The sequence below is a fragment of the Callorhinchus milii genome, unplaced genomic scaffold (assembly GCF_018977255.1).
Source record: "Callorhinchus milii isolate IMCB2004 unplaced genomic scaffold, IMCB_Cmil_1.0 Scaffold15, whole genome shotgun sequence".
Lineage (NCBI taxonomy): Eukaryota > Metazoa > Chordata > Chondrichthyes > Chimaeriformes > Callorhinchidae > Callorhinchus > Callorhinchus milii.
This window is the reverse complement of record NW_024704756.1, coordinates 12,144,164-12,205,111: the sequence shown is the minus strand read 5'-3', so window position 1 is coordinate 12,205,111 and position 60,948 is coordinate 12,144,164. Positions and strand designations below refer to the sequence as shown.

General features: G+C 38.1%; 1 protein-coding gene and 1 long non-coding RNA gene across 5 annotated transcripts; one reads left to right on the top strand and one right to left on the bottom strand.

Moving 5' to 3' along the window:
* Nucleotides 1–7,699: 7,699 nt before the first annotated feature.
* fmr1 (FMRP translational regulator 1) lies at nt 7,700–24,390 on the bottom strand. Of its 4 annotated transcripts, none has more exons than XM_042340685.1 (16): nt 24,293–24,388; nt 20,089–20,141; nt 17,375–17,468; nt 16,614–16,685; nt 15,703–15,851; nt 15,469–15,562; nt 15,242–15,358; nt 14,749–14,919; nt 13,288–13,366; nt 13,085–13,194; nt 12,313–12,399; nt 10,889–11,084; nt 10,041–10,241; nt 9,640–9,719; nt 9,390–9,419; nt 7,700–8,747 (listed from the first exon to the last, which is right to left on the bottom strand). In XM_042340685.1, exons 1-16 carry the CDS (start codon nt 24,341–24,343, stop codon nt 8,577–8,579), a joined length of 1,755 nt encoding a protein of 584 aa, XP_042196619.1. In that variant the 5' UTR covers nt 24,344–24,388; the 3' UTR covers nt 7,700–8,576. The 4 variants fall into 4 exon arrangements, with proteins under 4 accessions (XP_042196619.1, XP_042196620.1, XP_042196622.1 ...); XM_042340687.1 differs by having other exon boundaries at nt 8,697–8,742; nt 24,293–24,390; XM_042340686.1 differs by lacking the exon at nt 9,390–9,419 and having other exon boundaries at nt 24,293–24,386.
* Nucleotides 24,391–24,841: 451 nt separating this feature from the next.
* LOC103178244 lies at nt 24,842–38,782 on the top strand. The gene is made up of 3 exons (XR_487812.2): nt 24,842–24,853; nt 30,911–31,137; nt 38,556–38,782. It is a non-coding gene; the product is annotated as an uncharacterized LOC103178244 (long non-coding RNA).
* Nucleotides 38,783–60,948: the final 22,166 nt, after the last annotated feature.

Here is a 60,948-nt window from a genome sequence, read left to right as displayed (position 1 = left end):
TGGTTTATCTTTTTTATCTTTGGCCTTTACTGGGGCTGTGCGTTTTCGCCGAAGAGAGTTAAGCGTGCTGTGTTAGGAATGAGTGATGTTCAATTGATCAGATGACAAATTGCAAAAACAGTCAGCAAAATGAGGAAATGAACAACGGCACTGGCAAAGCCCCATCTGCTGGTGATTCATACATTTTTTTGTGTGGAGAGATGCAGAGTGGGTAAGCCTCTTCCTCAAAAAGAGTTAGCCTCCCAGGTTCACTTATAAACGCAACTGGGATGAGAAATAAATCTCACTAATCTTGAGTTTGCCTCCTGCTAGCCAATTGCAAAGCAACCAAACCTCCCAGCATTACACTTTTACGGAACTCTATAATCGGGATCCGTTACTGTAAAGCGATCTGAGACGCCTTCCGGCGTGGAGGGCGTTATATAAATCCAAGTTGTTGTTGCATAATGGGAAGGGGGAGAGAGAGGGAAGAAGAGGAGACTAGTCCAAAGACACATTGAGCTACACAAAGTGTTCTAAGCTCCTCAATAAGGAAATGTAAAGACAGTGGAGCAATTATTTGGCTGTGTAGCGTGATTAAGGTCCTATTGTTTTTCAAATGCGATTTAACCACAGCAATTTCACCTGGCACTGAAGCTACTGATTCTCAGCAGCTTTTCAGTCTCAGTGTAATATAATTCTTTCACAATACAACCATTTGCATTGTATTAAGGTAGTTACTGAGTACATTTTTGTGAAATTCATTCGGGAGTCTTCAGTCATAGCAAAAATACTGATATCTAGTGCAATATAATATTGTATTCAGAATTAGAATGAACCGGCTTACCTAGACTGTGTTATTAGGCAACAGGTAAATGGACATAGTGCTACAAAAAGGAGCAGCCCTCCTCCGATTCCAACAATATTCAATATTTGTTTAGGTTCTGTCAGCAGAAAAATATTATCCAGTTAAACATGCCTTGAAATGGTGCCCACGACTTTGTAATGCATTTTGACAGAGGATTGTGCTTTGCTGCTTTTCCCACTACCAGAAACTAGATGTTATGTCTAATTAAGACAGCGAATGGTTTTGGCAACAAGGTAAATGATTCCTGTCCAATGTGCAGCAAATCAACACTGTTTACTCAAAAGGCATATCCCTTCTTACAGGCGATGCAGACCAAGTAACTCGGAAATCAGAAGGACGCTCCATTCATTTAAGATCCAAGGATCATACGGCATTCACCCAACAAGCATACTAACCCTGTGAATAAATAAAATTCACCTAGTAGGTGAAATATGGAGTGTTTCACCTACAAGAATTCATATGATTAATTTATTGTTGTTTTTTGGTAAACTATAAAACAAATTACTCCCCATACCTGCACTTCACTAGCCAACTTACTGTCTATTGATACTTTGTAACACGAAATCTCACTTTCATCAGCAAAGCAACATCCTTTCTCCACACATACAGTCTCATTGTTTCCATCTTGAAATATACAGGCTACAGGATATCTTTCACGAGGATTACACTCTATGTAAAGAAAAATACACATTGCATTTATCAAAATGCCAGCAATAACTGAAGCAATATAAAAAACAACCAAGAATGACCTACCATATCAAATAAAAGCACAAAACTGAGCGAATTTGTGCAAAAAAATTTAAGTACAGGAAACTAATAATTAAAGTTCACCTACTTTTAGTAGTAGGTTCTCCAATTTTCAAACACAAGGCATTGTATGCATATGGCTGGATTAACGATTATATGTGCTTGTGGGTGCGCGTTTCATGTGTGTACATGTCTGTGGGGGGTAAGGGAGGGGATGGAAAGAATCAACAGCATCATAAATGTGTCCATTCCCCTGCAAGTCTGAGGATGACAACTCGAATTACCATCCTGGTTATCTGCCTTTTGAGAGATTTGTTGACCAGCAATAATTTAAAAACCATGACTTTTTGGAACTAGCAACTTAAGATAACATAAGTGAAAATCTCTCCTTTCCTGACCAATTTCAATACATTTTTACTGTCGCTAAAAGCATACTTACTGGTTGGATAAAATAAAGTTTTAAAGATACTTCTTTTGGCTCCTCCTCTGGCAAATCTTTTGTTAATCCAAGAACTCTCTTTAAGAGGCTGTTGGTTTGGTTTGGACATTGTAGGACCTGGACAACCAGTTTTGGAACAAGCGTCAGTTAAAAGAGGCACATATTATTCAGTTTAAGCACTCCAAAATACTACTCGTGTGAAGGGCACAATTTAAACGCAAGTTTGTGTTGTTATTGTAAGTTTTCTTCATTGCATATATATATCTCCCACAAAATATACAGTCAATTCACTTTACAGGACATTCTGTGAAGTGCTTTGAGGCGTCAAGAAGACGTGAAAAGCGCTATATTAAATACAAGGATCATTATATTTCTGTATTGCTAAAGATATTGAGGATCAACATAGATTGTGTTGAAGATGGATTGCTTTCAACTTGGTAAAACTTAGCTTCATTCCAAAGTGTGTAATATCAGTGCATGCTGTTGGTATTTCCTACACAAGTAATGCCTCAGAAATAGAAGAATCTGTAGAATCCTGAGTACAAAGCAGGGACAGCAAATACTCTGGTTAAAAGTATTGCATAAAGATCCAGGCATTTATTGCAGCAATTACTTGAATTGGGTTCTCCATGGATGTTCCACAGACTCACATGATGAAAGCCAGTCCACAGCATTCCTTTTATTTCAATATATTCTATTTCGCAATCCCACCAGCCCCACCCCAACAAAAAACCTAACCTGCAATTGTTCATAAAGGGAAATATGAAAAGTAAAATGTACCAGGCACTATATTCTATGAAATAAGACAGAAAATCCCTTTGGATATAATTATTTGATGGGTCCTATATAAAAAAATTCTTAAAAACAGATCTGTGTAACATGGAGAGGATCTTTCACGCCCACAATTTGAAAGAGAAGTATGAAGTGGCAGACTGAAAAAGGAATTTAAATCTGGTAGGAATTTGGAATATGCGACTGGTATCTGAAAACATATTACAAATCGCTGCGACTTCATCGTCACACACTCCCAAAAGCAGCATTTCATTCTTATCACATCTTGCAACTTAAAACAAATTAATCCCACATGGGGTGGAAGGCTTAGCACAAGTACAGTATTCCCAATGTTAAATCCTACCTTGAGTAGGTCCACGTAAATAGTAGCACTCTGCACTAGTCCACTAAACACTATTAAAAGAGCTTAGAATATTTTCCCACTCCATTGTTAAATTGATCTCTGCTGTAACACATCCTTACCATAATGGTGTATTTGGAACGCTTCCAAACTCCAGCATTATAATGAGGATTTATTGCATTTTGTTAGAAGAGGTCCATTAAATCAGTTACACATTCCAACACTGACCTTGATGACTACCTTAACCAGAGAATGGCAAATGCCTCTGTCTGCCTTCACTGAGAAACAACTGAAAAAAAGCTGCGCTTGAAAAAGCACTTGTACAGGTATTCATTTCACAATTGAGTTCTACTGGATGGCTTTAAGATAAGTTATTAATCCCACCATTTACAAATACTGTCTTCAATACTTCATTTATTTTTTTTAAAAAGCGTGTCCAGAAATGTGAAGGTGACTTGTCACCAAAAACAAAAAGCTTTTGCAAATGAACATAAGCTTTCTTCACAATTGAAATATCTGGCGACCTGCTTTCCAAGCTAACCCCAATGAAGATGACATGGACTACCTGTTTGATTAATTTACTGCGTAGCTGGTTTTCGTCTGAATACATTCATTAGGTGTACAGGTTGCTTTAATTGTTGACCGCTCAGCCAGAACTGAAGGCTAGAACCTGAATAACAAACCTGGACTGACTGAACAGGTATAACTTTATGCAGAGCAATTGCTTCAGGCAACACAATTGGAAAGAATGGATGCCATATAAAATAGGATTTAAATGATTTAACGATCCCAATATCAACCAGCCCACTTGCAGAATGCCGAGTTAATACATAATTTCCGAGGACATTCAACCCCTCAGAGATTTTGTGCACATAGTTTTCAATCATGGGAAACAAAAGGGAGAAAAGAGGAAACATAATGTGCCTTTAATGTATGTGGCCTTCCACGTGAAACTGATTGCACCATTTGCTAATGGATATCTCATTTTGCTTTTATACAATATAATTTTGGTTGTCTCTGTAAATCATTAGAAAAAAATATCTTCAAGGAGATTAAATACTTACAGGACAGGGTGTGAATCAACAGCAACATTAACCAAGTCTTCACAGGTGAAGCCATCAAATATCCATTCCTATTGAAAGGGACGCAAACACCAAGCTTTTGACAAGAATTCAAACCTCCACAGGTATCTAAAAAAAAGTCGACCTTTTATCTCGATTTCATTTTAGGAAGTGAGAGAAGGTCTTGCACCTACAGCAATGAGGAAAGGAATCATCCATCCACCAAACATACAATGCAGAATTTACAGTGAATAGCTTTCATACTTATGTGTCCAAATTTTTTGAAATGCGATGCATCAAGTTGAATGATGTTGAGTTTTGTAGGCCATCAGCCAGGTCATTAGGTTATTAGTTCATATCCACACAATATAATAGGTGCATAAAGTATATATAAAGTGGCTGATAGCTCACTCACCAATAATGAGGCACAGGACATGAAACAGGTCCAAGTTAGCAGAACAGTAGACGGTAGAAGCTGAAAGGTGCTACAAAATGCTGCACGTTCATAAACCTGAGGTATTGTCATTATAATGCAGGTGTGCACCAATGTTCTGGATGAATGTTGCAGAATCCTACCAAAGGGGCAGCAACCAACAGCGCCCTAAACTACTTTTGAAAAAAAAATCCATATTTTTTTGGAAAAAAAAACAGCTTCTATAGCAATGTGTGCCATTCTTTCTGGTTCTGTGAGGATCCGTCATAGATTGATTGGAAGCATCTGGATACAAATCAAATGAAATGACAGCATCACCATCTCAAGCCATCGTTGCATTGCACTTTTCATGTTGATTTCAGGAGGAAAGGGAGACAAGTGTGACCCAGATACTCTTCCATGGTGGGTGGGGTGGGGGGGGAACTAAACATGTAACGTTATATGCATATGCATCAGTAATCTCATCAATTCGTGTTAAGCAGATGCCATAGAGGGGGTTTAAAACAATCAGCACTAAAGCAAATCGAGTGGAAGCAAAGGCACACAGCAATCCCGAGCCCTTTTAGGCTGCTTTCCTGCAACTGGGTGGCTCCACGTCAGTAACCAGTTGGCTTTAACTCAGTAAAACACATCAACGCACCTGACTCTTCTGTGTTGTCACCCACAGGAGTGGCCGAGGATTCGGGTCCCACCGACACTCCTAATGTCAGGGTTCCTCACTGTGGGCAAAAGGTTACACGTTGTAATTGTGACTTTTTTTTTTTCTCTTCCCCTTCTTGTGCACCGACGTGAAGTGCTCCCGACTCTGTGCCTTTGCTTCACGGGGTCCACCATTCTTCAGACTAACCCCTCAATCCCCTCAGTTGAGCAGTTCAGACCCTATAACTAGTGGTGGAAAGTCAATTCCTTATAGAATTGATTTAGTAACAGCCACCGACATCCTAATATTTTTACACGTTCGTGTTTTAATCGAATAAATCCTCACACCTCCCCCTTAATGCCAGTTACAAGCAAACTTATATTATTATTATTATTATTGTTGTTAACTTTCAATGGAGGTTTTCAAGGTAGAAACAACCTGGAGAGGCACTGGGTGACTCCTGGAGGTACCTCGAGATCAAGGGCTGTCTTTCATATTACTTTTTTTTTTATTGATCCTCTCTCTCCCCACCCAAAAAACACACACACACACACACACACACACAGTGCCGTGAAATATTCCCATTTACTGTTGGTGCGCGTTACCTGGGGATTGGCTTCCACTGCGATCCGAGGTCAGATGGGGAATCTCCAGCCTGAACTGTTGGGATGAGACCCGAGTTGTCAGACTCACCCCTCAACAACTGCGCCTTTGGACCGAAGTGCGTGAGCTCACAATAAATAGTCAGTGACGGCGGATGATTGCGTCCCGAACCAGCAAAGGCGACAGCTGTTTGTGTGGACCACCCACTCCACCCCACCCCACCCCACCCCAGGTCACCAATGACTCCCCTGTCCCCTGAGCATGTGCAGCGTTGGCAATGGTGCAAGTTTGGAATTGCCAACAGCCACAAACTGTGAGCAATTGTGTTCTCACACACACACACACACACACACACACATACATCATCTTCCCAAGGTGGGCTGCATTCTTGATTTCCTTAAAACTGACCGCCCTGTCTGGGACCTCACCTTAGTTTTGATGTCACGTCCAAGTGCCTTGAGAGACTCCTGGTGCGCTGGTTTGAAAAGAGAAGGGAGTTTCTACTGGTGCTCCACCCGAAGGAACACTCCCTCCTCGCCCACCGCATAAAGTTGGTCATTCACTTCACGGCTGCTTGAGACTTTGCTCGGCACCAATTGCACGTTCAACTACAAAACACAGTAAATCCCGTGAAGTGCTTGGAGACGTCCTCCTTGATCCAAAGTATAAGGTTTTGTTTTTGTAAAGGCCTGGTTTATTAAAAAAAAGTGGAATTTTAATTACCTGCTTTTTTTTCCCCCTAAGGTAATAGTTTGCTTCTCTTTCAATTTGTTGAATGGAAAAATACAGCAACCTCAGTATTTGGCCTTCCTCATTTACAACCACTAGGTGCAGAATGGGTAGATAATGCGAGGAAATGAATGAACATGTGTTGAAACCATGGTTGTACAGTAAACCAACAAGAAACAATGCAGTGGTCATCGTAGATAAGTTCACAAAAATGAACAATTTCAATTGTTGTACCTGCAGCAATCACTTAAAACTTCATTCTGGTGTTCAGTGTGGCCTTGAAATAAAAGATAAGGCTGGTGCAATAAGGAAATCACAACAGAAGGTCGAAGTTTGATGTGTAGTCTGTACTGCATCAGCTGATTACACCCAAGCCAGCAGGTTGAGACAAGGGGCACCAGGAAAGAGCAAAAGAAAGTTTGTTACTCCTGATTGATATCTAGTGAGCTGCAAAGAGCATAGGGTTGTTTTATTTTATATTATAGCAGAGATGACAATAAATTCAACTGTAATGGTTGAATAGCCAACCAATTGGGATAAGTCCTTTTCCAGCACAAGCATCTATAGATCTGTATCACAGCCCTCAGCAAAATAAGTAGAAAGGTGCAAGGTAGTTTGAGTTGTGTGCATTGATGGGTATCATTTTCCTATGTAAGCTTACAAGTTGATACCACCAGTTTCCCCAGCTCTTTCACACCAACCATCGAAGATGCAAGCCTTTCCCATTCAGGAAAGCAAATAAAATCTGCAGCATTGCTGATGTGAGTTATGCATAAACCTCTTCTCCATTGATATGCACACTCAACCGCTTGTTATGTAAACATTTGGAGCATCAACAGTTGCATGGAAAATAATTTTGGATACTGCATAAATGTAGAAATTTATTAACTTGTGCACCTTTCATACCATATACTTGGTATTGCTTTCATAACCAATTTATAAGCATGTAATAAAATGAATTATGAAATTGTACTACATTGTCATTTTTTTTTACAAGTAACCAAAAAAACGAGTTTGGTTTCTTTGTTTTATAAAAGATCTTAAATTAATGGAAAGCAACCTTTGTCCTACAGTCAGCAGAGGAAGATCAAACTTTATTAATTGAAACTGCTTGCATACAAAATATATTGCACTTCAACCGAACAATATCAACATAAAACCAAATTATTTGTTTCCACTACTATGTACAGAGAAAAATATTGCCCCTGTTGCAGATTCATGTACTGTAAGGTCAATCTACCTTTGTTAATCATCTACACTAAGTTAACACAGTAGCCCATAGTGGACATGTACATAAACAAAGCTATTCTCCTCCCCAAATACTGTACATACCCAAAAATAAATAACTACAAATCATCAGTTTGGCAACAATCTTGGACATTTTATGCCTTTCAAACAGTACACGGACTGTTTCATTCTGTGCTCACCTTATGCATCAAATGCAGAGGTGTAAAGGAAGTGTTCTCCTCACTAGATTCAAACAATGCCATACAAACTTCAGTGCAAGGATTTCTGATCCTTTACTGTTCAGCTAGATGCATATAGAAGGAAAATCATGAAAAGCATGCATTCTTCTGTAAAGTTTCCCGATATTTAACCACACTTTTATCTACATACATGTATAATACATTACTGTCTTCTGATCATTTAACTTCCCTGATTTCTGCAACTATAGTAAAGTTATCCCCTTCTGGCAAGTTATATTGAAGGCACAGATCATACAATATACTTTTTTTTAAAGAGTTCTAAGTGAAATGAAAATTGTTACATCACAAATGTTCCACTGGCCACCAAAAGGAGGTGAAGTGAACAATGTGCATCAACTATGCACAATGGGTTTTATGTCTTTGGCCTAAAAGGTTTTCCTAATGACATGTAAGCATCTGGTTTGTATGGTTAATAAAAAAAACACAAAATTGAGAACATCACTCTACACGTTTGCATTTTAAGAAACTCCATTGACCAGCACTTGCTGGTTATCTGTTGGACTCTCTGGCTTCTCTTTCTTTTGAGCACGTTCTTTGCCCATGCGCAGTCGAGTGCTTTCACCAAAGACATTTGGACCATGTGAGGTTTTTGTCACGACACTCCTTTCATTATTGCTGTCAATTCTGATCTGAAACAAGTCAGAAAGTGTTCAAAAACAATCGTGCTTAAAATAGTGAAACTTACAACGGTTTAATAATAAGATAAGGCTAATTACAAAATAGTTTGGAATGTCCAATGGAAGACTACAAGTAATAATCCTTGCATTTGATATAGCGTCTTACCACATTTCTAAGCCATGACAAAGTGCTTCAGAGTATACTGTAAAGTGAATTGACTGTATAATTTGTGGGCAAAATGCAGCAGCCAATTGCACATAGTAGTGTCCCACAAACAGTCGGGGAATGAGTGACCAAATTGTTATTTTTTGGAGGGATTATCCATTCAAACCACAGAACTAAACCAGGCAGTTAGTAGAAATATAAAATCAAAGCTATAGCTAAACATTTACATAAATGGCTGTTTTAGTGCTTGTGAGAACTCCAGAGCTCTACATTTTTTATGTTGCAGCTTTTTCCAAATGGAGATAATCCCTGCATCCATTGCAATGTGTTGAGGGTGACCAAATAAAAAAACAGCAAATTTTCAGTCAGTGATTTGTGGGAATCTTTTTTTTTTAAAAAACTGTAACAACTGTTTTTGCTACCTACTTTAAATTATAATCAGGATTGCAACACAATTTGCTTCAAAGCAGTACAATGTAGGTTCATACCTGAGATTCCCCATATAGAGATTTCCCAATCTTGGTGGTGCAGCGAAAGAGGGGAGAGAAAAAAATCCATTTAAAAATGTGCAGGAGAAGAAAGGGTGGGGGAGGGGGGGAATGCTGGAGTTAATTGACACTAACATTTACCTCAGACGATTAAAGATTTCAAATCCCAGTGGGCCTAACGGTGAGCTGTCTCATCTACTGTGGAGAATGCAGAATGTTTTTTTTTTATCAAGTACAATTGAAAGGTTACCTGCAACGATCCATCTGCCATCCTGGCCTTTGAGTCTCTTGAAGAATTACGTTTACGGATGTCTCCTCTCAAGATTTCATCTAAAATGTAAAAACAAAATGCTGTGAAACAGGTTGACTGAACATAATCGATTATTCTGACAATCTGGGAGATTGTGGCACAACTATCTTCCATCAAAACATGAGAGCAACAATGCAATTGGTTCTATTATTCAATTCATTAATTTCTAGAATTTAATGGTTAATGCAATTGGTGCTGTAAATTACAAACAAACAATTAACTTAAAGGAAAATTCCTAAAAAATATATTTTCTGATATGAAGACAGAACAATAAGAATATAAAAAAGTTTACTATAATTAAAATTTAAACAATTGCAGACTTTGAAAAATTGGCCATTTACCTGAAGTTGCAGATGAATTTTTGTTCCCTCCACGGCCACGCCCTCCACCACGCCCACGGCCAGTATTACCACGTCTGCGACTGTCAATCCTGCGTGAATAATTTTCCCTTTCTTCATCTGTTGGAGCCAGTGACCAATCGCTCAGCTCATCTCTGTGCTCCGATTCAGTTTCAGAGGTGTTTGACGCTTCAGAATTATTACCTTGAGGAAGAGCAAAATAAATCAGTTAGAGCGCCTTAAAATCTAATTCAACAAATCCAATGGATTACACAATTAACCGTGCAGAACCAGTCTTGTTTCCACTTATAATATTTATACCTGATTTCAGTTGCTCCAAACAGTACCAAAGCAAAATTAAAGCTTTCCATTTACAAAGGACAGAACCTTCATTCAGTCTTCTCAAAAAGATCAACAGAATACAGTCATATAAGGTTCTGTCTCAACTCCTCCCCCCCACCCACCACAATTCTTATTCTGTCGACAGAAAAAAGGGATGGCCCCGGCTGCAGACATCTCCCCAGCCATATCTAGGATGTTACTTCAGGACTGTACCACAATCAGGTTGCAAGATTGCTCTCACGTTCACCTTTCTGAAATATAAGGAGTGCTCTCTACTACAAAATAATTTGGATACCAGCCAAAGTGGTTTGGACACCAGCCAAAGTGGCAAAGCCTGCACGAGGGCTGGGAATGCATGTTGCGGCCGGCGTCCTAATTCTCAACCTTCTGATATCTTATTTTTGCTTTATTTAGTTGCAATTATCATTTAAAAACCACATGTAGTTCTGGCCCTATAAATCTTGCTGATTGCTAAATTGGCTCAATTGTAACGTGAAAATAAGTAGAACCTGATGCGTAGCCTGGTCCTCGCCTGCCACGTCCTCGACCACTGTACGGTCTGCCACCACGCAAATAACTTGTGCTGTCATCAGTCGCATAACCTCTTTCTTTATCTGACCGACTTGCAGGGGGTCTTGAACCTGCACCCATCTGTCGAAGTTGTTCATCTATTTGTAATCTTTCCATGCGCAGTTGGTCAACTTCCTGTATATAAATAAAACACACAGACCTTTACAATGGCCGAGTTCTTCACTTGTGCTTGATTAAGAACTGCCAATCCGAAGTCCAAATTTAAGTAGAATGGCTACCGTCTACATTGATTATAGAGTAAATAATTGAAAATGGACACCTTTCTTAATTGTGAAAGGGAAGACATATGAAGGTAAACAAAACTGCTTAGTATCCAACAGGATCTGGAAAAAAAAATCAACATTGTATGAACCTGAACCTCACCTCTACTGATCGTCAAGATAGTTATAATTTATGTTCAAGTCAGGATTGTTCAGATCAAGCATCGTTGCTCCAAGTAGATTAAATAGCTTATTCTATGGAAGCAGATTCTGACAAGATTCAGGTAGGTCAAGTTCAGAAAGCTACTGCATTAAACAACTAGGCAGGAGACCAGTAACAAAGTCTTGCTTTGCCGGTGAACTAATTACTCATATTTTGAAAAACATACTCATCTGGATAAACCTTCAAGGAAACGATGCTGAGCAGACAGAAGATTAATTAGGGGATTATTTGCTGATGGTAGCCATTTTACTTCTTGGTATTTTACCGTTTTGGACCTTGAAGTGCAGAAGCTAGAAGCCCATAATGAAACCTACCTTGGACTAGAAATGTTACTCAAGTTCCTGAGTGAAGTTGACTCATCATTTAATTTCATGACAGTCTGTGCAGGCTTTAATGTCACAAAATTACTCATGACTGGCAAAGCAAGCATAATATGCCAGCCAGAAGATGTTTCTTTTATCAGAGAAATACCCATTCACACTTGCAAGAGTTAGACACTGTGAAATCAATCAAATAAATTGTCAGTACTTCAGTCCAGTTTGTTTATTAATTTTGTAGAACTGAAATGGACTAAGTCAACAATGAAGTAAATAGCATCAATGCTATGTTTCAGTTCTCTTGTATTGCCAACTTCCGCACCATACTTCACCCAATTCCTGGATATAAAATGCAAAGCCTTCAGCAGCAAAAAAATGAATTGCAACAAGGATTTGTTTTTAGTTATCTCAGACAGTAATCGTGACCTACAGTTTACTCAGTTCACGTTATATCATTTCACATTTAATGCAATAGAGACATTGTAAAAAGGGAAATTGGTAAAGAGATGATTTTAGTGGTTCTTTTTAGAGACTGCAAATTAACGGATTCAGATAGTATCATTAGCATTGTTCCCTTAGAGAGAAGCTTCATCAGTTCTTACCTTTAGGTAGTTCAGGTGGTAGTCCAACAGAACACGTGCATTGCTTATGCTTTCCTTTGTTCCAACAAACACAAAAGGAACCATGCCCTGCAAGTGATGTTTGGATTAAATATTTAAACCTCAGTTTATCATCTCCATTTCAAATAAATGTTCTTTGGGATATATTTAAATTGTAAGTGAACATAAAACTGTTCTAGAGCATTAATACTGAAATAGTGGATACAACTGTGACTTCACAAATAATGTTGCTCTAACCAGCTCAATGTTGGAAAAACATTCTAAGTATACCCATATAATAATAACGTTCATCTCATTTTACGGCGCTTGGACAATTAATCAAATTTGTATTAATTGACAATTTAAATCCATTCATACTTACAATTTTTTTATTTTGAAAACAAATTAAATATGATTTTTTTTATGAGTAAAAACAGGCTAAGGGCTGCTAATACAGCACTTGCCAATGATTCCTCCAGCCTAAATATATTTAACTGCTGGAAGCATTAATCCATTAATTGGATGAACATTTAATTCAATTCATGTTTGCAGAGTAGATGGAAAAGTTGACGAATGTAAAAGTTCACAAGTGCTTTTCAATGTTATTCAGCTGATAAAGTCTGTTTTTTTCACAAGATGTCTGTACATTGAAATGGTAGAAGAAAACTCCATGCTTGGAATTCCATCAGGTAGATATCATTTGAATAAGGTACATTTTTGTATACTCAACTACTCTACATTATGCATTACATTCAATCAACAAAAATAAACCTACCTCTTCCCGAGGGATCTTTTTATCTCCATCACCTTCAATTCTCACTCGGACAACTCCAGATTTGTCCACAATTTCTTGTATGAGTTTCCCATTTTTTCCTATCACTTTTCCTGGAGAAGTAAGAGAGAGCATTAGTATCAAGCATTGAACTCAATTTTAAATGTAATAAATTATGCTGATTTAAGGACTTACTGCAGGCTTACCTACTAAATTCCTTGGTACTTGAACAGAGTCTTCTGTAAATTCAAGGTAATTCCTGGCTTGCTTGACTGCCTCCTGGTCCTATAAATCAGATTGATATTAAAGGAAGAATGTTGCCTAGAGAAAACATTAATTTTGACTAAATTAATCATATTAATTTTACTATTTTCTTACAAGTATATACCAAATTAGGTGTACAATGTGCTTTTTTTATGCCACTGCTCCTCAAGTAGCCTGCTTGGACTTTAAATGCAAAATGGATCGTTTCATGATCACTTGGGCATCTTGCTCCACAAATCCAGAGCCAGCTAATACTGAGCTCCAAGTGCAACAACTCAATCAGCTTAGCGGGACTTTGACCAACCATTGCCAAGAAGGGTCAAGATTTCAACTGGACCAGTGTTTGAGGTTAACATCAAAAGCTAACATCACCATTGATTGAAAGCAGCTTATCTTCTATCTTTCTCCTTTAAAACTCTTTCATGGACAGTTTGGATAGCTATCAGCAATGCTAATTACACCTTGAGCAGCGCTTAAAACCATGCTAAAGCATCAAATCACAAATGTGGAGCTGCATGCAAACTGACCGGATTTGCCAACAATAGAGAAAAAAAACATGTACACCAGTTGATTGCCAAAAACGTTATAGGGCAAAACAAAAGAAAAATACTTGCCACTACTCTTTACATCAATACAATCTATTCCTGTTTAGATAGGCAAATGATGCACAACATTGGTTTGCCTACCTAATGAACATTAATATTATGATATCCTCATCAACCATCATGAAAAAAAACTATTCTCATGTCTCGACTACAAACCATCAGTTGCACGAGGCAAATGATACAGAGAATATTACTTCAACATTAGACCAAAGTACACAGCATCATTTTCTTAAATTTTTTGCCTACACAATCTCTTTTGAAACTTTTTGCTGCTTTCTCACATCATGCTTCTGCCTCAAGTTAAAAAAGACCAGGGTGCAAAACTCTCCACATCCAAAAAGTGTCACTTGCTAATCCACCAAGGTAATGTGCCATGAGGCACATCTAATCACATTAGTTTTTTTTTACTAATTCTGTAAACTATTCTCAGCAGCTTCAAAACAAAACAAATTGGTAAAACTTACCCAATGAGATCAGGTCGATTCAAATATGGGGATTTGCTTTCAACTTTCTATTTAGAAATTCAAAATTCTACAGTTGGAGCTGTTACATGGACTTTTCATGTGGGATCCTATTGGATGTTACATATTTACTAAGACTTTTCAATGCAATTTCCTTTGAAGACTTAATATTGAATAAAAAGGTTTACATAATAGTTGATCTATTTAGTGATTTGTTCATTGAAAAATAATGAGTCATTGAATTTTAAAAATAAATGAGACTCCAATTTAAAGCCACCGTCCATATTGACATTAAAACACATTACTAGCTAAAATATAGTATTCAAAAAGAACCCACCTCACCGTAGATGTGGAAAGTGCAGGTCTCTTCATCCAGTTCAATTGCAGTAACACCTGACACTTTCCTCGCTTGCTGGATGTTGGCACCGTGAGTTCCGATGGCAAGACCCATGAGATCTTCGCGAACAATAAACTGCTCGTGGAAACGTGATGCAAGCTGCCGAGAGCTCTAAAGTCAGAATAAATAGGACAGTTGTCAAATACAGTGCTGTACCATTCATGATAAATAGCTATGCAAAATCTAAAACATTTCATTTTAAGTTCAGTTTTATTTGTTGTTCAAATATATTCCTAACAGGAGTAAGAATTCAAATGTCTTAAATTTTTTCTAATCTTGCCTTTTCCAAAACTTTTTGTGAGCCTCAAACCATGAAAGGTAATGTTACAGGTAAATACTATCCATAGACAACCAGCATGCCTTTTGTTCAAAGTATTTTTTTCTGGAACTTTGTTCAAATTAGAAGTTATTAATCTGAAACCATAATATTCACCTCTAGTTGTTTGCTGGCTTCTTCATTCCTCAACATCAAAGTTAGCTTTGTCCGAATGCTTCTGAAGTGCATGTCACTGAGCATACTTGCTCGCTTCGCTGTCATTTCATTGGTGGACTGCATTTTTGCAAAGAATGAAACAGTCACATAATTAAACAGTAAACATGAATAAAAGGATTGTGGGAAAAATGGATTTACCAAAACCATGTGAAAAATACTGTACTTACCAAAACTACTAATTGATTGGATTCTGAATCGAAATATACACAATAAGCTCCAATAGCTTTTTTAAAATCCTTATGTGAAGCTTCATTGGTACACCTACAAATCATTGAAATATACAACTGGAGACACTTGCAGAAGACAATTAAGACAAAATAAGTACTATTTTATTAAACACTATATTCCATTTTAGACTAATGCAACCCTTTTTGTTTGTGGTAAATTTAAACAATACTTACGAACGCCGCAGGTCATCTGGGACATCAAGTTTTATTTTATGAAATGTGTTTTTTGTTGCAGGTTTATTTGGATTGATGGGCCGTAGTCGTTCCACTGTAACTATTTCATTGAAAGTAGCATCGCAGACAGCGTACTCTATAACATAAAACTGAAAATATATATATTTTAAATGTTTATTTCAATTCACAGGATTCCACGTGTAAATTATGAGCACTTTTATTTCTAGATAAACATTTAAAACTGTGGTTGTCAGTGGTATAGTTTGAACACCACACATTATTGAAGCAATGCAGGATATGAACAATCTTCTAATCTATTTACAGACAAGTGAAACATGTGAAAAGGCATGCTGGTTGTCTATGGATAGTTTCACGAGCCGGCAAAACACAATTAATCTGATATCCATTTCTTTATTGAATATGACGTGAGATGAGCACATATGAATAATATATTAAAATAAAATTGTAACATTTGAATGTGGAGTCCTGTAGCTCAGTGGTTAGGGCACTCGCTTTGCAAGCGAGAGACCCGAGTTCAATTCCAGGCAGGTCGAAACCTTGGGCAAGTTTCCTTACTCCACACAGAGCCTAATAATAATCCCTTCAAAAACCCAAAACAATAATAATAAATTGGTCGTTTTCAATCCACGACTGTTTGTGGGACATTGCTGTGCGCAATTGGCTGCCGCGTTCGCCCACAAATATACAGTCAATTCACTTTACAGTGTGTTCTGTGAAGCGCTTTGGGACGTCCTCCCGACGTGAAAAGCGCTATATCAAATGCAAGGATTATTATTATTATTATAGTACAATGGCATATTAATCTTAAGATAAGGGTAAAATTCTAAAATCTTGTATTATAAAATTCAAAAAGCAAATCAGCAAAATATTTGGTCAATGAAATGTCTTACTTCACCCTTCATCATTCTAACTTTTGCCAACCACCAGCCACAAGGTTCTTTTTCATTTGCTCGAGAATAAACCTGAGAAAGGAATTTTAAAATCACAATGACTATTTATTAGCTGGAATCAAAAAGAAACATTAGTTGGGCTTTTCATATTAATGTATTTAACAAGTTTAAACTTGCAACTTCTCTAATAATATTTTGCCACCAGTTCACATTTTTTTTGTTCAGTTAGGAATTTAACATGTACAGAAATCCATCATCATGCTTAACAGTATCCAAACCAGACAAAGTTCTGCACATGCATAGTCCCTATGCATCAACATTTCACTTGTCTGTGCACACTGTCTCCCCCACTGGGATGCATCCTGTTTACCTAAATTCCAGAACATTATAAGTGCAGGTTGGCAAAAGCCAAAGCTTAGGGACTCCAGAGTGCACATTGGGGTTCTACTTTAACCAGTTAAAACTGCAGTTTGCTATTGGGAACAATGTCTGGTGGCAAGTCTCCTGACGATTGTCCAGATAGGGCCACCCTGCCTGTTAGGGTTTTGTCCTTTTGTATCGATTTGGGTTGCAAATGCAAAAAATGTATTTTTTAAGCATAATAACCAACATAATAGCTAAAGAAATAATTGACTTTTCATAAATTAATGGAATATTTAACGTGTTTATTATTGTAAAGTATTATGAGGTTGTAGACTTCAGTAATTTTCAGAGCTACTAAGATTAACAAACCCCTAATACACTGATAGACATTCACATACCTCGACATCATCACCTTCATTAATATCTTTATTATATCCTGCTGGTGGTGGAAATCGGACATCATGGAAAGGAATTTGTCGCTCAGGTTGCCAGCTGAAACCAAAAATTAAGAGCATGATTCAGAAAACAATTTACCAGGAGTAGGGAATAAAATCCACTCAGTTTGTTTTGTTTAGATTCAGGTTCAAGTCTCACTTAGATCATTTTCATACATTTCCTACCTTTGTGCCAAGCCTGTGTCCTATTCTTGTTGAATTAGTGATCCAAATGTTTCAATTCAATGGTAAAGTACATAATAACTGAATTCAAAGTATTAACATGTTTTTCCTCATTTTATTTTAGTCCTAACCAATATTCTGAACACAGTCTACTAGGATTTAATAACAAAGTTAATTTATTCTTGATGCACAGAGATCCTTGAAACTACTCCACGCTGGGGATGCTTATTTTCTACCCAATAGGATGTCTCTTGAAATTGTATGGATCCAGATCCCTTATCAGGCAGTTGTGCACCCCAGTTTCCTACTGAGATTCTCGCTATCAGTGAATTCTCTAGGAATGGCTGTTGGTAAGGAGTCTTGGCTTTCTGCAGTGATATGAAAATTGATGCTTTTATAAAATCAAAAAAAATCAAGATAAGTACTTTAACAGACTCGAACACTTAGAATTCTTAAAAACTCATAAAATCATAGAACATTTATAGACATTCAGCAAAACTGGCAGTGATGTTGCAAAGGATCAACGGCTCTTGCATGTCTTGGCAATGTTGTAAAGGATTGATTCTAGACCAGTGTTGGCTAGTATCATCTCATTCAAAAGTTCTCATAGCTTTGAATGTATTTAGGTAGCCTGTCCACTAGGGCTAGAAATGTCAGTTCTCGTTATACTATTCAATGCAAATGCTTTGTCTATGCAAACTCCCTGTTGGTCAGCCTCCCCAACTTCTCTCAACAGACTGGAGATCACCCTGCAGCCCGTGTCCTCTCCCACACCAGGCACTGTGACTCTCACTCCATCCTCACCCGGCTCCACTGACTCCCCATCACTCAAAGGATGCAGTTTAGTTCAAGATCCTGGTCCTCACCTTCAAAGTCCTCCATAGCCGTGCTCCTCCCTACCTTTGTGATCTCCTAACCCCCTACCAACCAGTCCCCTCCCTCCACTCAGTGGGTTCCAGCCTGGCGGGCGGACCTTCAGCCTCTCTGCCGCTACATCTGGAACTCCACTCCACAGTCTCTCTGCCTCGCGCCCTTCCTTGCCTCCTTCAAGACCTGTCTCAAGACCCTCCTCTTCAACCATGCCTTCGGTCCCCCACCTACCCTCCTGATCCCAACCAACAGCTCGGGTGCGGATCCCTGACTGTCCAGCGCCTTTGACGTCCTCCTGACGTGAAAGGTGCTATACAAATGTAATTTTTTGTTGTTGTTGATCTAAAGCTGCATGATCCCAGTGGCTTCATCATTTTCTCATACGTGCTAAAAAAAAAGCTTCTGGAAGATTTGAAACATTCCTGAGCATCAAAAATGCATTAGGTGGAACACAACTGTTTGTTTTCGAACAGATGATGCCAACTTTACTTAACACCAGAAACCTGAGCTGATTGAGTTATTATATTTCTGATGGGGAATTCTAATTTCTCTAATTTCTGCTACCAATGTTATGTTCTTAGCCCTAGAACTCCAAACTAATGCTCCAAACTCGCATTGCTCACTAAGTCAATGTTGCTACTGTATAATAACGTACCTTATTTTGGCAATGTTTTTGCATTAATATTTCAGTTTATGTAAAGCTGGCTGCTTAATGCTTCATGCAATTAGAACTCTCAAAAGACAAGAATGTGTTATAATCCATTAAGTGACATTAATACTCAAGTCTTTCTATTACTGCAGTATAAATGATGCAAAAAATGTTCTCCTCTAAGACTCAAGTCACTTGTAACCTATCTGTCCACAGACACAAGACCTGTAAGTCACCCCCTCCCCTCTACCAGCTCCCTGCGTATTACCACTGTTCTATTCATTGTTTACTGTGCATAATCCAAGTTTGGCATTGGACTTACCAATAGTTTTATGCTACAAAAATTGATCTGATTACCTTCAAAGGTAGCACTAGTCATCAGCCATATGTGCAACTTGTTTAATAGAATTTTCTTGCTAGATCATGCAAGCATTCCTCATCATTTAACTCAGTCTACTCTAACTTTTTAGCTGTCCATATGGCTGAGAAAGAATTTTATTACTTTAACAGCAACATTTGGTTGTATCCTCCAGAGAGAAACCAAGCTTATAAGACAAAGTATGTTTATGATGGTGTTACTGAGTGAGTCAAGCATATTGGAACTTTTTTTTAAAAAAATCACTTCTGGGGCTAAAAACCTTAATCATGATTGCAGAAAGTTATTAACATTAGTACTTGCCATCAGAAATTTAAATCACCACAATCAGCTGAGAAGTTTATTGGTCTTCAGTAGCCAGAAGTAAATCAGATGCATCAACCAGAGCACCTGCTGGCAAATAAATGTGATTGAAGTTTATCTTAAAATGACTGAAGTATATTTTTGCATTACGCCTCTAGGAGTTCATTCCTTGCAAATAAAAATATAGTGGGGGCATGCAGCTTTAATTTCCATTCTCAACTGAAACTACGCATTTCCTTCAATACTGCTGACTGAAAAAAAGATTTTGACAAAAAGGCATGGAAGAAAAGAACTTACTTGTTCTCAAAAGCAACAGTCAACGATTCATCATGCACATCCTTCACAATAGCCTGCAACAATTAAAAAGGTAAATTGGCAAAGCAAAAAAAAGTAAATGAACATTTGTGGAAAATATACATTTTGATACAAAGATTGCCATGACTCATATTATCCATTTCTAATTTCTAAACACCTAATAAATAACGTAGTATGAATCTAATAGCCTGAAAAAGTATTGTAAAATTTCCATTTTAAACATAGCTAGAAATACCTATTGCAGTTAACAGCATTCACAAAAATGTCACTTAAATTTGAACTTCTAGAATTAAAAATTTCAACATAATGCAAAATAACAGTTCATCTTAAAATCAAGTTCCCAAAAACGTTTTTTTGAATAAAAAGTGATGATTTATGAAACAACGACAGATCGTCAAGTCATTTTGAAACAAACCCATTTTTCCCCCACTTGATAAGATCTCACTATACATGCATCAACTTTGGTCAACTTGATCCAAGGCCTATGTAAATATTGTTCTGCCTGTAGATACTTTACAATGGTTTGATTTCCAATTCTTCCTCTCCAGAGGGGAGAGGGGCCCATCTGATTTCCATATGACAAACCTCCATCCAATAAAATGTAAATTCAATGAGAAGTGAAGGCAGGGAAGAGAAAAAGAGACTTAAGATATGGTAAAGAAAACATTGGATAAAGAAGATATTTTCTTCAGAAAAAGCAACCCATAAAATTACATTGGAAGATTCAACACAAAAACAGGCCACTCAGCCCAAGTAGTCCATGATGGTAAAAACTGTCAGTGTACGATAACGTAACAAATTTCAATAGTAACCACTAAGACGTATAGAGAACCTTAGACTAGAATCTCATTAAGATAATTCACTCTTATTAAAACCAATTTTGGCTAATACACAGGAGTTGCAATCTAGTTACAAATATTGCATGTGGGAACTTTTGTTCTTTCACAACTGTACAGGCTAGCAGAATTCAATATTTACAAACTCTTTAATTCCAGGTTGTGTATACCAAATATTAAACCCCACTGTTATTCACAGCATAACCTATAATCTAAAAATATATTCCAACAACAAATTACATTTACATTCTATTGTTTATAATACAAATTTGTCAAAAAGATCCAGCCAAATGTGATCGAAAATATAATACTACCATGACAACCAGAATATTCTAGAAAATGTCTAAATTACTATCCTGCTCCAGATTACAAAAGTCATTGTTATGGTGATTACAATCTAAATCCTCACATTTTGAGAACTGTGGTATTTNAAAAAACCCACATATTAAATATGGTTACTGTTGTGGTACTCCTTACTTAGAAATACGAACAAAGGAAAGTCCAGATTCATGCAAAACATACCGTATCATTAATTTCACTTTACTCATTTTTGGGGCACAATATTTCAATTGATACTCCTTGAATCCCAAATGTAAATCAAGTAAACATTCCATTATTCAAAACTGGCCTCCTATCTTACACAACTCTTTATTTTCTTCCTCTTCCCTCCACTGTATCCCATGTAGCATGTGTTCATTTTGGGCACAGATATTTTTTGAAGGAGCTAATTAACAAGCCTAACAATTTTTGTTGGTAGTGTGTTCTACATATCTACTATATTTTGTGTGTGTGTGTGTGGTGTGTATGTGTGTGAGTGGAGGGGGGGGGGGGGAAGAAGAATTACTTCTAATCTCTAATCCTGCTTTAGGCTCTCATCGTTTTAAACACCAATCATATCCTCTTTCAATCAACTTGGCCTAGTGACACTGAAATAGAGGGATAAAACAAAGGCTTCTTTTGCCTATATTCTCCACATTGCAAATTCCCTATTTCACCTCAGCTATTAGAGAAGGAATTTAACTAAAAGACAGGCTCAACCGTAAATAGCTAAACATAAATTGCTAAGCAACAACAGAAACTTGAGAAAACATCACTTGCTTTATTCCCTCAAACTTGAGCTTCATTTAAAACTTATGCTTTTGTTTCTCAGTTTGATGCCACATGCCCTCCCCAGTTGTGCAAGAGCTTCTCCAGTACAATCATTCCAGTTCTGATAAAAGGATCAACCAAAACATTTTTACCCTCACTTTCCCTCAAACAAAAAGAAAAAAAATGTTTTTTCCTACATCATAGAGTACACTAGTTAAAAGCACAATATTTGCCTTTGAGCTTGACCAAAGCATGCCCATTAATAAAAACTGTCCATCAATAAACTCTGTAGTTTCCTACAGAACCTGTAGCTACTAACATTATATAACAGACAATCAATAAAGGGAACCTCTCTGATACTTGAGTAAAGTTTCCATTGCAATTTTCAGTTTGTTCTAGTTTTTAGAAAATACATAACCAACGGTGTTCCTTTTCTTCTCAGGAAATGTTATTTGCTGCTGACAAGGAAGTAAAGGTTCTAGAATATTTTTTCATACAGAGGTTTTATTCATTACAAAATTTCCTATTCTATTGAACCTCCGAATTCAGATTCTAAACAAGCCCAGCTCGAACAGTAATTTCTGTCTATAGGAGATGACAAAATGCTAAGAACAATTAACATACAGTAATTGATATTTTAGAACACTGTTCTTAAAATTTTCTTTAAAATAGCTCCTTGCAGAAGTCTACAGGATTCAGAGATTAGAAGCACTGCAATCAGAGAATGTACCCTTAAATTCTGTGTTTGAGTGATCAATTGGTTTATTGGTACCATTTTGTTTCAGGGTTATAAGTTATGTTACCATTTTCAAACATTTCCTTTGCCTATTTGTACTGTAGTGGGAGAAATAACTGGACTAAATGTTTTGTTCTATCAAGCTTCTTTAGCCATAAAAAAAGTTGAAATACCATTTAAAAACACATATTATGAATGAATTTCATTTTATAGTGCAACAGATCTATTCCATATTGGAATATGGTTAAACTGCAAAACAAAGCATGTGATAAGAAAGTGGATCCTGGCCACCACATCAACTGCCTTTGTTAGAAGCCAATCCCACATACCCACTGATGAGAAAATAAAAATCTCAGTTTTTTAAAATATATTTTACATCTACCTTTACTCTCATGGTTTAAGTCAGTTAATTATGCATGTTCATTGCCTCATCGTTCCAAAATATCATTTTTGTCCTTCCCCCACAAATAAATGTTTTTAAACGAAAAAAAACATTCAGCTCATGAAAGTAGGTGAAGGAGTGCTGGAAATGTCAACCCCCGGGGAATTATAGGCCCAAATGTTTTGACAAGTTTGTCCTCAGTCTGAATTAAATGATGGTACGGACGTTCAAAAGGACTAAACAAATAAAAATCCAATTCCATTAAATGGCTTTAAATTTAAAATACCAGAGAAACGAACCGTGTTTCGGGAAGGCCTTTGCTTAGCAGTTCCAGATCCTGCAAACAAAAATGGAGCGTGCAGGCCAACGTGGGCAGCGCACAATAATAATAAAAAAAAACCCATAAGGGAGACGAAACAATGAAGGCATTAAAGAGGAGGCGCAAAAAAAAAACATCCTCTCGCTCGACGTCTTGTCGGGAGGAAAGCGTTTCCACGGGAATGAGACCAACCGGGGCCAAAAGATAGATCAGCGCCGATGAATGAAGACGATTTCTCTTTCTTTTGCACAGATCTACAAACTAATCCACCGTGGAAAGGAGGGAGGGAGAGGAGAGGAGGTGGAGTGGGTGAGAGAGAAAGAAAGAAAGAAAGAAAGAGAAAGAAAGAAAGCGGTGGGGTTGGTTTTCCAAGCTCCACTCGGCCTTGGGTGCACAGTACAATGGGATCTGTGCACCTCCCATTTACAGGCCCTGTGTGGTCGAATCCCGACTCCATTTAAGAGACAGACATCAAACACTTCAGCTCGGCCGGGAGAAGGCGCCGCCGCCGCCAGCACCACCACCACCACCGGCGGCGGCCCCGCCGAGGAAACCAATCTCGCTGCCCGTTTAAAAACAACAACAACAAAAAAAAAACTATCGTGCGAGAGAAAAGGAGAGAGGCAGAGAGAGGGGGGCGTGGAAAACTCGACCCTGCTTCACCCCCTCCTCCTCCCAAGCACACGAGGACTAAATCCTCCCCCCTCTCTCTCCCGCTCTCTCTCTCTCTCACCCTCCACTCGGGAGTGAGTGTTACGCAAGAGAGGAAGGAGGAGGGTTAAAGACCCCGAGAGTTCAACTCAAAACCCTGGCCAGCGGTTTACCTTGTAAAAGGCCCCATTCGAGCCGCGCACCTCCACCATTAAATCCTCCATCTTGGCTGGCGAGCGGTGCGGTGCACTCTGGGTCTCTCCCGCGAAAGAGTTGGGAGGGGGAGGGGGGAGGAATTATTTTTTTCAAAAAAAAAGTCCCGCCGTTTTAACGGCGCCGCCGCCGCTGCCCGTCGGTCGGTCAGTCTTTCAGACCTACACGCAACCCCCCCCCCCCCCGCCCCCGCCCCCTCACCTCCCCCGACTCTTTCCCCGCCCACTCCGCGCAGACGTTAGTCAATCAGTCAGTCAGTCGGTCGGAGCGACACGCGCATGCGTACCCCCTCCTTCGCCAGTCGTTCAGGGCGACCTGCGCATGCGTGCACCCGTCCCTCCGCCAGTCGGCCGGGCCTGCGCGCCCGGAGCCTTCTCTCTTTGTCTCTCTCTCCCCCTCCCTCCCCTTATTAAACGGCGTTCGACAGGCGTTTGAGAAAGAAACCGAACGCTGAGGCCGACCACGAGCGATCGGGACTTCTTGTTATCGTCGTCGTCGTCGTCGTTGCTGCTGCTGCACCTGTAAGTTGTCGTCGTCGTCACCAACGTCAACGGCGCGAGGCAGCGCCAGCCAACTGGGCACGTGACTGACTGACGTGACTTGACTGACTGTGGAGGTGGGTGGGACGGTCCAATCGGCGAGCGCCGCCGGCCGCTGGGCTGCCAGTCCATCATCCGGGCGGGCCAATCGGAGCGACGGAGAAGGCGAGGTCCCTCCCACCCACTGACCGACGGACCCGCCTCCCCATAGTAATGAGAGTAGTGATGGTAATAATCCTCGCATTTATGGCGCCTCAAAGCGCTTCACAGAACACGCTGTAAAGTGAATTGACTGTGCGTTTTGCGGGCGAGACGCGGCGGCCGCTCGCGCCGGGCGGCGTCACCACAAACAGTGGCGGGATTGAGGTGAATGATTTATTATTACTGTTTTTTTTTGGGGGGGGGTGGGGGAGGGGATTATACCCCCCTCCCCCTCCCGCTCGGAAAAGCGATAATAATAATAATAATAATAATCCTTGCATTTGATATAGCGCTTTTCACGTCGGGAGGACGTCCCAAAGCGCTTCACAGATCACACTGTAAAGTGAATTGACTGTATATTTGTGGGCGAACGCGGCAGCCAATTGCCCCACAAACAGTCGTGGATTGAAAATGACCAATTTATTATTGTTTTGGTTTTTGGAGGGATTATTATTAGGCTCTGTGTGGAGTAAGGAAACTTGCCAAGGTTTCGCCCTCTGCCTGGAATTGAATTGAATTGATCCACCAAGTCGCCCGAACGCCTTGCCGCGAGGTGAACCGAGGAGTAAGGAAACTCGCCCAAGGTTTTCGCCCCCTTTAGAGGGTTAGAACAGTGGCTTCCCACCCCCGACCCCTGACCCCCGCCCACAGCGCCTCGAGCAAGTTATCTCGACGTGATGTGACGTGACTTACAGGCGACCAAACCAACCCACCTCCCGGCTGTCGGAAGCAATGCCAGTGGTGGGCGTTGGTCGGCGGAGTCGACGTGAGTCCGTGCGTGTGCGGGCGAGCGTGCGTTTTTATTTCTCTCTTCCCCCGACTAAAGTTTCGGTTGGACCGTTTCAGGAAAACGAGATCCCGAGATAGTGACTATGCCACTCGCTCCGGGGACCAGGTTTCGTATATTTTTAAAAGAATAACAACAAAAAAAGTTTCTTTTTGGGGGGGACCTTTTTCTTTTGTTCTCTTCGTTATCACGATCCTACGGTGACGATCCTCGCGTTTGCTACGGCGCCTCGCCACTGTGTCGAGCCGCCTCGAATCGTTTCGCATGATTTACTGCCATGAAGCGAGTGACCAATTTTATATGGGGATTGTTGGCCAGGATATCAACTGGGAGAGAGATTAGACTTTTTTTGGGGGGGTGGAAAACCCTATGCTCTACTTCACGTGTGCTTTCCCCTCAACAAAAATAACAACGTTGAAGTACGCACTTGGGCTGGTTGTGAAATATTTTCCCTCTTCAGCAGAGTAATGATGGGATCTGTTTGCCTGCAAAATCACTATATTTCTGCAGGATAGAAAATATCATGTGAAGTGCTTTGAGACAGTTTGACAACATGATATGGGGCTATATCAACTGCAAGGATTTATGTTCAACGTGAAGAATGGTAGCAGCTCATTTCTGACCATGTGTGGTGGCCACATTCCCAATATGTGTGTCAAACAAAGCTATTTGGGTTGGAATTTTGGATTGTCGCAAAATCGTCATTCGATTGCCACCAAATCCCCTCTTAAAAAAAAATCTATAATGATCATAAGTGTAAGATTTCTGTTGTACTACAATATACGCTTTTAAATAAAATGTTTTAAACAATCACAAAGAGTTGAGCACATTTTACTTGCACCAATCCAAGATTTGACCCCACCATCACTACAACGGAATCCACAATGTGGGTTGAGCTGAATAGCCTACACAAAAATTATACTCAGCTTCTTGCCGGGGTAAGTTAATTATGAAAGTATACAGAATCATTCTGACATCCTTTTCACTGGATGTTAATTATATAATTAAGGGCTCTTCTGTGCATTTGATCATGATAAGTTCATGAACTTTAAACCCACCCACATATTATATGTTATATATTATATATGTTATATATACATATTATTTATGACATATCAAGTCATCTAATTTTCTCTGCTGATTAAATTAGAAGCTACTGCATAACTAACAAATGTTGAGAACCTGGTTTTCCAACAGTACTCGCTTGGCTGTGGTCTGATTTTTCCTAAAAAGTTGAGACCATCAGACTTGAGATTTTCATATTTTATCAGTCCATTTATGTTTTTCAGCTGTTTGTCACAGTAATGATTTTCTTTGTAGCAAGAAGGAAATTTGCTTTCACCAGCATTTCAGGCAGCACCTACTAAATAAATCAATCACCAATAATGTTCTTCACATCTTTACCTTTGTCAATCACCTACACAGCCAGCAGCGAGACAGCTGCAGCTAGTGCCTAATTTTTTTGTTCTGATTGTGAGACCAGCTCATCCCAATGATTGACAAGGTCTTATTCCATCACATGTGTGCGCTGTTTTAATTGGATCTGATAGGGTGAGTCTCATAATATACATCATATAACATCAACATACTCAGTGTGTAAGACATAGATATCTCCTATCGAGAGATTTGAGCTCCGTGCCTCACCAATTTTATTTTCAATTTTTTTTGGTTCCCTCCACACGCACATCATGTATGAAGACATATTAGCGACTCAGGAGATCCAGTGACTTATGTGCTGGGCCAATAGAAAAGTGCGGTTGCAGTTTTTCTTCAGGATCCGCTATAAACAGTGCCCTCCGCTATATAATGAACTTTCTGGGCCCAGACCTCCCGTGCTGTTTACGCAACGTCACTGTTGATGGGGTGGCCAGAAGCAGTCTCTGTGAATGTGTCTCCTCTATGTGTTTGTGAGTGTTTGTATGAGTGTATCTGTGTCTGTTTCTGTGTGTGTGTGTTTGTGAGTGTCTGTGAGTGTCTCTGCTCTATGAGTGTCTGTGAGTGTCTCTGTGAGTGCATTTGTGTCCCTCTCACCTCGGTACGTATGCATTTGTGAGTGTGTCTGTGTATTTCATCTATATGTGTGTGTGTGTTTATGCATGTCTATGTGAATGTATGTGTGTCTCTCCTGTCTGTGTGTGTGTATGTCTCTTTGTGTCTTTGAGTGTGTGTTTGTCTCTGAGAATATGTCTCTCTCTGTGAGTGTGTCTCTCTGAAAACTGAAAATGTGTGTGTGTGTGACTCGGGGTGAGGAAGGTGAGGGTTATATTCTTTTAAGAGAATTAGCGTTTCATTTTGTGGTAAATTTGTTTCAACTACAGTACGGAGTTTAGTAAAATGCTTCACTGTTTGATAACACAATTCTGCAAGTGTTCGTTTCTCACCATTATGAACTCTAGAAAACCTTTGAATCATTGACAAGTTTAAAGGAAGTGCTGCGAGAATCTCAGAAGAAAATAGAATTGCAGAATCGTATAAACCTATTACTGCTTTCTTACCTGACAGTACAATCTATTTGGCACAACTTCCAAATGCCTTCTGCTACCTACAATTGATTTTTTGCATTGAATGCAGACATTCAACTAAACAAAGGGAAGAAGAAAATCCAAGCTTCTTTCACTAATTGCATTATTGGATTTTTCCTGCCTGGAGCTTGAAATAGTTGTTTAGAATTATGACAACTTTGAAATGTAACCTTTACTGTCTCCCAATAAGTTATCTTGCAGCAGTTGAGATATCAGGGTTACTGATGAGATAGCTTGTCAAGTTGATGTGTGTTTTCTGAACCAAATATTTACCTACGTGTCTAGACTATGGCAATGTTTACACTGATGGAATTAGATAGCCATAAACTCACAAATTACATGCCAGGTAAAGAATGACAGTGCTGTCCATCACTTATACTATAACTATGAACTTACATCATAAATTCAACATTTTTACCTGTTAATTTCTATGAAAGTCTGTTTCTGCCATAAATGTAATACACTAATAAGAATGTATACCACATCTCTGCATTGGCATCGGGACCTTTTTCATTGATGTAATGCAAATATTAGTCAACTGATAAGTCATATATTTGTGTCCAATATCAATAAGAATTGATAGTGTAATGTTCCCTGATTCTATCATTTTACGTCATCATCAAGATACCAGAAATTATCCTATCTGGACATAGGTCTTATATAACAATAAAATAATCCTTGCATTTGATATAGCGCCTGATCACATGTTCAAGACGTCTCAAAGTGCTTCACAAAACATTCTGTGAAGTGAATTGATTGTATATCTTCTGGGCGAGACAAGGCAGCCAATTGCGGACAGCAGTGTCCCACAAATATTTGATTTTTATGCTTGGTCTCCAAAGTCTACTCAATGGAGGATATGTTTGAAGAAATAACACAATATATTCACCAAACAGTAGAAGCTAGTAAGGACCCACTTTTCTCCAATTCTAGTTATTAAATCAGAACCTTGAAATTTGATCCAGCAAATGCTGTATTATGAGGAGACCAGTGCTGTTTTTATCACTTATTCATTTCTTGTGGAAATAAATAAACTTTCTACATGAAAGTCAAATCTCTTCATATGGAGCATAAAAGTTTTGTCTCTTTGTGGAAAAAAAATTCAGTTCTACACGAGAATAATTCAAGACCAGATATCAGCTGACAAAATACGCAATACCAACACAAAAGGCAAAAAACACTGCAGATTCTGGAAATCTGAAATAAAAACAGAAGTCGCTGGGCACAGGCAGCAGGTCAGGCACCATCTATGGAGAGAGAGGAAAGTGAGTTAATCTTTAAGGTCGCTGACCTTTCATGAGAACAATTTGAATGTTCCTTAAGGACTTTTATTCTCAAACTATGACCAATGCTCAGAGAATTCCTCCTGCAACTTCAAAATAGATTAATCTCGTCTGAGATGGATTAGGAGCTAATGTGGTTCATGCTGGAAATCTCTGGGTAATCTCTTGAAAGGTAGTGTGTGTATGCATGTCTGTGCTTATTCAGCAACGTTTTTCGAGAAATGCAACCCATTGGCAATTAGAGGGATTTAATGTCATCACTGAAATATTTCAAGCATGATTGCAATATCTATGCATGATACGAACAGTGCATGTTAGCATTTGGAATATGTGAAAATCCTCAAATAAGCATTACACAGAATGAGTCATTTTACTTATTTTAAAAATATAATCTGACCCAAGGCCTCAATCAATCACGTTTTTGTCAATACTTTACATCTGCATTGTCCAATCCTGGTGCATCGATTGGAGCATTTAGTCCAGCTTCCTCAACACTTCTTACTACTCAAAGCATGAACCAGTATAAGTAGAGACTCACTATCTTTACATTCTGCTCACTGTGACCATCAATTTGACAACTTTATGGCCAGTTTGATGCTTAAGTGACTTCTCTCTCTGCATAGTCTATACATGAAACTGAAAATGGGCTTTTGTTTCATTTAACAGATATTTGGGAATTTAAAACTCGAAAACCCAGTCGACAGACATGTACATAAAAACGTTAACATACGGGTTGAAAATGCTTCATTTGTGAACTAGAGCTTTATCTGTGACAACAGAATACATATTTTAAAATACATATAGTTAGTGCCGTTGTATTTGATGTTTCTGAGAAATTAAGTGTTTTTTCTTGTGTTGCGATAAGATAGTTAATTAAATTTCACAGGGAAAGGAGCCATTTTAATGTGTATTGCTGAGTGCTCTTCAGTACAGCACAGAAAGCTGTTGCTAACAGGTATGGATTAAAAAGATTATTGCACTATTTCAGTGCTTCACTAAATGGTATTACAATTGTGATCATGGTTCTAATGCTCTCCAGTGATGGCACTTAGAAAATAAGATTTAGCAATACGAGTATGGAATCCTGTAGCTTAGTGGGTAGAGCACTCGCCTCGCAAGTGAGAGGACCTGGGTTTTAATTCTCAGCAGGCGAAACGTTGGGCAAGTTTCCCCAAATATAACCCTACCTGTGGATTTCTAGTATTTCTCGTTGCAGTTAAAATACGGTTTCTCTTTTTATTTCCAGAAACAATTCTCATCTTCTTCAACCTGCAATGAGTTAATTTGTTTTCATTGCCATCTTGTCCTTCACCATAGTTATTCTCTCTCCACGGATTACTGTTCGACAAGTTGGTTGGCACAACATGTGCATGAGAGGAAAGATCCACACCATCACAGTTTAGTTGTTGACTGACAAAACTCAACATATGTTCGATATTGACTATTAGAAGGACTCGAGCCTCGAATCTCAGTGTATGTAAACAGAGGATCTTAATTGCCTTCATTAATCTTGCACTTAATTACACGACTTTCTGAAAATAAATAATCTGAAATGAGAACTGGACAGCTGTTTTAACGTAATAATATCCTTGCATTAGCATTTCTAATGTACTTAAAATGTGCTATTTTAGTGCACGACTTTTTAAAAGGTAAAGACATTTAACAGAGAAGATGTATTCTCGTGCAATGCCACTTGGTGGAGCTAATAGGTAGCCAACTGCTCTAAAATTGAACTGACTTGTACACCATCAATATATAAGAAAAAGCTAACGAGATTTATGCTGCTGCAATTATTATTCCAAAACAACTCTTATGCACTTAATAAGCCTTCGGGTATTTCATTTCATCTCCTGTAACGTCCAAGACTATAAATTTAAACCAAATAATAAAGTAATTCCTTGTCAATTTATTTTACAGTGCTAATAAATGGTGCTATTGTTTCAAGGTGTTTGGTAAATATACTCTGACAGCCACCTGGAGGTCTAAAAATGTGATGCCTGCAAACCAATTGTGTTCATTGCAATTGTGATTTACCCAATTGTCTCTAAAGAATTCCTCTTTTGCATAACAATATTCAAAATTTAGGAAAGTAATGCAAATGTGATTGTAACTGAAGGGTTCTTATTTCTTCAAACACTACTTGTCATATCTCAAAGGATGCACTAGGCATCTTTTATTATACTTAGAATCACTAACAATGCACTTGCAACTGGAAGAATCTGCCAATTAATAGATACAATGCTTCCGTTTGCTGTTCTTTACATAAAAATAATGATGGTGGAGAGTGTTCTGATTTTCAGCTACTATTTTCTCTCCCTTTATTAGCACATTTTAATTGATTTTTTTCCCCCTAACTTGGTGACTCTTGTCAAGTAGATTGATGATGAATGCCTTATGGATAAGGGATATAGTTGCATTGAATCAACGGACTAAAGAATGACACAAGGATTTTGATGTAACAAACATAAACAATGCAGTTTGGAACACAAATTGTGTGCACAATTAATGGATCCCCAATTGAAAAGATATAACAGGAAAAGGATATAGGTGTAATAAGTATCATCCACTTAAAGGAGAAAGCATCTAGTCACCGTGAAGCTGTTATTAATGAGGCTAATCAGCGAAGGGGTGTATTGTGAGGATACATTTAATTATACATTTAAACAGGTCATTTTAGTCTTGTATAATTCATCAGTAAGAATGCATTTAGGATTATCGTGTGCAGTTTGGAAAGTCTGACCTTCAAAAGGACATTGACGCATTGCAATATGTTCAAAAAAGAGCAATGAGGATGATTTCCAGACTTATGGCTCTAAATTATGAGGAGATACTCTCGCAACTAAAATTTGTTTTCACTGGAGAAAAGATTGGGAAAGGAAATGATCCATGACTGTCAAGTTGTTCAGGGGCATTGATAATATAGAGATACAAGTAATTTAAATCAAACTGTGTTCAAAGAACAAGGAACATAAGCAAACCATGCATGAAACTAATTAGGAAAAACCCCCAGAAGAGTAGCTAAGCGACTTGAATCAACTTCAAGATCTTCGCGCAAACATATATATTCTTTAACATCTTAGCATCTCCCTACCTCTCTGACCTCATATCCCACTCCTATGTCTGCCCTTATACTCAGCTAACACATGTTCCCCACACCATTCTCTTTCTGTCTTTCACCCCCTTTTGCTAATTTTATAATTTGTGGTCTGCAAATGAAAATAAAGGCACTTCACTTAAATGTCTACCGCAATTTGTGAATAGAATGGAAATCTATTTTGACTAACTTAATGGCATCTAGTCTGTTGTGCTTTTTGAAAAAAACAAATGACATTTTGTAGTGTTTTTGTATGATGATTTATGTTTTCTGAAAGGTATTCTGGCTTCAGCTGTCTGCTAAAAGTCCTCATGGGGGAGCTCTGCAACCTAAAGTACATTCTGCACCGACATTACATGGAGTTGTATTTGTGATTGCGTATGGACTTTTTTTGAATCATTAGTTTTAATGCCAAGTCCATTTTGGTGTAGAGAGGAGCACAGCTGATTCCCAGTGGGTTGCTGTAAGCTGTTAGCAATTTCAAAAGACTTAGTTCCCTGCAAGATTGCTCTAATGTTGAAAAATTCCATTTTACTAATTAAATGAAAGTATTGATTAACCAGAGAAATTATAGATGTTGCAATGATCACTCCAAAAACCCCAATTAAATCATTAATGCCCACACTAACCTAGTAATGATCCACTGTGTTTGCACCTCAATCAGAAGCAAGCTTGCCTTTGCAAAATGGTGATACAATTCCTGGCAGCTTTCTTTTTCCCCTAGACTAGAAAAGGAAGTATTTTTTTATTATAAAGCTGCAGCAATGCTATGCATTTGGAATAATTCTCTATTTTGTTTCCTCCTTGTTTAAAAAATCCCTCTATTTAGTCTCCCTGAGCCATATAGCTCAAAAACAAATAAAAGACTGCACTTCCATTTTCTCCTGCAGTTATAGAACAGGTAGCATTTGAGAGCAGATTGAGAACATTTGATGGAGAATGAGTTATACTATCCTGTGTTCTGTGTAGGCACAATAATCTGCTACCTGGTGTTTCAGTGCTGGTAAAATTTAATGCTACGAAAGGGCAGACAATGAGCCCTCAGTGTTTTCTGACATTGCAAAGGAAGCCTGGGAGCTGTTTAAACTTTAAAATCAAAGTGTGCAAATTTCATACTGTTGTGGTGCAGTTAAGGTAGTCCTTCAAAGCCTGGGTTTATGGTACATTGTGGGTGGTGCAGTGGGAGCTTTCTCATGCAGATCTGTATTTGACCGAGAAGTGTTTGATCCAGATATTGGGTACAAGAAGATACAACATGTTCTTTTCCTGAGCTTGTCCTCCTTTTTTTTCTCGATGAGAACAAAAAATAGTGTAGAACAAAAGGGAATAGTAATGAGACTTTTTTTTATATTGTTAGGGATTTTGAACTTTTCTTCCACTGCAGGTCTTGGACAAATAATTAATTAAATAGCTTGACTTGACTGCTGAACATAACAATTGACATAATAATATTTGCAAACAAACACATGTACATGTACATACACACGCTATTCTGGTACACTCATGAAAGGCTGAATATAATTAATGTCTTTTGTTTTTTCTTCCTTCTTCTCTCAGCCCTTCTCTTCTGAGAAGGTTTAGAAGGTTATGCTTGAAGGCAGAAAGAGGCTCATGTGGAGCATAAACACCGGCATAGACCAGTTGGGCTGAATGGCCTGTTTCTGTGCTGTATATTCTAATGTATTCTAAGCATGACTCACCTTTGAGGTATAGTTCGATGGACACAAGCATATCTCAAGTACCTTACTTAAGTGACCATTCTTAGCATGAACATCAGCACTAAACCTGATCCTGATGATTGTGGAGTCCTGTAGCTCAGTGATTAGAGTCCTTGCCTCGCAAACGAGAGACCTGGGTTTGATTCTCGGCAGATTGAAACGTTGGGCAAATTTCCTTACACTACACGTCTCTGTTTACTTAGCAGCAAGTAGGAACCCGGTTGTTAGTTGATTGCCGGATTGCTTTTCCAGGGGTAATAATTCCTTCAATAAAAATAATAATAATAATAATCTGTGCGCAATTGGATGTCGCGTTTCGCCCACAAAATGTACAGTCAATTCACTTTACAGTATATTTTGGAAAGCACTTTGAGACGTCTCGAAGACATGATAATGCGTCATATCAAATGCAAGAATTATTATCATGATTCTGCCTGAACCAAAGCACATGTCATCACTTGATAACTACAGTATTTACATTCCTATATTGAAGGAATTGTAGCACCCTCACTGCTGTTCTGGTGGGAAACAGCTTGCTCAAACCAGAGTCTCTCCTGATTTGTGTGCAATAATTCACCACTGTAAATTTACTTAAGTTGTCTTAAGTACAGGAATAGTTCAGAGCACCAATAGCTTTCCTCCCAAGAAAAGTCATTTTCCTGCTGTCTCCCCTGCCCTTGGCATTTCACTACAAATTTCCATATGTATCATTTTGGATTTTCCCAGTTGGACACGCAAATATTAAGGACAACCAGGGATTGCCTTTAGCACTACATTACTACTATTTTACACAAAATATACAGTCAATTCATTTTACAGTATATTCTCTGAAGCGCTTTAACACATCTCAGCAATGCTATGTCAAATGTAAGGAATATTATTATTATTACTACTACTATTTAAAAATGGCCCAACTCTCAATGCCATGGCTATCCTGGTAGGCCAGGGCTTAAGCCATATGAATTGTCGATATTCCTGACCTGCAGTTCCTGTCTATATTCCTGTGTTAGGTGCTGCTTGTACCAATATTAAGCTGTGTTTGTTGAAGCACAAACCAGTCACAGTTTCACATAAAAATGGTAAAACTTACATTTAATAATAATAGTCTTTGCATTGCATATGGTGCCTCAGCAGGTCTTCGAGACGTCTCAAACCACTTCACAGGATATATTGTAAAGTGTAGTGACTGTATAATTTGTGGGTAAAGTGCAGCAGCCAATTGCATACAGCAGTGCCCCACATTTCTTTTATTTCCAAACATGCAATTTCCTTTATTTCCAAACATGCAATTAGACCAGGATGTGCAATTAAATGTGGCTCTGGACCACTAGACTAAGAGGGAGTCTTTAATAGAATATATCTGAAGTCCTAACCACTCTTCATTAAAACAATTGTGTGCCAGTATTTCTAATGAATTCCTGCAGCAGTGAGTCAATGATGAAAACATTTTCAGGAGCAATTCATGACGTTTTATAACCACTCAGAACTATGGCAGAGTAAATAGAATGCACTAGAAGGTGCGAGATGTAAAAATGAAAGTTTTGATGCATTGGATTAACATTTGTGTGTCCAATGCTCATGCATTATTGAAACATTGGTAGCCCCAGGAACAGAATAGGTATAAATTGTACAATTCTGAACTTCTTTCATTGTTCCGAGAATGAAACACTTACTCTGCATCATACTCCACTTATTCTGTGACATTCCACGCTGAAATATTTTAGTGACCACTCAAGTCTTTCAAAGTTACACCAACAAAAACAGTACTGACTAAATAGCCGCATTAGTTTCTGTTTTTAATGTTTTGAAGTAGAACATTGAAGGGACACTAAAAACTTTAAACCAGCTGATTACAAATGAACAGTACTTATATTGTACCATCAGGTACTAAACTAAATAACCGCTTCATGACCATTTGCTAATAGTACTTTGTGATCTTTCCAGGGTTGCAATCTCTGAGATGCAAAATAAATGCCTGAGAGGCAAAAAAAATGGCCCTCGCTCAGACCATTCACAATTCACTGGGCATTGCTGCCAAGTAATATCTCGCTTCTCAAGACTTTCTGACTTATTTCCTTGAGCACTATGGTACAAAATGAAGTACCTAGCTTGATTGAAACTTTTGTTCATAACGGATGTAGCTACTGTATGAATAAGCTTCAAATTGTGTGTGTTGTGACCAAAAGTTTCGATCAAGCGAAGGGGGCGCTTCACATTTTATGTTAGTACCTGCCTCCCACATTTCACAGTGGCAATGAATGTTGGTGGGAGGCAGGTACTAATATAAATACTTATTATACAGAAAAGAAGAAAGAACCCTTAAATAGGGGGATATGGGGCAAGGAAATTTCAAACATTAACTTACCTTTCATTATCTTCTCCAAAGACCTTTCCACAAAGCTTCCTGCTTTCAAATGCATTTCTCTTTTAAAAGATGGTCAGGTGACAACCTTAGATCTTCCTGAAGAAAATAAAGAATGGAATCAGATGGGAAAAAAATCATACCAGCAAACTCACTTCTTTTCCATAGGTCATCTACAATCTTAATGCTTTGCATCCACCCAACAATAGGGAAATCATTCATAAAACTAAACCATCATGTAACTAAAAGAAATAAAGCTACTGGCTGCACCTGTCAAGTATTTTATCTAAATTATAACTAGGTTTATGGATAATCAATTGATTGATCGTGTACTAAGTTCTCTTGGGACTTGACTCCAAGCTAAAATTTATATTCAACATGGACCGGCAGATGCTGCTTGACCTCAAGAGCAGTTTCAGATAATTCTACGGCCGACAACGTTTTTTATGGTTACAATTAGGGCAGTGAGTCAGGGTGCTCTTGCTCAGTTGGTAAATGAGAAATATATGCTAAGGCAGGACAGGTATATGCCATGCACTCCTTCAAAAGTGGGTCGGCCATTGATTGAGACTAGCATAAAAATAGATAGGGATGGAAGGAAATGACAAGTGGCTTTCCGTGCTCTCAAATGTATGAAGGATGCTCATGACCAAAATATGGAAAATCATACCCTTGGCTATTCACTGTAGCAATCAGGACCATAGAAGATTATTGCTAGATCTCTGAAAGTTCTATCTGTTTATTCCTTTCTCCTTGCAGGGAATTGAAATGACAGTATTTCTTGTGTACAATGTGTATTTCTTAAAACCAATCAGACCCAAACAACAACAACACATTACATTTGTATGGCACCTTTCTCGTCGGGAGGACGCCTCAAGGCTTCTAATTCCAAACAAGCATGAAATCAGAAGCCCTTGGTTATGCCTTGAAAGATCAATAAAATACTTATTGATAAGTATACTTATTAAAAAATGGTAATGGAAAGCATTATTATGGTTGTTTACAATGGCTGCTTTCCACATATAGTTCCTTTCTTAACTGAGAATGTGGTCACCAATCATAGCATTATATGTTGTTGGCTATGGAAGCTGCTATGCTGGGAATTTCTCTTTTGGGATAACCCTGCCCTAAAGATTCTAACACCGACATAACAATGAATTTCAGAAATGCTTCATTTAATTATCCATTTAACCCTGCCAAGTAATACCACTTTATTATAGTTCATAAATGGAACACTTTATAAAAACTCCCTGTCATTATTAGAGATTTTCTCCAGCAGATGTCTCTCTCAGACCAATTTGTCACCAAAAAATATTTTTCCATGAAGATAGTTTTGGGCAATTTATGCAATAGTTTGGACAATTACTAATGGCCTCTTCGTTCTTGAAATATCTACAATTTGCAAGTTACTTGTTACCAGTGTCTTGCAAAGCAGCATAAGATAAATATTTAAAGTTTCCAATCAAACAGTGATAGGGGACCACAGACAAATCCTCAGCTCTGTGCCCTACTTACTCTGTGGCACTGCATTTTGAAACTTCAATGTTCTATTTATGATCAAATATTTTAACATTATATTCTACGCCTCAATATGACAAGTCTATTACTGAATAATAACTGTGTGCATTTTGTACATTTGATTATAAGATAGCCAAGCTCCATGCTCAAAAATATTATTGTCTTTTAAATATCTGCTTTCATGCATTTCCTCATGTAGAGACTTACTGAATGAGCAATGACATCGGGAGGGAAGAATTCAGCGGATGTGCTTCTCTGCAACAAGGAGAAAGAACAGAAGAAATGTTATCCTGGCTGCTTCTAAAGCACTTCCATATAGCCAGTTATACAGTGAAGTTGGTAAAGGCTTGAGAACATGTCAACTGTGTACAATCTAGTTAGAAATTAATGAATGGTACAGAACAATAAAAGGGAAAATGATGTACACTTATTCCACTTATCATTAGCAATATAATTAATAAGAAAATAAGTTGCTCCAGGCCAAGAATATTTTACCAATTAGTTTTATTGATACTTAAAATTGTGCAAGATTCCACACCCATTTGCTTTTTTGGAATACAAAAAGGTGTACCTTGGGGGCAAACTGACTTTAACCAGCGAGAAGGATACAAGAGTTGTAAAACATGGCAAATTATAAAATAAATAGCTAAACCCAGCACAACTGCAAGGTAACTGCTCTTTGAAAATAGAGAGGAGGTTGCTTGATCATGATCACATCTAATCCAGGTGGATAATAATAATAATAATAATAATAATAATAATAACAATCCTTGCATTTGATATAGCACCTTTGAGACATCTCAAAGAGCTTCACAGAATATACTGTAAAATAATAATAATAATAATAATCCTTGCATTTGATATAGCGCTTTTCACGTTGGGAGGATGTCCCAAAGCGCTTCACAGAACACACTGTAAAGTAAATTGACTGTATATTTGTGGGCGAACGCGGCAGCCAATTGTGCACAGCAATGTCCCACAAACAGTCATAGATTGAAAATGACCAATTTTATTATTGTTTTTGGTTTTTAGAGGGATTATTATTAGGCGTGTGGAGTAAGGAAACTTGCCCAAGGTTTCGCCCTGACCTGCCTGGAATTGAACTCAGGTCTCTCGCTTGCAAAACGAGTGCTCTAACCACTGAGTTACAGGACTCCACAAATTGAAACGACTGTATTTTGTGGGTGAATCGTGGCAGCCAATTGTGCACAGGAGTGCGCCACAAACAGTCATGGATTCAGCGACCAAATTATTATTATTAATTAACTTTTTTTTGTGAAGGGATTATTACCCCTGGAAAAGTGATCCGGCAGTTGACTAACAAACTGGTTCCTACTTACTGCTAGGCAAACAGTGGCGCATGGAGCAAGGAAACTTGCCCGATGTTTTGCCTTGCCCAGGAATTGAACCCCGGTCCTCTTGCCTGCGAGGCTCTAACCACTAAGCTACCAAAGTTAACTTGCACACAGTAGAAGGAAACAGATTTCAGTCTCTGATTCTTTACATGTGGAAAAGCTCCCCGAGGGCCATTCTGTCCTAGCGAAGTAGGGTCAGAAGTCAAAACACTAGAGAGAGACAAAGATGCTTAACATTGTTAACAGAGCTACCACACATCAGTCATCACCATCGGAACAGAACACATTCAATGTTTGGATCTTGTGGAAGTTGACCCTCAGACAAAGCTGAATAAGTTGAGATTGAAGAACTGCCCATCTCTACTGTATGAAGTCATGATTAAAAATAGAACTCTATGGTTCAAGGTGGTACTTGGCTACTTCCAACTTTTGTATTAGGTTGATATGACCCTCTCACAATATATTTAGGATGAATCTTTCCATGACAGTTTGAGATGTATGAAGGAAATTGGAAACCTCTACCTGGTGTGACATTGTGATCCAGCTAAGCTTTTCTTTCAGAATATTATTAAATTCCTCTACTGCCTGACAAGGGTTTAGTCTATTCACTAATAAATTCTCTCCGTTATTGCCAGGAGGCACATTAATATTGAAAGCTCCCTTGATATAAGATGTGGATTATCTTCATACGAAGGTTGGCTTCAGATTTTACCTGAGTGCCATGGTAAGATATAGCTGTCCCAAATACCACAATGCTGCATTGTGCTGAGCTATATCTTTCTTAAACAATTTATACAAACAGAATTCTCAGTTCACTTCTTTACTGAATGGTAAAATACTGGGTATAAATGGCAATTCATGTTCCCATATGCAATCCATTGTGTTAGAATGTAGATTTTTAAATAATTAATATGTAATGATTTGGTAATAGAAGATTAACATTAAGTTAAACTGGCATTTCTGTGTCCATAATAACATAGGCTGCAGTTCCGCATGTTTGCTGAAACACAAGTTCAGCTAGTTTATGTCTAGACATAAATTTTTAAAAATGACAAGAACAATAGAGTTGATTAAAAGCGCAACACAGTTCAAGATAAAATTTTAAAATAGCGTAAAAGAATAATTCAGTTTTGATGCTTGGAAAGCCCACGCTGGAGATACATTTAAACTTACAGCAATGAGAGTGATGGAGACATTAAAAGCTTAATGTTTTGAATCATATCTGTACCTGCAACAATCTGAAATTCATCTAATTCTAATAATACTCTTTTTCCTTTCGGAATGATTTCTTGGGAAATCATTCACAGCAAATCTCCTAAACTACTTGGAGGCACAGGCATTTCTGCATTCGGAAAATTACTGTGTTCATCAAGATTTATTTCTCTAGGGTTTCTTTGCAAAATTCACTGGGCTTCTATTTCATTTTTCTAGTAATTCACAGAATTTCACAAAGACTTTTATAAATTATAAAATACATTCATCACCTCATCAGTTTAAAAGATTATGGACCCCCATATTGATTATAAAACGGAAATTAATTTTGGTGTTCATTATATTGTTTATTAAAATCGTACAGTAACCTACAATAACTTACAACTAAAGGAATCTTAATTTTGAATATTTTTATTAGAACTTTAAACCTGGTGATATTTATAGGCAGAATATCATTTAATATTCTTTATGATTCCTAACTAATCCCAAGACACTTTTTTTCTTAACAACTTAAAAGCCTATATTCAAGGTGACCCAAATCTGCTGGCATATGCCAGACAAGACTAATTTATATGACAAGTACAAGTACAACATTTGATAACATTTTTGCAACAAAAAAAATAAAAAATATTACAATTAGTCCACTTCGATCACCATCATATATTTTTATCATTTCAATATTTCTATTGTTCTACAGTACGGCATTCATCCATGAGAAAAAAAAATGCTGCATCCTGAAATATTGGAAAAGTCTTGACATTCAAATGGTTAAACCATTTTTGTGATGAACCTCATAATTGGATTTTACAACAGTGAAACATACAGTTGGAAAGCTTTAAGTGCGACCGAGCTTTCTCATGATTGCAAATGAATGTTTGCAATACACCTTCAAGATCTGTATAAATTCTGCACTTCTGGAATCCATCTTTCTGGTTATGGCAGTGATTCTCGTGCATTTGTGGATTGAAAATTACGATGTGCAATACCGGAAGATTTGAAAATGGGCGATGCTTTATACAGTGTTTTCATACAGCATCTGTGAACCAACCCATAGGGATTCCGCAGCTTTAAAACTGACCATACTAATTCACTCTCAATTGTACTAAATGTGCTTCTGCATGGAGTTGCCAATGTTAATTTCATAGCTAAACTTCGATTTGATGAAATAAGCTTTAAATTACTGTTATGTAATATTGTGAAAGGTGCAAAGCGCATAAAACAAACTCTTCTGGGAAGAAAGCTATTGTGTTTGCAAGCAAAAATTTCAAACATTTTGTAAAGAAAAAAATTAAATATGTTTTGGTAATTATTGAATATCATTATTTAAAAAAAGTTCAAAGCATTGTGATTTTAGTTTGAACGCTTTTCTGCCATAGAGATTTAATAAGTTTACCCATTTAATATGTAGCGAACTAAGGAAAACAGTTCGACATAAAATAATAAGATAGCTTCTGGCGTGTAGTTTCATAAAATTTAATAAAAGCAAACTTTCTTCTCATACAGAGAGGCAAAGTTGTATATAATTAGCTTATAGTGCATTAAATATTTTGACAGGGAAAAATTATTTCAGTGGGAAATGTTTCTCATCACTGCTTCTGAATGTTAAATCAAGCATTTTGTTTATGAAAGATATGGATCGACTTCAACTTTAATGACAGGAATGAAATCTCAGCGCGATTTAAACAATCTGGCTTATATTTCTCAGGAACGTGATTGACATCCGTGTCAGAAAACACATACACACACAGCCAGAATAAAGCAAACAAGTGCAACTAAAAAGGAATAGCTGACTCAACTCATCCCTTCCCCTCTCTCTCTCTTTCTTTCTCTGAACTCTGGACTCCATTTTTCCCACTCCCTTTAGGATATCTCACTTCTTTCTTTCACCATCAGTTTCTTTCCCATGCACGCACCCAAACATTATCAAAGAAATCACCACCATATTACCTCGGCAGGCACTGGCCTATCCTCCCTATCTTATCCTGCCCATCAGCACTCGGGCTTTCAGCTTTTCTGCCCCCTCCCTCCGGAACTTCATCCTGGAGTCCCTTAGTTTTACCCCCTTCCTTGCCTTCTTCAAGATCCATCTCAAGACCTTCTTCTTTGACCATGCCTTTGGTTATTCTCCATGCCCCTTGCCTGCCATCCATCTTGACTGCAAACCCTTGCTCGACTGTAGCGAAAGGCATTATATAAATGGAATTTGTTGCTGTTGTTCAGTTCTTGCCTCCAGGTTAAGTTTACCTTAAACATAAAATGGCAATGAATAATCAGTTTGCCTTAGAGTCTTTGCTTTGTTTTAAAACAACAAGGATTGACTGATGTTTGGACGACTCACACATTACCTCTAAAGGTCAGTTAATTTGTTCTGTGGAACTGAATGTCAAGCAAAGTTAAAGCATACGTCAACAAGAGACGAAAAATGTTGGGAAAGAGGAGCTTAGCGTCATAAGAGGACATAGCATCAGATCGGAATATCAGGGAGGATATGGAGAACTTTGATATTATTGTCTGTACAAAGAAAAATAACTATGGTAGTGGGTTCAAATTAAGTCTAATTGGAATTTGGGGCCTCAGGAAATGTTCAGTGCCTGATGTGAATAATAGAGTAGTTATAAAAATTCATACCAAACAAATGCAAAATACAACAAGCAACACATTGTAAGATCTCTGAACGATTTAATTATGTACATTTAAATAATTCCAACGAAGATCCCCTTCAGACAATGAAGATAAGTGTGTTCTAATCAGGTAATGCTTCACCTAAGCAAATCCAGTAGGTAAATACAAAACCATTCCTCACCGGTGATTTTTCATTTCTGTTCAACAACAGGATGGTGAAAAGGTCATTCAGATGATCAAATCTACTACAACCAACCACAGGCAAAATAATGTCACTTTCTTTTGCTGAAAAAAACACTTTACAAAATTAATTCATCTTGTTAATAAATTGAATATATTCTACATAGATCCACTATATTTGTTGCCTTTACTGTTTTCATTTCCAGTTAGAAAGCACTTATATTCAGATGAGCTCTGTTGCAGCTTTTTTATGGGTAGAGGTAGATTCCCTATTTGTGTTGTTCTGATCTAGATTAAAGGCAGAGTAGAGTGCTAGAAACAGTTAAGTTACAGCAGAGGCATTTCAATGATTCAGAAATACTTTCAGTGCCTCTGTAATAGTAATATGTATATAACTACCTTTACCACCTTGTGCTTAATATACAATGTCTGCACTTTGCAGCTATCAGGGGAGACAAAACAAAGCTCTTCTCTAAATAGTGGAGGTTGCCCACAGGACTCTCTTAAAAATCATTTTGGTATAAGTTAAACATTTAATAGGTCAACTAATTCCCAGTAAAATAGAGGAATGTTTTCAAGATTTTAGTAGTTGAAAGTTGACTTCAAGATCCCAGTACTGTCCTTCAAATACACAAATTGTAGCTTTTCAATCTTTTCCATCTCACCTTCACTCCCTTTGCTCTGTATACTCGGGCCTGTTAAACCTCCTGTGCACCTACCATCAGATTCAAGAAAGAAAGTAAGGACAGGGAGGGCTGCTTTGTGTTATGTATTATCCACCAATCTGTTCACATTATTGCATGGTAGACATCAAAGTGGCATTTGACATTAAAGTCAATATCTGAATGTAGGGATATAGTTGTCAATAAGTGTTTATCCTTATGGACATATGTGGAGAGTGTTACTGGAAGGTCATGCAAATGAGGCAAAATTAGATTTTGATCATTATATTTGAACATTATATTGACAGTGAGTGATTGTAGCTTTAGTTGTCAGTAAAATGTCCGCATCCATATGGCTACTTTTGACTCCTTCTATCAGTGGACTCTCAATCTAATTAATCTATTAGCACAACTGTCTGGAGGTTCAAAGTGTTACACAAGCAAGAACAACCTCCTCTTTGTATATGCTGTACTACGAAAGGTCGCCCAAGTTGTCCTTCCCCATCAAGGCCTTTCCTCACTTTTATCCACTTCAAATGCAACAACAGTAACTTCTCATCTAAGGACAATGAATTCTTTGTGTACAACAATATGATTTACTATCACATCAGATGACTCTGCACTTAGCCCCATCTGAAGAGATGTTGTTAAAGATTGCACTATAAATATTAAACTATATATCTTTGTTTTAGAAGGAACATTGGAAGACGAATAAAAGGTGACAGCATGATATTGTACTATACTCATCAAAGCTTCTATTCCATCAGAATAATTTTACATGGTCAGTATTTTAAAACTTGATGATGTGTTTATATAATCAAAAACACTGGGTACATCTGTTCCCTTCCTTGCATCCTTATCAGATGGGAAATACTATGTGTATTTGAGTCACCCTCTCGACGTGAAAGGTGATACACAAATGTGAAGTGTATTGTAGAACTGTCACACGTCCAGTTTGGATGGTACAACCCTGATCACGTAGTGTAAAACATTCTCAAAAATAACCAGTCTGCTCTTTTCTAAAAAAATGATTTAGAAGTCTACTGTTTCCCTACCATTTACTTCTGAGATTAGGGTGTTCAATACAATTTCCACCAGTAACAAAACAGCAATAGAACTGACACCATGATCTCATTCCTGACCTAATCATTATTCTGTACTTTATTCAGTTTTAGTCTTGTAAGACAGGAAACTTACATTATGGCCACGTTGCTTTCTGCTGTTGGAAGTTATACTTTGGTCAGCAGAATCACAATTTCTGCTCTAGTTTTCTCCTGCCTTTTAGTAAAGGCTACCTTTTTTGTTGCCTATTCATTTTATTACCACTGCTTAGCACATGAAATTGTATTCGTTCTCTGTACATTTTCAACCTCTCCATTTTATTCTTTCTGTTTTGCCATCCACTTGCTTTAGGCAGATGGCTTTTTAGGTCTATATTTTGAGTCATTTGGTTTGTTATAAAGTGCCGAAACCATAATGACTGTGGTCCTTAAAATCTGGCCTAGACCTCAGTGATGCTTCAAATACAATTTTGCTTCAGTCATTATCAGCACAAATAAAGTCTAACTCATTATTGAAGGTTAAGTGATTCATTTTTTGATATTAAGGTGTTCTATTTTCATGATTGCATCTAACATTTTATTGGATGGATTAAAGTACCCAAGTAGTCCTTGAAACACGGAAAAGTACTAAATTGCACATTGACACTTGGATAATAATTGTTAGTCATTGCACTACATTGACTGCTCAAATAGCCTGAACAACTATTGCACACAATCCATGGGTTGCAAAATTAATTTTTTGGCCATTTCAAAGCTATTGTAATGTACAATTACAAAGTCTATAAGTGAAGTGAACCCATTAGCACATTCGATTGCATGCTACCACAATCAAATTTGAACCAATATCTGAAGGCAATCCCGGCTTTCTTGCATTTAAGCAAAATCATACACAGTGCTGCAGTCAACAGAAAGTTCAGTCATAAAGAACAGGCCAACACTTTAAATTTATCAAGTACACATGTATCTAAAATATAAAATGTACATGCACATACTTACACAAAAACATATATAATAAATAATAAATTGGTCACTCAATCTAGGTCTGTTTGTGGGACACTGCTGTGCACAATTGGCTGCCGTGTTTCGCCTACAAAACATAGTCAATTCACTTTGCAGTATATTTTATGAAGCACTTTGAGACGTCTTGAAGATGTGAATAAGGCACTGTATCAAATGCAAGGATTGTTATTATTATATACAACATCCAAACACAATTTATCTCATAATTAAGAGATGACTCACATTCCCTTCAACTTTCTCTCCCAGATGTGCTGCCTCATTAGCTACTAGGTCAAAACCTAGTATCTAGCTTGCACACAGGCAGAGATATGTAGACAAATAACAGATATAGGAACACTGGCTGATGTCTCCCACACTTATTGAGGAGTGTAGAAGTAAATATAATACTGCTGTTGCTTCCCTGGAGGAATCAACGATTCAGTGCAGACCAGCAATCGAACCTGTGACCTTGCTGTTCCTTGTAGCTCAGTTTCACACTAGGAAGTGACTTTCATCAACAGCTATCAGAAAGCACTTATCCTGATGTTATTGACAAGATACCAGATGTAAAATAAGGGCATTATAAATACTGTACATTCCGGCAAAAATGTAAGACATGATGAATGACGCAGGACATTTTCAAAAATCATAACAGTATTATAGTGATTAATCATTCATAAAGGCATCACTGAGTTAAAAGTGAATCTTCAGCATTTTTCATTCATCTGCTGACTATTTATTGACAGCTCAGAGAAACATGCTGGCCATCTGAAACTACATTTGATAGCTGACCTCTGGCTTTAAGCACCATCTGCTGGGTTATAGATTTATGCTTGTCTGTTTTGACATATGCAAACTAATCCACATCAGAGATGCTTTCAGTCAATGTGTTTTCAATCAATTGACCCCAAACAACGAATAAGTTAGGAATGGTAGGAAAAAAAACGGTTGCTTAATTCTGAGGGAACTGCAGGGAATTGAATGGATTTCAGTTCTCGATCTAAAAAGGCTTTGTGTGCATTTCAGTTGACTGACTGAATGATGGCTGGTTGGTTGATTCCGACAGTGTCTCCAGTTTTTCCTGTAATGGAATGTTTGGGACTCTGATTTGTGGCATTTCTTATAAAAAGATTTTTTTCATTGATCTTAGGAACTGTGCTCCAGAAATCCTGTCACAGTGGAGTTCCCACAGATTGGCGTGATCTACTTCAGGTAACTGGAAGAAGTCCCTATTTGTGTGAGTCAGTTTTCTTATTAATGAATCCCATTAAGGAATGACACCAAATTAGATCCCATTATCTCTAAAATAGCTAAAATTGGATACCACTATAAAATTGCAGGCTTTAAATTTTTATCGTACTTACCACCTTTAACTGTTTTTTTTTGGTCAGCTGGGAATCTGACATGTGGAAACTTGCATAAGAGTATCCAAACCAGACAAAGTTCCACATGTGTATGCCACCTACAAATAAAAGTTTCCCTGTGTTTGGAATGGAATGTACTCTCTCTCCCCAGAGGGTTGCTCTCTACCTAATTCTGGAGAGTATTGGGTGCAGGTTGGCAAGAGCCAAGGCTTGGGGACCCAGTATGTGTATATCTGAAGTTTAATCAGCTAAAGCTGCATAGCTTACCATTGAGAACACTGACTGGCAAGCTTCCTGCTGCTTGCCAAGCTAAGATCACCATGCCCATTAGGGTTTCAGGAGCTGAGAGGGAAAAGTCAGGCAGCAGACCAGCAGATTAAAAAACGATGGCAAACCCTGGGCCATTGTTCTAAATACAGCTGAAGAGAATAAAGAGAATAGTCAGGCAATGTTAAGAATGTATGTGGTCCCATGATGAGAGAATATGTGAGCCAGCAGCCTATAGCTGTATATAACTATTACAAGTAAATTCTTATTAATAGTTTTCTCCAGGTTTTTTGATAATTTCTGCAGAGAAAAAATCAGTACCTACCCAACTGTCGCTGTCATTTACTTAAAAAAAACCTCTGAATCTCATTTAACCCAAACCCTCAGTGAAAAGTACTAAAAAGGCTCAATTCACAAGTAATTCAGATAAATAAGCAACGTTCGTTCCATCTGCAATTCTTCTTGAATGCTTGTTACGTGGGAGTTTCACTTCAAGTCTTTTTTACAGTCAATTCCAAACGAATCATGCTGTATCCAACTCATTTAGATTTCTATTTTGAGCAGAACCATTTAGCCCATGGTTCTGCTTCAAATGTTACCACCATAGTCTGTCCTGGAGATGAGCAGATTGCTGGAATGTAATAACCAATGTAAATTGTGCAGTGTTTTCAGCAGCATTTGCCAACATGCAGCCTGATAAACGTGCTCCATGAACGTGTATTCTGGAATGAGGTGGAGAGCGATTTATCAGAATGGCTAGCAACACCCATCTGTTAAATGACCCACTCTTAGTGAATAACTGACCTTTCTTTTGTACGTCAAATGGACTGTTTTTATCTGTATTAAAATGCAAGCTCTGCCGACCATCCGAGGGATGGGGTGGTGGGGGGAGAAGAAAAGCAAGGAAAAGCTTTTGGCAACCATAAAATGACTTGTAGGAAAAGCATTCCGTGGATTTTCTTTCAACTCCAAGGAAACCACACTGCCCCCAAGGAGGATAGTTGGAGAAACTCTTGCTAACGTACTGCCAAGATGTCACTCCACCTCATCCTACCCTTCTGTTAATCGGCTGTTGCCAACTCTACCTGAACCTCACCCTGATGGCTATTGGCTCATGTATTCTCTCATTACACTGCTGTACACATTCCTATCGCTGCCTGGATACTTCTTTTATCCTCTTTTCTCAGCTGTGCTTATAACAATGGCCCAGGTTTGGCCATGGCTTGTGGCTGCCGGTTGCTGATTGTTGCAGGTTTGTCTTTCCACACTGCTGGACTTTTTGGAAATGACATTTAAGTTTGGTAGAGAAAGTTGCCAAGAAACCTTAGATCCTATAAACCATTTCAATTGTTTTATTTGGTTTTTTTCCTGGGTTACTTGAGGTATTTGTATTTGGAGTCTGTCCTGGTTATCATATGGTAGCAGAACCGTGTTCGACATTGGAGCATTCGCTAGTGCTATGCTGGCAGATATTTCTGCCTCCCTTTTCATTTATTGTTCAACATCCAATATCCATATTGGGGAATCCGCTCCTATCAACCAGTTTTCGTAACCATTTGAACATAATGAAAGCTACATAATGTGGAGCCATTAGTCATGGTCATTGCCAAACCCTTGTTGCAATGTGCAGCTTTGAGGAAAGGTATCACAGGAATCGACCCTGGATTAGAAGTGGAGCCCAAGAATAAATTCATTTATTTTATTTTCTGTCGTCCTCTTCCTGCCTCAACTGAAGTTGTACGAAAGCAAAATCAAGAATTTGAGCAGGCAATATTCTTATTTACAGAAGACGCTGGGAACACTCAGCATCTATGGAGAAAGGAAAGTGAGTCAACGTTTCAGGTCCACGACCCTGTTTCTCACAGCTCACCTTCGCCCTCCCCCTCTTCTGTGACCATTACCACATTATCTGGGTTCCAGACACACACTTCTCTCTCTGGTCTACCTGTTTTGCTGCAATTTTCTCCCCTTTTTTTGCATTATTAACATCTCTCTTCCCCCGTTTTGTTGCAACACCCCTCTTTGTTTTGCATCATTAACACCTCTTCAACCCATTATCCCCTGTCCTCTACTCCATTTTCTCCTTTGTCTTCCTTGTCCTGCCTCCCCCCTCTCTGTTAGCCCTTAAAAGCCTCCCCCTCCCAACATGTCCCAGTTCTGACAAAGGATGGTGGACCCAAAATGTTGACTCACTTTCCTTTCTCCACAGATGCTGCCTGACCTGATGAGTGTTCCCAGTGATTTCTGTTTTTGTTTCAAATTTCCAGCAACTGCAGTATTTTACGTTTTGAATATTCTTATTTAGCTGTGTGAATCTATATCTCTATGTCATGTAAAGTCCAGCAAATCAGGAATGCTACTACAGCTTTCTTTCTGTTTTTAATAATAGTTTAGCATGAGGATTAGAAGCGTTTACACAGGAAGTGAATGTATGTTTTAAGGTCAGTCTTACTCTTAAATATTCCAAGGTTTGTCTCTGGAGCTGCCCTGATGAATGCTAATCACATTTATTTATATATATGCGTGCCTGTGTGATGGATTCACTGAGCAGGATGCTTACAGGACAACATATGCTATTTGCCAAAAGCCAGCAGAGGTCAAATGTCTGTAACTCCTTCATTAAAAATAGAATTTCTGTGAAAAAAACATTCTTTCCACCCATTTGATTTATTTGCTAAAATGAAATACTGGATTAAAATTAAGGAAAATTAAGAAATGTTCCCAGACTGAAAAAAACTTAACTGCGGACAGTTCTCTGATTTTTGAGGGTATTGTAAATCTTTAGTGCAGAGAAGCTTAATACAAAGCACAGACCTCCCCTGACTAATTAAGGGGAATATGGGAAAGCAATCTTTAAACAGATCTGAAGAATTTGACTGCAAGCAACCACTTAGGGTTGTTAGGTTCTATTTCAGTAAACATATATTCTGTTTAATCACTTCATCAATATCCCTTTTAACCTTGCAAGCTAAAGCCCTAACGGGTAGGATGGTTGCAGTTGGATAAGCAGCAGGAATAATGTTAGTCACTGTTCTCAATAGCAAGCCATGAAATTTCAGCTTTTTAAACTCCAGCAGCACACAACACACATTTTGCTATCCATGTGCCTTTGTTCCTGCCAATCTGTGCCTAATATGCTCCGAATTTAGGTAAGCAGCAAACTTTCAGTCTGGCGTTAAGCAAGATGATGTGTTTCCACAAGTGTCAGATACCTGGCTGACCAATCTATTTACTAATACAGGGTACAGAAGAAGAATTATGTTCTGAAGTCTTTCAGGTAAAGTTGCCAATCAAATATTCAGCCTTATTCCTCCCTCAGTTCATATTGGAAGCTTTTAGAGGCTGGTGTGTACTGCCATGGGGCACAGGCTTCAGAAACTGGTATATAATACCACTAATGTAAGATAATTTATTGTAATTATAAGTCCCTCAAGGCAGTATTCCTTTATCCCTCAAACATAAAAATCTGTAGAGCACTAGACAAGATTAAAAAGGTATAGATTTAGCCATTGTAGAAACCCATTGTATTTGGAATGATGAAAATATAGGGTGAAAGTAAACCAATGCTATAATAAATTTCCAATGTCCTATATAAGCCAATAAAACCTGCAAGTAATGAGGTTCCTCTGTCTCATACTGATATCTGATGTTAAAGGAAGATTATTATTTGAAAAATCTTTGCTTATTTTTAATTTTGAAAGAGATATATATAATCATATATTATGGAATCAGAGTCCTCTTTAAATATTAGTCTTATCATCAATAGACTCCTGCATTTCCCACTTCCAATACATTGTTTTCTAATATGGGATAATTTAGATGACATATGCAATAAGTTGTCCTTTATTGCCCAAAGGTACCTTTAATTATTAAGTTGAAAATTCAATAATAGAGCAGTACTACAAAAGGATTCGTTGAACAGACCATTTTATACAGTGCAAGATGGATGTACTGCTTTTCCAGATGAAAGGTTTAAGTAATGTCTCGCGACAGAACAATCATGTTTAAATGCAATACACTAATTCACAAGAGACATTTGTCTTCAAACTCAAAAAGTAACCCCCCCCCCATTAAAAAAAAGTAATTCAGCATCACCTGAGTAGTCTCTGAAATCTTGATAATTAAATGAGTTTTGAGAAGTTTTGAAAACAGTTCCTGTGTTGTTTGAAATGATTACAGTTGGACTCCTGCACTACAATAGGGATTTTCATTAGAAAATACATGTTTCCAAATACTGAATGCATGACAGTATTACTTGTAGTAATGTAAAGTTCACACTCAATTGACTGAGAAATAGTTCAATCTTTATTCTTCTGTATTTTAAAAAAAACTGGTAATTCACTTCCAGTAATTCAGGCCTTGTGTTTCAATTCATATGGGTTCCCCCTCATTCCATACTTATATATGCTACAGTCTGAATAAAATAGATGGATAACAGTTGAACTTACACTGTCAAACAGTAGAGGTTATTGCCATCACCCCTCTACAGAATATCATAACAGAAGTGGAATTACAAGCCACAGTACACGCAATACCTCATAGCTGTCAGTTTATTACATTTTTTAATTCCATGAGTGAAAAACGGAATAATTCCTGAGGGACAAAGGCACTCTTGTGACTTATAGTTAGCGTCACAAGTGGAAATCGAAGTCATGAAAGTCATTGGTTTCAGCCAAGAAGCACTCTATTTATAGCACTTATTTAATGCTTCAACTAAAACCACTAAAGGTAATGAGTATTTGCTTAATATTTTACCTAAAGAAAATTAGAGGGGGCTAGCTGCTGATGTTCCTCTGTTATTGTCACAACATATTGGTAGAAAGAGGATTTTTATTTCTTGAGTTATTGTTCAGTAGGGGTGATATTGCAAATCACATTTATTTGTTAATTGAATTAGCTTGTTCTCAATGCTTGGGATATCAAAAGCAATCCTTATTGCACAAGCTTTGCCAGGTAAAACAGTAAATCACATGTTTAATCTTATAAACTAAGAATAGATCAGTTTGTCCAAGAGCAGGGTTACAGCACTTTATTTCTTTTGCTTTTATGTGAATGCCCTTGTTGATGAACACGTGTGAGCAACTTAGCAACGGCAATACATTTTGGGAATAACTATTTTGCTCCTATACGTAGAAGTACATTTCGCTCACAGGATACACAGTCAATTCGCCTTACAGTATATTCTATGATAGGCTTTGAGACATCTCGAAGATGTGATAAGGCGTTATATCAAATGCAAGGATTATTATTATTATTATTATTTACTTTATTACATGAGAAGCAAACATTAACTGGAGTGGTGGGAGGCAATCTCTTATTTGAAGGCATTCTCTGCTGGTCAGCACAAGTATCGAGGACACAACAGCTGTAGCGCTCAGGTGCTGTCTCTTCATCTTCCCGACCACAGTCACACAGCAAGTCAGAGGGGGAGCTCAGAGCAATCTGTCAGAGGCAAGACAGTTGTCGGGACACAAGCTCATCGCAGAACGTTTTCCAATATTGCAAGGCCAGGTTGCCATCTGTTTGGCCAACGTGATGTACATCCTGGTGAGAATCCTTCTTGTTCTGCTGAAAAGATTGGGTTTCCCTGAGGCTGAAATACAGTCTGAATCCCAGAGTCTGCTACGGAATTCTTCACGAAGAGTCAAGATACATGTTAAAATTCTTTAGCAGGCGATGCATAAAGCAACACCCAATAAAAAAAAACTTTACGGTTGAAAAATTGACAGGAAAAGATTCGTAAGCATGCTGCTTTTATATTGGCTATAGCACTTCAAATTGCTTTTAGTTTTGAGGGTCTGTCAANTTTTTTTTAACATATTTGCTGTTTACATCATTCATTCCCAGCATATAATTCTCCCAACTAGGCATTCTCCGAAATGCTGCATTCTTCTTTTTCTCTCATGTGGGCTTCCATATCAACCCAAGAACCCAAGGCAATACTGCAACAGCATTAGATCAATGCGATGAGTAAAGAGTTCGGAATCACACATGACTCTGTAATTAAAACCGTTTTCTTTCTTTCCAGTGACAAACAAAAGGGTTTATTATTCTGCTCAATTTATTCCATAGGTAGCAAATTTGCCTTGTTTTTATGCCTGGTACAACAACAATTGTGGGCATGCAGTGAAAAATCACTAAAACTGAACAATCAGAGCAGATTATCCCAACAACAACTTGGATTTATATAGCGCCCTCCAGTGTATCAGAGCGCTTCACAATAACGGAACCCGGGGCCGAGCCAGGGGGAGGGGGAAGAAGGTGACCAAAGGCGCGGTCGAAAAGAAAGGTCTTCAGCTGAGACCTGAAAGTGGGAAGAGAGGGGGCGAGGCAAAGGGAGTGAGGAAGGGAGTTCCAGAACGTTGGGGCATAGTGGCTGAAGGCACAGCCGCCGATGGTGGAGCGGAGGATTCAGGGGACAAGGAGGAGGCCAGACCCGGTGGAGAGAAGGCAACGGGCACCGTTATGAGGAGAGAGGTCAGAGAGGTAGGGGCGTGCAGAGGAGTGGAGGGGTTTGAAGACAAATAATAATCATAATAATAAAGTGAGGATCTTGAAGTTGATCCTCTCTGGGACAGGCAGCCAGTGCAGTCTGGCAAGGACTTGGGTAATCGGGGAGTAGAGTTTGGTATGGGTAAGAATGCGTGCAGCAGAGTTCTGGATGACCTGGATTTTATGAATGGTAGTGGAGGGGAGACCGGCGAGGAGGGCATTTGAATAGTCCAGCCCAGTGCAGATTGATGAATTAGCTATATTTAGTGAGTCGAACAGAATAATTTCCAGAGTTCCTCCTGGGAAGTCGGTGGGGGTTGAGAAGAAACGTCAAACGCTCAGTTCAAAATGTGTAATTGAAATTATAAGAACTGCAGATTCCTCTCTCTTCCATGTCTCGAGAACAGGTTGATTTTGTAACAAAGCTGCAGTGTTTTTCAGACACATACAGACACAGTGCATCCATTATTAATTCTTAGGAACACAAACAGGAATCTCAGAATGGAGTACATTATTCAGAACACATAGCTCCCACTTCACACAACTACTGGGGCTGAATTTTAAAACTGTCAGCAACAGTGAGAGCTGCATGTATTTCTTTGCAATAAATTCCATCTGGTCAGGACTAGTCTTTAATCCTTGCTTTGTTGTTTTTTTTCCCTGATAAACATTGCTTTGACAGCAGAAAGCCATAATGGTAAGAAATGGATTGGAGTTTTTTAAAAAAAAGATTTTGTTACGTTCAAAGTGAACAGGACAAGGATAGTACATTGGTTTGGCATGTTAGTATTTCAGTGTGCTGTCTAACAGTGTGTGAAAACATAGGCCCATAGTTACCATTCCCACAGAGGGAGTTCCAATCATGTCAAAGGCAGGGATCAAAGGGCAGTGTTGACGAGGGAAATAACAATCACGATAAAACATGGAGACGAGGTTTTTTTTAATGAAAATTTACTTTTATGAAAGTGTACGAGCGGATTCCCCTCCTTTTGCTCCTGTTTGTGTTCACTTTTATTTGTCCACCTGACTTGGTGTCTGCAGCAGAAAGGAAAGCCACATTGGCATTCTGCCAATTTGCTGCCATCAACACTGCCTGCAGGCAGCAGTGTTGATGGCAGCAAATTGGCTGGACCCAGGTGTGACTGTCCTCTCCAAACGTCTCTCCCCTGCAGCTGCTGCTAAAATATCTGCACTGCAATCCGAGCTCGGTGCTGTGGAATTTGAATTCTTTTTAATATTGCCACTCATACCAATTCTAGTTAACATAGACTACCTTTATCCCACATTTATACATTGCTTAAATCACTGGCGCCTTGTTTATTTTTCCCTTACGTTGCTGAGTAATACAATAAAATACTGAAAGTCAGATGACTGTGAAATGATGGAAAGGTAGACATGGACAAGGCAGGAGATAGAAACCTAAATCTTCCATCTCAACTTCCATATCTTACACACCCTTCTATCATCCCAAAAGTGTTCAATCACAATATGTGGTTTGTCTCAGCTTCTACAAAGATTCACCAAAATGTAGAGAACAATATGAAGCCATATTTTGGAACCCTTACTGAGTAACAATAAATCATATGTGCTGTTTAGTTGCAATCCACAGGCCATTGCCGCAATTTTTGCTATAATAATTTCCATGAATTACTGCTGTAATGTTCACCAGCATCATTCTCTCCGGTGTTCTGTGGACAGTAGGTTGTCAGCACAATACACGTCAACACAAATACACAGCTTCAGCACACTGCAGGGTTCACAGTGCAGTAGCAGAATATCAAAATAAATGAATCCATACTAATTATTTTTGGCAAGCAGACTTAATTTCTCTGTCTATTTCTGTACCTGTTGGTACTGTGATAATGCTCCACAGGATATTTTCATATACCATTTAGTAACCGCCACTGTGCATCAGGAAACCAAGCAAGATCACTTGGAACATAGCACGGAAGACAAGTTCTGGTGAACATACACAAATAAAATATGCTCAGAACCATTATTATGTTTACTGATTTGTTATATTTTATAGCCTTAAAGTACAACCCAGTACATGCAGTAATGTTTGGCTAATACAATTGACACTAATTTCTTATTGTTTTGTACCTGCACATATATAATGATGTTGCCCCTTCAAGGCTTTTAAACCAAGAGAGCTCAGATGTGATGCTATTCTCAGGCAATGTTATGGTTATGAAGGTTTTCAGGTTAAAAAAAGTCATGCCAATCATTTTACATAATGATTATTCTTTCTAGAGAGGTGAAAAGGGAATTTCAATTCAGTCAAGGATTGAGTGCAGTCAGTTAGAGGAACATATTTTATAAATGAATGAAATTTCATTTTTCATGCAGTAAGATTTTAAAATGAAAAGTGAATTTAATACCAAAAACGATTAGATCTAATGGTTCTCAATGGACAGCTACTTTAGGTTATCAGGATTTGTTATCCAGCAAATTGCCTTGGTGGCTTTCCTTTTTTTTCTCTGATCAGTTCTCCTTTTACTACATTTATACAATACGTTGGTCAGCAATTCACAGCTAAATGTGTAGGGTAAGCAAGAACTCAGGCAGCAGGATTCAAACTGGAACCATGTACCTCACACCTACAGCAGCATAGTAAGTGGAATTGAGAAAGCAAACTTTAGGATAATACTTTAGGATGCGCAAAGACAATAGAACAAGAGGATGTAGGGTATAGAATTGCAAAGGGCAACAACAACAAGATTACATTTATAGAGCGCCTTTCACGTCGGAAGGACGTCCGAAGGACATCTCAGGGCAATTTCCGGACAGACGCCAAGAAGTGTTTCTATACCGAGAGATTGATTTAGGACAGGCAAAGATTGTCGGAAAGGGTGGTTCAGGCCAGGACACTAGACACATTTCAAAACCGGCTTGATGATGTGATGGGAAGATGGTTGGGTGTGTGTGTTGAGGGGCAGCCCTGATTGTCAGGATTTTGGAGGTACGCTTGTAAAATCCTAGGTATCCAATTTCGTTAACATTAGGTTACTAATAACAACAACAGCTTGGATTTATATAGTGCCCTCCATACCGGACGGCATCTCAGAGCGCTTCACATTGTCATAAGAGATGACCTTAAGGCAATTTATCAAAAAATGTGGCCGTCATATTTAGTGTAAGAGGAAAATAATTAGGCACTGGCTGGTGTCTGCCCCGAGTATAAACTGAATTAAATACAGAATTTCACTACAAATACATTTCCAAAAGACTCTTGATGAACTAAATAGGGCATTTATTATGAAGACCTATTGATGTAATGTATCTTCCCTTTGTGGACTGACCTAGGTTTCTTGCAAATGATGGTCAGACACCCTCATGACGTCCCCCCACCCCACCACCCTATCTTCAAAATGTATCTTCAATATTATTTGTGAAAATGAATTAAGTAATGTTAGTTAGATAAAGGCGAAAACAATGGGTTTATCAGTGACCGACATTCCTTTGTAGTATGGTCTAACTGGACATTGGTTTAGCAGTGTTGTTATTGTTAGCGTTTCTGATGTAATTCACATGTTAATGACTTGATCATCTCCAGCAATGGATTAATGCAAGGAGACATTTTTAAAGATATAATTCTTTCACTGCCCACTGCCACCCAGTGATTTGAGACTATTGCAACCAACTACAAAAAAAACATGAAAGTTGGAAGCTGGGACTGATATTTTGTAGCTAAAGTGTCGAAATCTGAATTTGCTTTAGATATAATCATCTGTTAACTGTGTGTTTCAACATGAATTCAGCCAAGCCCAGCTCATTACATGTTATTGCTGTTTAACAGCATGTATATCTGACTGTCACGTTTGACATTCGGCTATCCGGAAGAATAAGCAGAAAACAAAAAGTCTGGCGCTCAAATACAAACAATTTCAAGCACAAATGTCACTTGCTTGGTTTATTCTGACAACCGCAAAATAGAACATCTCCCTGGACAATCCCGTTTTCAAATGTTAATAAAGAACCTTTGGAGTGGCTGAAATGATTTGGTTTGGATTCTATCAGATCTACCTTGCTCAGCTACTTATTCAGAAATTCTGGAGACACTGGTTGCAGTAAAACTGGAGGGCAGTTTTCTTACACCTGTTTAAACTGCCCTGGATAATGAAAAATGACATAATCCAAACATAGCCTGTTAAATAACCTAAATTGTATTTCCCATCATATAGGGTAACCAAAATATAGTGATGCCATTACAATGTCTGATAAGTTTTAAAGAAATGATAATATGCACATTTTTAAATAGGGTAGCTGAAAAATAAGACTTTTTGGTCATCCTGTAGATACATTGATGTTGATGCAGTAGATAAGGTTACCTTTGCAGCGATTATTCCACACTTAATTCCCATGAGGAGAACTCGAATAGCATAGTAGAGTACAGTAATTTGTTACTTGAGCATCTCATGAAGTTTTAATGTGGCTGAAAATATTGGGTCCTAATCACAGTAAATTGCAATATCACAATGTAAAATGACTTCCTCTTTCTGATGATGTTACTAAACTGTGGCGAAGCCAAGAGTTCAGAGTCTTCAGCCAGATGAGAACCTATAAATTATGCAAACCTGGTTCAAGGCGATTTGAATGGCTCAATCCACGATTCACAATAAAAGGGTTTCGGGAAATAAGTTGAATAGTATGGGATGCACAGAGGGTACATCAGGATGTGTGATCCAAGACTTTAAGAAATATTTTAATGATACATCATTACATACAATGCAATCTCAATCACACTTCTGGTAATTGCAGTTGGTGGCTAATTGCAATTTTCTTTTCTCATCCTGAACGATTTCTATTAAAGAAGAGTAGACTGAATTAGAAATTTAAAGAGTGGTTAAAAATAGATGTTCACTAAATATAATCAATGAAGCGAAGCTGCACGGCTGTGTGTGTGGAATAACTCAATCTATTTACTCCACATACCTGATAATAATTCCTCCAAAACAAAAACCAATAATAAATTGGTCATTTTCAATTCACGACTGTTTGTACTATCCCCTCCTCGCTCCCTCCCTTCCCTCCCCTCACCATTTCCCCCCTGCTCGGGTCCCGACCCAACTGTCCAGCACTTTGGGACATCCTCCCGACGTGAAAGGCGCTCTATAAATGCAATCTTGTTGTTGTTGTGGGACACTGCTGTGCGCAATTGGTTGACGCGTTTCGCCCACAAATATACGGTCAATTCACTTTACAGCATATTCTGTGAAGCTCTTTGAGACATCTAGAAAATGTGAAAAGCGCTATATCAAATGCAAGGATTTATTTATTATTATTTATTATCTATCAGCCGGATTGATTGGAAAACAGAACGTGCAGATATCAAAAAACATTTTGATACTGAGGGACATCATCCTGTAATGTGACTACAATTTTACAAAGAATATACAGCCACTCAATCCAACTAGTCCATGCAGTGTTCACACTTCACACAAGTCTCCACCCAGGCAGTGAGTTCCACAATCTCATTACCCTCTATGTGAAGTAGTTCCTGCCAAAGCCTCATTTTGATTCCCTGGTCGCTATCTTATATATTTAATGTTTGATGTAAATTAAATATTAAATAATAAAGGGTTTATATTTAAAACACAGTTAAATGTATTAACAATGAATTTGACTAAAACATCAATAAAATGTGATCACAGGAATATGCTTTGACAGGGGTATGTCCTGAGTGAATTAAATGTGGGTTTTGTTTCCAAAGCTTATTGGACATACGTTTTTTTTGTCTCACTGTTTTATTTTGCCATTTTAAAATCACCAAAAAAGAGTAGTATTCACCTATGACATAGGTCCTATGTTATTGTTTCTGATCAGTTGATGAGGAAACACTTTCATAATGCAATATTTCTTCCTGGCTTTCCATTTGCTTTGTTTGTGCCAAATGGAGTATTTTTCCAACCATTTGTGGAGGGGAACAGAACCATGTTTAGGTGTCTCATGCATGACCTGTGTGATTTTTCAAGGTCATTTTAAAATGCAAAGGAAAAAAAAAACTTATCAAAAGGAAGAAATTCAGATTACTTCAAATTCAGCGCTAGCAAGCAATTGAATATTTAATGTTTAAAGCACAAGAATAAGGCATCATTTGACAAGATTATGAGTCTTATTTCCCCCACTGATTTAGACTGAGTGGAGAATTCTACTCTGCATTAGTTTAAATGAAAATGTTTAAGGTCTTTTAACAGGCTAAATTCAAGGGCAACATTTCATTTCAAAGGGAACAGGCTCCCAAAGCAAGGCAGGTTTAATTGGAAAAGAGAATTTGTTGCAGTGGAACCATTATGCAAAACAATGCTCAGTGCCAAATCAGTGAGAAAGAGGACAATTCAAAGCACCTTATTTGCAAAGTTTGTTTCATTGTTAATT

Excerpts from the sequence above, each read along its gene's own strand:
- fmr1 (XM_042340685.1), bottom strand. The coding sequence starts at position 24,343 with ATGGAGGATTTAATGGTGGAGGTGCGCGGCTCGAATGGGGCCTTTTAC. Across the intron at positions 15,852-16,613 it reads TTAGAATGATGAAGGGTGAA|TTTTATGTTATAGAGTACGC; the intron begins GTAAGACATTTC and ends ATATATTTTCAG. Across the intron at positions 9,720-10,040 it reads AAATTCATCTGCAACTTCAG|ATGAAATCTTGAGAGGAGAC; the intron begins GTAAATGGCCAA and ends TTTACATTTTAG.